Source organism: Protopterus annectens, chromosome 9.part0, assembly GCF_019279795.1.
Source record: "Protopterus annectens isolate FY-2018-M chromosome 9.part0, PAN1.0, whole genome shotgun sequence".
NCBI classification, from domain to species: Eukaryota; Metazoa; Chordata; order Ceratodontiformes; family Protopteridae; genus Protopterus; species Protopterus annectens.
Window position 1 is genome coordinate 1,408,711,577 of NC_056743.1, and position 72,089 is coordinate 1,408,783,665.

Below are 72,089 nucleotides of genomic sequence, written 5' to 3' on the forward strand. Positions count from 1 at the left end.
TGTATAGGAGCCTTAACTGTGTAGCTCTGAAATGCCCCTTTAAATTGGGTATTCCCGATCTGCCTTGTTTTTTTGGAAGAAACAGCTTATCCCACTTGACTTGTGCTGACTTCCCCTCCCAAATAAAGTACTTCAGCTTTTTATTAATTGCTATCCACAACTTCTTCTCTGGTTGAAAAAAATATGCCTGACCTGTTATAAGACTAAAGGTACTAAAAACATTTTGACTGCTTGTATCTTACTATCCATATCCATATAACAAAGTTTCCATTTTCTTAGTTTTTGTATTATCTTTTGTTTAGTCTCTTCCTACATATCCATAGCTGCCCCAGCAGAATACTTTTTAATCCATACTCCTAAACACTTCATTTTATCATGTCCCCATAAATATGGATATTGCTGAACCAGTTTGTCTGTGGGTACATAATTCACTGCTATTGCCTTTGTTTTAGCTTCATTAATTCTGTATCCAGAAAAGATGTGAAATTGTCTCAAAATGTTCCACAACACTGTAATGTCGCCTTCTGGTTTTGTCAGGTATAAAATAATAATATCTGCAAATAGAGCCAGCTTTTCTTGACTACCATACCAATTATATCCTTGAATTTCTACGTCCCTTATTTTCTTGGACAGTGATTCTAAGTATAATCCAAATAACAAATGGGAAAGAGGACATCCCTGCCTTGTTCCTCTGCTCAAACAAAAATTATCAGAGAGGAACCCACCCACTTTAATTTTGCCTCAGATCCCCCATATATCCTCCTAATCTACCTTATATTTTTTCAGGGAATGCAAATGCTTCCAGTGTCCTGCTCATAAAGTCCTAGCTTACTCTGTTAAATCCTTTCTCTGTATCAAGACCCACCAACAATTATCTTCTTACATTCTGCTTTCCTCTGGATCATCAGTGTTCTGTTAATGTTGTCAAATGTTTACCTCCCCTCCATAAAACCACAGTGACCCATATGTATCAGTTTTGGTATTACTGTTTGTCATTTTAGCCTTTATAGACATGAACACTTTATAGTCATTGTTTAGTATTGAAATGGACCTGTATGAAGCTTGGTCTAATGGATTTTTGCCCTCTTTAGGTATTACAGCTATCTTCCAGATCTGTATCAGGTTTTTCCCTCCTAGCTTGTAAACTTCCACAGGAATACCATTTAGTCCGGGAGACTTTCCTGTACATTGGTTATACATCACAATTTTTATCTCATCTACTCCTATCCTAATCTTTAGTAATTGCGCCTCATCTACCTCTAACCTTGGCATATTTCATTATTCCATAAAAATTTCAATTTGTATCTTTTTGTCATTTCCATATTTCACTGCTTTATTCAGACTTTCATAGAATTGGCATTTTCTTACATTCAGCTTCCCTCTAGATCATCATTGTTGTGTAATTGTAACCAAATGTTTGTCTCTCCTCCACAAAACCAGATTGATCCATATCTATCAATTTTTGCATCACCATTGCCACTCGTTTAGCTATTATAGACATAAACACTTTATAATCATGGATTAGGATTTAAATGGGTATATATGAAGCAGGATCTGATGGGTCTTTACCCTCTTTAGGTATTACCACCGCTTTCTTCCAGGATGTTGGTGCTTCTTTTCCACTTAAAATGCTGTTAAAAAATCCTTCCAGATCTTTATCAGTTTTTTCCCTCCTAGCTTCCAGACTTCCACAGGAATACAACATCTATTCCTGGGGACTTTCCTGTGGATTGGTTATACATCACCATTTTTAGTTCATCCCCTACCCTACCTGTTAGCAATTGAGCCTCGTCTACCAGAAACTTTGGCATATTTAATTCTTCCATAAACATTAACAATTGTACCTTTTTTTTGATCTCCATATTTCTCTGCTTTATACAAGCTTTCAGAAAATGTCTGAAATATTTCTAGTACTTCTTGATCTATGTTGTCTTTTTCATTTGTTCCTCAACATGTGGGGTTCAGATCTGATCCTCAGATCTGACTCTGCCAATCTCCATAGCTGTAGGATCTGATTCTTTAGCTCCTCCCTTATCCATAATGCCTCATTTCCCCACAATACCTCAGATCTCTTTTGCCACTCATCGAAGATGGACCAGGATTGCGAATCTCTCGAGCTCCTTGTAGGCTGAGTGTTAGCTTATTTTTCAGACTTTATTTCTATTAGAATGTTTTCTCTTCCTTTTACTTTCTTCCTTACTCTCCGAGTTATATTGATAAAAAATAAGTCTTTATTTGTTCTTACTCTTTCCATATGTGAGTACTTCTTAGTACTATAGTTGGTATGTTCTTCCTTTCTGTTCTTCCCCTCTTTCCTTTTCTTTCCAAAAAAAAAAAACGGTGTATATAGTTTATTTAAAATAGCCAGCATGTCTAACAAACTTGCTAGTTTCAAACAATACAGTTCCTGTGGGCACAAGATTCCTCAATCTGTTGCCCACAGGGAGTGCATTTACTGTCTTGGGCTGCTACACCTGGAATCACCCTGCTCAATTAGTGCTGGGTTTAACCAGTGTGCCCATAGTGATAGAAGAAATAAACTCAGCTTTGTGACTTCATGGAACCTTTCAAAGCATCCTTTTTCATTGCTCCTTTGGATGGATTGTCTTTGTTTGGTGCTACAGTTAGAGACTCTGTCCCATAGTGAGAAAGACAGAAGAACCTTGTCTGCCAACAGAATCTATTTTTCTACCCCAGAAAGACTTTTTTTCCAGGAACCAGCATGGTTCAAAAGACTCAAGGTCCTTTTCAGGAATCACAGGGAAATTTTCCCCCCAGAGGCAGAGCGGAAATGACTACAATGGTAGGCGCTGCCCACGAGGCAAAGGGGGTCTGCAAAATAAAGGATCTCGAGAACCTTTCTCAGACAGATCTTTCCAGTGCTCCTGAGAAGTTACCTGACTGACCTCCTCTGGAGGCAGTTGGGGGGGGTGCTTATCCTGGCACCTAGACGCCTGGTCAGCCATCACAAATGATCCTTGGGTGCAAAGTATCACATCCAGGGCATATTTCACTCAATTTTTATAACTCCCCGAACCAAATGAAAAATCTCCACGTTGTCCCATCCAGTCAGAGGGAAGCAGCGGTACTAGAAATTACAAAGCTGCTAGAAAAAAGAGCCATCCAGAAGGTCCCACCAGACCAAATTGTCTACTCAAGGTTATTTGTAGTGCCAAAAAAGACAGGGGTCCTGAGGCCAGTTTTGGATCTAACATTCCTGAACAAGTCAGTAAAGAACTTGAAATTCTGGATAGCCATGGTCCAGTTGATTTTACTATTAGTACTACTACAAAAGGACAATTTGATGTGCTTAGCCGACCTTCAAGATACGTTCTATCATATCAGAATGAGCAAACGCTCTAGAAGGTTTCTTTGCTTCCAGCTGGAAGCCGAGTTATTAAAAATTCAGAGTACTTCACTTTGGTCTCACCACAGCCCGCAAGGTGTTCACCTAATGTATGGAAGTAGTAGCAGCTCTCTTGAGACTGCATGGATTCAACTTGTTTTGTTATCTAGACAACTGGCACCTGACTGCATCAACCAGGCAACTACTAATACAAGCCAGAGATTATCTGCTACATCTAGATCCCAGTTTGGGTATCACAATCAACATGCAAAAATCTCAACTACAACTCGTGCAGACAATAGACTTTATAGGAGCATGTCTGGACACAGCCAATTGTCTAGCCTACATATCTCAAGACAGGATTTCCATGTTAAGAGTGCATATCAGACAGATTCTGGCGATACCAACACCTTCAGCAAATCTCGTCTTCAAAGCATTAGGTTTGATGGCTACCACAGTAACATTGATCCCTACAGTACGATTGCACATGGGAATTCTGCAGTGGACTCAAGCAGTCCAGTGGTCTTTAAATCAGTACCCGTTGAATCATGTTATAAAGTTATTCCAAGTGTGCAAGGACTCTCAGCTATGGTGGCTCTACTCGGAAGAAGTCGAACAAGGATGTGTCATTGTTCTTCCTTCCCCAAATGCCACGTTGACCACAGACACCTCCCATTTGGCATGGGGGGCATTACCTGGATCGAATGGTCCAAGGCACATGGTCGACACAGGAGATAATTTGCATATCAACCTTCTGGAGATTAGAGTGGAGCGTCTAACGTTGCAAACCCTTCAGAGCTTTCTCCCTCTAGGGACTATTCCAATACAAATGGACAATGTGTCAGTAGTTTGATATATCAGCAAACAGGGAGGAACCAGATCTTATCCACTGTGTCGAGAAGCAATGAGGGTTTTACAATGGGTGATTTCTTCTAACCGCTTTCTAATTGCAAAGCACATTCTGGGGAAGTCCAGCATTCTAGTGGATAGGCTCAGCAAAATGATCTTAATGTCTCACAAATAGTCTCTAAATCAGTCAATGGCAAACATGATTTTCCACAAATGGGGTCACCCTTGCTGAGACCTCTTCGCATCCCCTTCCAACAAGAAGTGCAGCAGATTTTTTTGTCCTAATCTCTCCTCAGGGACAGTCACCAAAAGATGCTGTAGTCCATGTTTCGGCCTCCAGTCTACTTTATGCTTACCTTTCCCTTCCTTTCATCCCTAAGTTGCTCCAGAAAGCACAGCGTTTGAAGAGGAATATGATCCTCATTATTCCCTTTTGGCCTTGGCAGGTCTGGTTTCCCTTCCTTTGGTCTCATCTAATATGCCCTCCATGGACACTAGAACCAAATCCAGATCTCCTGTCCCATCCATCAGGGCAGATTCACCTGGACCTTCCAGCTCTAAAACCAACCGGATGATTTCTCCAATTCCGATGATGGCTAGAAATATCAGGCTTTCATCCCCAGTTAAGATTTTGATATCCTCACATAAAGTTTTTAGTAGGAAACTCTATAAGAGCAAATGGAAAAGGTTCTCTATATTGGTTTGACAAAAACACCTAGACCCCTTCACAGCTCCTATTCCAGGAGGTTTAGATTTTCTTGCTTCAGTTTTCCAAGATGGAGCAAGATTTTCTACTGTTAAGTACAACTGACAGTCATCTTGAATTTTCAAACTGGAGAAATGTCATCATCACTTGCTTCATCCAAATTGTGTAAGGCTTTTCTTAGGGTACCTTCTTACTGAGACCCCCTGTAAAAGACCCCACTCCTCCGTGGGACGTAACCATGATATTACAAGCTCTTGTTCATTCCCCTTTTGAACCCTCAACCAGGGATGATTTACAGTATTTTTCTTGGAAGACTGCGTTTTTGGTAGCTATTAATTCGGCTAGAAGATTGTCTGAATTACAAGTACTGTCATCCAAAGTACCATACTTGATTTTTCATAAAGTCAGAGTGACCTTACATACCAATCATTCCTTCTTACCCAAGTTGCTTCTGAAAACAATGTCAATCAAGTCATCAATCTACTAGTATTCTTTCCAAATGTCCATAATAAAGGTGAATGCACTCTTCTTCGTCTAGATGTTCATAGACAATTGCGTTTTTATCTAAATAGGACAAAACCTTTCAGAATATCAGACCAGCTTTTTGTCTTCTTCTTTTATGTTAGAAGGGGAAGGCCAGTTTCCAAAACCACAGTAGCTAAATGGATAACATTGCATTTCTTATATGCATTCTTCCAAAGGTATGAGACTTCTTAAACATATGAAAGCTCACTCCACCAGATCATTGTCTACATCTCAAGCCTTCTGGATCAGAGTTTCTATTGATGACATTTGTGCAGCTGCTTCTTGGTCAAACTCTCACTTCTTTATTGCACATTACAAGCTGGATATCATTTCTAGAAATAGAGTTGCTTTTGGTTTTGCAGTGCTTCCGTGAGGGCAATCTGAGGTTATTGTAACTAGGGACTCTGTCCCACAGGTTGAGGAACAAATGAAAATGACATCAGATAAAGATTTTATGTACTCACAATAACATTCTATCTGTGTTGTCCATTTTCATTCTTCCTCAACCTTGCCCCCCTCCTTTCCCCTGTCCATGATTATGAGAGACCTGATGGATATGCCTATAGTATCATGGTACTGTCTGAGCTTCTGAACTTTATGCTATCACTTTCTATCAGTTGTTCATTTATATATATATATATATATATATATATATATATATATATATATATATAAAATATACATACCATTGTAGATATACTGTAACTATGTTAGCAGCAAACTTGATCTGAGGTGTTCTGGAGGAATGAGGCATTGTGGGTAAGGGAGGAGCTTGAGAAATCGGATCCTAGAGCTATGGAAAGCAGCTGAGTCAAGTAGGATCCAAGAATCTGATCTGAACCCCACAAATTGAGAAATAATGAAAATGGACAACACAGATGGAACATTATGGTGAATACATAACTTCTTTTTATCGTTCTTGTTATACACTCCCTAAGCTTGGTGACAACCTTTCTACTTTCTGTTGCCTGAGTCATTGTGCTAAAAGTTTTTGTGCTTTGGCATTATTATCAAAAAACAGTTGCTTAGCAGCAATCTTTCTAAACTCCTGCATATTACTGAGGTAATCCTTTATTTTCTGATTAGCATTCTGCAATTGCTCCTCTTCTTGTCTGTGAGATTCCCCGTATTCTGCAATACTTTAACATTTGTCAGTCCGTAAAAATAATCCTTGTTGCTTCTTAACCATATCACTTTTTCTTTTATTTTCAAACTCCACTTTAATTTTATCCCATACTCTAGCTATATTTTCAGAAGAAATTGCTATTTGCTCAAATAACTCCCAAATAATTTCCACTACTCATTCCATAAATTACACTCCTTTCAACAGATTGGTGGGAAAGCGCCAGTGTCTCATTTTTATTTTAGTTGTTATTGGCACGTTATCTGAAATAGTTATTGGATGCATACGTATCAAAACTTTCAATTAAATGCACACTAACCTAGCCCAATTTTTGTATCTTGGGGAATTTGTTTGTCTCTTTTGGCTTTTCCCAGTTAGGGGTCACCACAGCGGAACTCTGGTCCACTAATGATTGGCAGATTTTTACGTGCTGGCTTGCCGGGCCTAACGCACAACCTTCAATGAAGGAACGCCCATTCACGCATGTCGCCACACAGAAGACGATCTAACTGAGAATCGAACGGGCAACATCTAACTGTGAGGCGACAACGCTACCGCAGCACCACCACCGCAGCAGTTTTTGTATCTTGGGGAATAATACGCAAATTCACTCTGAATTCCTACTACTGAATTCAGATCTTCCTTGCTAAGTATTTTCATGAATTTCTTCAAAAATATACCCTCCTTTGTTATATTTTCCCTTCTGAGCCCCCAGAAGCATCTTCACTGCTGCAAATCAAATTCCATTCCCCACTTATGAGTAATATTCCCTACTGAAACTGATTATTCTCTCAGAAATTTCTTAAGCTCCATTATACAGTTTTAGATGGAATATAAATACATGCCAGTGTAATCCTCCTCCCTTGCCAGTAGCCCCTTAGTACTAAAAATCTACCATTATTTTTTTTTTTTATCCTCTTCTATCACTATTGGAACTCCTCTTGCAGTTAATATAAGTACTCCTCTTTTCCTCTGTCCCAGGTACTCCACTGAATAACCTTCCTGAAAAACTTTCTTTTTCAAATTTGCATGTTCAGTTCTTTCCAAATGTGTCTCCTGTAGCATAGCTATTTGCAGTCTACATTATTTAATATAGTTCACTGCTCTTTCTTTTTTATATATATCCATGAGACCATTAACATTTAAAGATAAAACAGAAAATGTCATTATGTTAAAAAGTTATTATTCCCACCTGTTACTTGTAACAGCTTTTTTAAGTATCTAGTTCCAACTTTTGTGTTACATGTGCACACTAATGTTTGGCAGCTTGAACTTTTATACAGTTGTTTCGTATCATAACCATTTGAGCCTATGTCACATCTTACAAAATGTTTTGTTTTATTGAAGGCCCTCCAAAAAAAACATACACTCCCAATACTCCCCTAGAGCCTATTAACTTAATCTTCTTCTTCTTTCGGCTTTTTCCTGGTTAGGGTTTGCCACAGCGGATCACCTGTCTGCTCATGACTGGCAGTGGAGTTTTACAGTGTCTAGTTGCCAGCCCGGCATCCAACCTTCCACAGAAGGCACACACATGCACACACTCACACCTAGGGCCAGTTTAGAGTATCCAGTCTACCTACAGCATGTCATTGGGATGTGGGAAGAAACCGGAGCACCTGGAGGAAACCCACGCGACCACAGGGAGGACATGCAGACTCCACACAGAAGGCACCCCAGCTGAGAATTGAACCGGAGAACCTCTTGCTGTGAGGCGGCAAAGCTAAGTGCTAGCCTATTAACTTAATACTAACACATAAAACTCTGTACTTCAAGTACCAAACTTTTATGCTCCCAGTAGGAACAGTTGTCCTAGACTGACAGCCAAGAGGCTAAAACGTATGGTACAACCTGTGATTCTATTCTACTAAGTGCTGTCATGTTTTGTCTTATCTTTATTGCTGTCCCAGAACGGTAAAACAATTGAGTGCTTTCAGAAAACATCTCCCAGCCACTAAATGAAAAAAGTATTCTGTTTTTATTGCTCCTTATCAGATTGCCTCCATGGAGATATGAGAACCAGATGCAGAGTTGCTTCTAGAGTAATTTATTTATTTGCTAGAGGAAAGCTTTATTATATCCAATGTATTTTTTATTTATTTGCTTTCTCTTAAAACTTGTTATTAGGTCAAGCCAAAGCCCTTAATCCAATCAGTCCCGTATGCAAAAATGAGAAAAAGTATATCAATATTTCTTGTATCATACTCCTCAGACCAGACTTTTCTTCTCTTTTTTACATTGCATTGCCAACAGTTCTTAAAACTGAACAAAAAGAAAGAGAAGAAGGAAACAAATAGGGGCACCTCTTTACTTTAGTATCCCTAAAAACAACTGAGAAAACTAGGTCTGACTCTAAACCGGTTACAAGTGGCATTTCCCAGGGCTCAGTCCTAGGACCCCTCCTGTTTGGCATATACTTCTCAGAGGTGCAGGCAAGCACAGGAGGTCTATGGCTGACCAAGTTCGCAGGCGACTGCAAACTAGGGGCTATAATTGACTCTTCGCTCGACACAGACATCCACCAGAAGGGTCTCACTGAGACGGATACCTTGTATCAAAATCATGGCCTCAAGCTAAATGCCAAAAAGTGCATATTCATCCCCTTTGGAAAAAGCAAAGTACCCACAAACTACCACATAGGTGGTAGTCCCCTAAATACGGAAAACGTAATAAGGGATCTGGGGACCCAAGTAGATAGTAATCTCTCCTTTGATAATCACATTGCCAAAGTGGTTAGAAAATCCTTCTATGTCGCCCACCTAATCATAAAAGGGTTGCATCCAGATCAAAAGAGGTCATTGTGCCCCTCTGCTCATCACTCATCAGACCCATCATAGAGTACAACGCCCCATTTGGGATGTACCTTACAAGACACCTGGAACACCTGGAAAGACCACAGAAATACCTCACCAAGAGGATCACTGGCCTCAAACCAATGCCCTATGCAGCTCAATTGAAGAAACTCCAGCTGTATTCGCTTGCATACCGCCTACTCAGAGGTGATCATTGCCTGACATACAAGGCCATGTCCAACCCAGAATTGATGGACATGCTCCACCTAGAGAAAACCTTATCCCCTCGAGCCACACACTCTAGGGATCTAAACCTCACCACAACAATAAATAGGACATGCTGGAGGGATAGATTCCTGTCCCAGAGACTTCCCATGGTTTGGAACAAGATTCCAGTCTACATTAGGCAGAGCTCCTCGCTAGCGCTCTTCAAGAGAAACCTTGACGAGTGGATGGGAGCAGAAAGTTTACCCCGGGGATCACTTCAGTGGCTCTGCTGGACAGAGGCATAGGTAACTAATCTAAGGGGGCGGCGAAAGCCAACACATTCTGGCTAGGCAGATAGCTTAGTACCTACCTGTGAGCCTATGTAGATTATATCATACACTATAAAAATATTACTGTTAAGAACAAAATTTTGTTTTAATTACAATTATCTCTCTTCCTCCTCTTCCCCTCTCCTGAGTGTTCCTCCAAGCAATAACATGAAGTAAGGCAAAGAGTCCCCTACAAGTCTAATAAAGTCAAAAAGTCCAAATATTTCCAAGTTTTCTTGTTTTATCATGTTTCACAAATATAATCAATACTTTGTAATCCCACATTTATTTGTCAATTTTTGAATTGCTGGTTTTATTCCTGTTTATATCCATCTCCCAAATCCAGACTCTGTGTCATTTTTAACATGCTATTGGTTCTTCTAGACAACTCTTGTGCTTTATTCTCTCTCTCTAGCATTTTCTGTTGAAACATTGGAAAAGGTTTCACTGGCACAGTCTCTCTGTGTCCTTTATTACCAGAAGAACATGAAGCAAAAACTCCTGTTTCACAGCTCACTTTTTGTTGGCAAACTTTTGTATTTCCTCCTCATGTTACGCATCAAAAAATATTTTGTTCCCTCCAGGAAAGAATATTTTGAATATAGCTGGGTGCAACAGTTTGAATCTCATGTCTGCTTCTCGACTTTTCCTGATTAGTGGAATAAATGTACTCCTCTTCTGCCTGTTATACAGTGATAATCATTTTCCATAAATACCCAACTGTTTCCCACTTTTAGTACTTTGTTCTTCTGCCACAGTTTTGTCAGAATCAATTCCTTTTGCTGGTAGGATTGCATCTTTACTATTAAAGGTCTAAGTTGCTTTCTGCCGTCAAGTTTGGAGCATGCACACAATGTGTCCTTTCAATCAACACCTCCTGCTGTGGAATACCAGTCCTGTTGCTTATTTGTGCTTTCATAAAATTAATACAGTCTGTTCATTCCCGCTTTTCTGCTACAGCTGAAAATCTTAGGTTTTCCCTGGGTGCTCTGTCCTCTAATTCTATTATTTTTTTGAAACATCTCTTCTTAAGAAGTCTTATATTCAGCCAGCCTTTTCTTCATTTTGACCACTAATTTTTGCAGCTTTATCGCCTCATCTGAATATCTGTTTAAAGCTTCTTCTATTTTTCCAGCGTTTTGTTATTTGAGTTGACATACTCCATCAGTATTTTGTTTATTTTAATCAGCTCTAAGTACATTTGATTTTTTTTCCTCTTATGTTACTGGAAGCCATATCTTGCACAAAAGCTGGAGCTTGCACTGCTTTTTGCTGAATAGCTGCAGAATCCTTCCCAGTCAATGTTTTTTCTTCACCATTTGTGATAGATTTTCTTTCAGGTTCTCTGAATTTCTTTTTTATCTGGCAACAAGGCAGTGCACTTACTATCCAGTTACTGAAATTTACCGACTCTCTTTTGAGCTTCTGTTTTCATACTGGGAGAGCTGAAATTTGTTACTCAATGTGCAGCCATCTTGGAAGTCTGAGAGAGTGAGATTCTTGATACAGATCCTGAAGCAGAATATTGAGAACCATGATGAATATTTGAATACTTTCTGCAACTTTATGAATATAAAAACTAAGCCAGCATGGGAAGAGAGAGAGGATATTTTCCCAGTAGGGATGACAACAAATAGGTGTACAGTAAACAAGCAAGAGGAGGCTAGAGTTTACTGAAGAAAGCTGAAAAGGGACCAGGGTTTTGGTAGTGAATAACTAGAGAGGGAAAGGTAAAGTGGGATGAGGCCAAGAAGTTTGAATTTTACATTAAGAAAGTGGCATGAGGCATGTTAGAGACCATCTTCCATAGCAGGGACTGATACCAGAGTATAGACAAAAGAAAGGGATGGTGAGTTCAGAGTAAAAGACTTGGTCTGGTAGAGTGTTAATCAACTCTAGAACAGAAACTGTTGTTCGGAAAGGGATTATTAGTAGGGCACGTAATGAATCAGTGAGAAGAGTTTAGAAAAGATTGAGAAGAGGGACTGGAAAAACAGTTTACAAGAGGACAATGGGAGGACATATGTTTGGCTGCCAAGTATATAACAAAGAAAAAAAGGTTTAGGATTTTTTTCTTGGAAGTGTTTGCTTAGATATGTTAATACTCATAGCAGACTTCAGATAATTTTTCCTCAGGTAGGTAGGAAATGTTGATGTGATGGCGAAGAATGAGGTAACCAGGAACATGTTTTGTGGGAGTGTAATGAGTTGTCTGCCTTTAAAAATTCCCTACAGTGTACTATGTTAGAAATGTTGCAGGAGCAAATGGCTGTAACTAAGGAAATGTTTCTTTTGAGCTTGCAAACTGAATCTGAATTGCCTAGATATAGTGAGGCCTTATTAAGTTTAATTCTATTTACTGCCAAAAAAAGCAATTACCTGAGAATGGAAATCATAATCTAAACTAACTGTATTTGAAGTATTGAATATTGTAAAAGAGGGAAAAAATTGGAAGTGGTATCTTTAGAAATGGGAAGGAGCAAATTACCAGATCCCTTCTCTTTATACTCTTGTTTCCTACAGACTGTTGAGAGGCAGTCTATGCCAGGTATACAAAACATCCTTGAATCCCACTCTTATTGACCTTTTGCATATCTGCATCAGAATTACTCAATCTAGGGATTTAAACTTTGCTTGAGACATAATTAGGACACATTGGAAGGACAGGTATGTGTTCCAGAGAATTCACATTCTCTGGAACAGGCTTCCCCTCTATGTGAAGCAGAGCTCTGCCCTATTTTCAAAAGACACCTGGACCAGTTGATGGGAAATCAGAAATACACCTAAGGTCTAGCACCTGTGTCTCTAATGGAGAGGGGTAACCTGTAAATCTTGCCCTAGATTACATATATCCCTTAAAATAACCTCTAAAGCAGATAAATTTGCAGGATACATTTGGGATGCTTGGCTAGGCTTATAAATACCTCAGTGATCGTTAGCTTAGTATACGCCTCTGAGCCTATAAACAGAAATAAATGGAATTTTTGGAAATATACATGCAGAATAATAATCATGTGGAAGAGTGAGGTTTAAGGGAAGGCAGGAATTGAGCAATTTATGTCATGTTGGACTGAATGACAGTTATATAATAAAAGAAAACGCACGTAATGTATAGGTTCATTGGTGGTTACTGGGCTGTTGACCTGAAGGTCTTTATAAGTCTAGCTGTGTGTACCCATTATAATTCTAGAGAAAGAAAAACCCGATATAAAGGATCTTGCCAAAACTTGAGATCTTAGTTAACAACAATAGCCCATATCTAGGAGGGTCATAGGTGAAATCTCCGGCAGGAATTTACTGCTTCCTATCCAGTCAACCAGGCTACACTTAAATAGGGTCATAGAGGGGCTTTGTTTGATGTGAATTGGTAGCCTATTCCAGAGGAGTGGGAACCTCTGAGAGAAATATTTGTCTCTCCGGCAGGTCCTGTTTATGTCTCATGCCAGGTTAAGGTCCCTGGAGTGGGTGACCATTGTCCCATTTGACTTGCTTATGTGCAGCATTTCCATTAGGTTTGGATCTGAGATTACTCTGTAGGTCAGGCACAAGTCTCCTGTAAGTAGTCTGTATGCTGTTGAGTACAGTGACAGTGACTTCAGTCTGTCAATGTATGATATGTGCTGGAGACTCTGAGTTTTGTTGGTTAGAAACCTTAAGTGTCTCAAGTTGCTGCAGGTGCCTGGTAAGGTACATACCAAAGGGAGCATTGTACTCAATTACTGGCCTGATGAGGGTCAGATACATGGGAGTAATCACCTCTTTTGCTCTTGAAACAATGCCTTTGCTAATGAGGTATGCGACAAGGAATGTTCCTTACCACAGTAGACACATGGTAGTCAAAGTTTAGGCTACACTCAACTTGCGTTTCCAAGTCTCTCACTACTGAGTTGTTACATAGGGCATTGCTATTCATATGATAGTCTGCGGGAATATCTTTTTTACTGAAGGGGATGATAATGCATTTTTAGCAATGAGTTTGAGTTCATGGCTTTGGCACCAGTCATTGGTTTGTGTAAGTCCCTCTTGATGTATATTGACATTTTTTGGTGATTCAGTGATTGCACCTAATTTGCAGTCATCAACAAACGTAGTCAGCCACAGCCCCTCTGTTTTGGCCTGAATTTCTGAGAAGTATATTCCAAACCATAGGTGGCCCAGAACTGACCCCTATGGAACCCCACTGGTGACAGGTCTGCTGGCTGAGGTAAAGTCCCCAACTTTGACTGAGTGTGATCTGTCGGTGAGCCAGTTAGCAACCCACCTGACGACATAAGAGTTGATATTCAACTGGGAGAGTTTATCAATGATGCCCAAATGTGGGATTGTGACGAAGGCCTTGGCTAAGTCAAGGTAGGCTGTATGTACAGATTTAGTAACCAAAAGTCCAATTCCACAAACCGATAAAAATGTAGAAAATGAAGAGGAGGACCCGTGTTCAGCCAGAACCAAAAGGCTTTATTAAGCACTTCCGTCCATAAACAGGTAACAAGACTTCATCAGGACAATTTTAAAAATGAATCCACTTCCCTTAAATACATTCCATGAAGCAAGTAATAGCAATTAACAATTAAATCCTAATTAAACTTTTAAATGTACACAACCCCTTAAATATCCTAAAAATAATTGTTAAAAAGACCCTATAAAACTATGGGGGAAAAAAATCACAAAAAAACACATATTTTTTCATTTTTAAAATACTAAGTAAACTAATAATGTGAAATTGTTCAATCTCGCCGTTTGTTCTTACACACGGGTTTGGAGCCGATCCTCGGCTCCGAGTTGGCCGCATCACCAGCTCAGCATCTTCGAGAAAGCTCGAGGCACAGTAATATCCCATGATCCTCAGGTGCTAACCCTCAGATCTAGTTTGCCACTAGCAGCAGATCACATCGAGAGGCTCGGGCCAGTAGACTTTTTACTATATATTTCTTGTCATTTACTTCTAATTTTTACTTTTTTTATACTCTTCTTTATAGTGCTTGATAGGTTTATTATTTAGTTGTTGTTTAAGACTAGTTAGTTAGGTTGTTATTTCAAAATTCTTAATAAGGGCCTTAGGCCGTTTTTCTATAAGAATTTACAGTACTTTTTTTTTTTGCCTTTAACTTTTTCTATTTTTCATATATATATATATATATATATATATATATATATATATATATATATATATATATATATATATATATATCATAGTGTGCTGTGTGAGTGTTTTACAGTTTAGATATATATTACATTTAAAATATATTATAGGAAATTTTCTTAAGAGTGGTGTACCTTTTCTTGGATTTTTTTTTTCCTTACTGTAAAAATGTCAGAAAAGACCAAAAGTGGTTTTAAAAGGTGTCAGTGTGGACAGAAGATGTCCATTACTGACAACGACTCATCCTGCATCTACTGTCTTGGCCCTCTCCACTTGCAGGAAGACTGTTCCATCTGTCATTCCTTTAGTGGGAGGGTCATGCTGGAAAGATGCAGGAAGTTGGTTGACAGAGGGTTGCTTAAACCCGAGTTTCAGGAGGCCCTGGACAAGGCTGAACAGGTTTCAAAGCCTTCGAAGGGGTTGAAGTCTTCAAGAGTGTCGGAGCCCAAGTCATCGGCTCCGAGAACCTCTTTTCAGATTCGGACACCAGCTCCTATGACTTCGGTGGCGGGTGTCGAGACTTTATCTCTGCACGAGGCTCAGGTCTTGGAGCCGGTATCAGAGGTACCACCTTCGGCTATCCTTCGCTCAGTGACTGCTTCGATCCCTTCGACCCGTTCTTTGAGGCCACTTTCCGACTCCGATGTGGACCGAGTGGTACAGAAGCTTATGAAGAACTTGGCTTTGTCCAAATTAATCGAGGTTTCATCCCAGCTGGTTTCGAAACTCGAAGCTATTCCAGTTCCCTCAACACTGCCTCCTCCGAGACCCATCGAGTCATCGGTGTTAGGAGTCGAAGAACGAATGATTGTAGAGCCCTCGGTGCCGAAGCCTCCAGTAGTGCTATCGGCTCCGTTGACCTCAACTCCTTCGGAACCAGCCGGAGAGTCTCGGAGCCGAAGATCTTTCCTGGGTTCCGGCGGGATAGTCGAACCAAGATATCGGTTCCGACTCTTCCCCTCCGTGCCTCGGCTCAGATCAGTTCGGATCCGTCCTCGGTGTCGGAGCCCATGGTTCCGATTCAGGAGAAACGACCCCCTTCTTCGGATCGGGTCGGATCTTCGGGTCGAGGCACCGGTGCCTTTGACATCATGAGGAAGGTCTTGTCTGATCAGACACATACTTCATCGGTATCTTCATCTCCTTCCCCAGAAGGTCCACGTTCTGCTTCTGTGCCTTCGGTACCTACCAAGCGTCGAGACCCAATGCCTCAGAAGTCCCCACAGGGCGACTCTGGTTCCTCAGATGCATCCCCAGAAGCTCCCGCTGAGGATGTTTCGAGGAAACGACTGTGCAAGAGGAGGCACATAGATTCCCCTCAGGAATCTCTCACGTCTGATACTGATTTAGATGAAACAGAAGGGTTCCCACGGTCCACCTCTGAGGATGTCTCGTTTGCAGACATTTTGGAAATTCTGAAGCAAAGAGGGGACTGGCAAACCCTTACCCCTTCTGTGGATGAATCGGTCTTACTGAAGGCATTTGGGGCTCAACCTTCTACCTCCTGGGTGACTCCACCCTTTGACGATCTCATGGATCTCATAGCTCGGAGGGCTTGGGAAACACCTGATACAGTGGAACCAGTCCCCCATAAACCAAACAAATACATGACGGCTCCCCAAGATAAATCCTATCTTACAAAAGGAGTTCCCGTAGATACTATGGTGGTGGCGGCGGCCACTAAGAAAGAGATGTCTGAATCATCTTCCTCTGTCCATCCTCCTAATAAGGATTCTAGGACAGTGGACAGATATGGGAAGCGCATATTTAGTTTGGCGACTTCTTCCATCCGATCGCTCAACTACCTTACGCATTTCACGCATTTACAGAGAGATCTCATTAAGGAATTAGGAGATACTCTCCAGGGACACACAGCTGCTGCTGTCACTGAGAAAGTGACAGTGCAACTTAACAACCTAAATTCCATAGTCAACTCGTCCATGAGGCTGATTTCATACGCAGCCGAAGGGTCGAGTAGAGCGGCAGCTTCAGCGATCGCCCTGAGAAGACAATCCTGGTTGCGCTTATGCTCCTTTGCGGAAGCCTTTAAGTCTTCCTTTGCCAACGCCCCCTTTGATGGTGCCTCCTTGTTTGGGCCCAAAGTAAAGGAGACTCTCACGAGGTGTGAACAAGAAGGGAAGACCCTGTCTGCCGTAGGGGTCCATTTTTCCGTTCCATCTAGACCCTACCCTAAAGGGCAACGAGGAGGAAAAATGTGGTTCCGAAAGACTCAGGGATCTTTTCAGCACACCCAAAGTGACGCCCCCTCCAGAGGCAGAGGAGGGGGAAGAAACGGAAGACGCCGCCCAGCCGGCAGAGGGGGTCCGCAAAATCAGGGTGACAGAGAGACCTTCTCTGGAAAGCCCTTCCAGCACTCCTGAGTGCAGCCCCGGCTGTCCTACTCTGGAGGCAGTCGGGGGTCGCTTGGTTTTATACCCAGAGGCCTGGCTAAATCTTACATCAGATTACTGGGTAAAAAGCATAGTTACCAGAGGCTACAACATCCCCTTCATAAAAATGCCACCCAACTCCAAAAAACTCCCAGATGTTCCACCCAGTCTGCGAGACCAAGCAAACATAGAGATAGGAAAGTTGCTCGAAAACAGAGTCATCCAACCAGTCCCAGCGGACCAAATAGGATCCGGAACTTACTCAAGGTTCTTTTTAGTTCCAAAGAAAACAGGGGACTGGAGGCCAATTTTAGACCTCAGCAAGTTAAATACCTTTGTGAAAAAGGAAAAGTTCCGGATGGTCACGCTTCAGTCAATCCTCCCTTTTCTGCAGAAGGGCGACCAGATGTGCTGTATAGATCTCAAAGACGCATACTACCATATCAAGATGGCCAGGGCGTCCAGAGATCACTTGCGCTTCCGGCTGGGAGCCAGTCATTTCCAGTTTCGTGCTCTGCCCTTTGGTCTCACCTCAGCCCCCAGGGTGTTCACCAAATGCATGGCAGTAGTAGCGTCTCACTTGAGACAAAAGCAGTTCGGTGTTTCCTTATCTAGACGACTGGCTCCTATCCGCCACCACCGAGTATCATCTTCTACAAGCCAGGGACTACACCATCAGTCTTTGCTCTTCACTAGGCATAACGGTGAATTTTGGAAAATCTGTCTTATCGCCGTCACAGCGTATCTTATTTATAGGAGCACAGCTAGACACTTTCCTGGCTCAAGTTACTCTCCCCCCACCAAGAGTATCAGACCTCAGGCATCACATTTCGCTCCTTCTTCACAACAAGAGAGTCCCTGCACGACAAATATTAAGAGTGCTAGGCTTGATGGCAGCCTCCCTTCTTGTAGTTCCTTTAGGCAGGATGCACATGAGGATTCTTCAATGGATGCTATTCGCCCAGTGGTCATATCTACAACTTCCACTGTCTCACGAAATCTTGATCATGAATTCTTGCAAGAAGGATCTCTTGTGGTGGATACACAGTCAAGAGCTAACACTACGACGACCGTTTGTCTTACCCAGTCCGGTAGCAACTGTAACCACGGACGCTTCCCTGATAGGGTGGGGGGGATTCTTTCAGGGACAAACAGTCCAAGGTCAATGGTCCAACTTGGAGTACAATCTGCACATCAATGTTCTAGAGCTGAGGGCAGTGTTTCTAGCATTGCAACACTTTCACAAGTCCTTACCTCGGGGAACAGTGACAGTTCAGACAGACAACATGTCAGTGGTCTGGTACATAAACAAGCAAGGGGGAACCAGATCTTACCCGTTATGCTGAGAGGCCCTCAGAATTTGGCAATGGGCAAAGTCCACTGGACGCTTTCTGATAGCAACGCACATCCCGGGGACTTCCAACGTAATCGCGGACAGGTTGAGCAGAGCCATCCTGTTCCGTCACGAGTGGTCTCTCAAACCTCAAGTGGCGGAAGAGATCTTCCGTAGATGGGGCCAGCCTTGCTGCGACCTCTTTGCATCCCCATTGAATGCCAAATGCAGACGCTACTTTGCCCTGTTACCCCCTCCAGGGGGTGTCCCCAGGGACGCACTGGTATATGACTGGCCCCCGGGTCTCCTTTACGCTTTTCCTCCTGTTCTACTAATTCCCAGGTTTTTGCAGAAAGCCAAACGTCTGGACAGGACCATAATACTGATAGCCCCATTCTGGCCTCGACAAATCTGGTTTCCCTTCTTTCAATCTCATCAAGTGGAGGAACCATGGATACTGGACCCGGAGCCAGACCTGTTGACACATTCGTCGGGAGTTCCTCACACCTTCCTCAAGTCCCTCAAACTGACAGCTTGGCTGCTCCGCTTCCCATCTTAGCCAGGTCGGAGTTACTATCGCCTGCAGTACAACAAATTATTGTATCTTCTCACAAACCATCTACAAGGAAATTGTACAACAGCAAATGGAACCGTTTTGCGCACTGGGCCTCCAAACAAGGTATAGATCCATTCGGGACTCCAGTACACAAGATACTAGATTTCCTTACCACACTTTTTCAAGAAGGAGCATCAACATCCACTATAAGGGTTCAACTGGCCGCTATATCCAATTTTCATATTGACTGTGAGGGCTTTGCAAAGCCTTCATGAAAGGTACCTTTCACCTCCGTCCCCCCTTTCGTAATCCAATAGCCCCTTGGAATCTTAATCTCATGCTGTCACAACTCATGTTGCCCCCATTTGAACCAGCAGCCACAACTCCGTTAAAATTTCTTTTGTGGAAAACACTTTTTCTGGTTGCCATCACTTCCGCCAGGAGAGTTTCAGAGTTACAGGCTCTATCTATCCGACCCCCGTACATGATTTTTCATCCAGATAGAGTAACCTTGCGCACCAATCTGTCCTTCCTTCCGAAGGTTTGTTCGATTCAGAACATCAATCAATCTATCGAACTACCTACCTTCTTTAAAAATCATTCCAATAAGCTGTAATACACATTGCACAAGTTGGACGTTCACAGACAACTAAGATTTTGCTTACATAGGACAAAAGAGTACAGGAAGTCAGATCAACTATTTGTCTCATATGCTGACCAAAGAAAAGGATAGGCAGTAACGAAGGTTACCTTATCTAAATGGCTTTCAGAGTGCATAAATCTGGTATATGCTGAATCGAAACAGCAACTCCCTTTCAAACCCAGAGCTCATTCTACAAGGGCGATTGCTACCTCTTCAGCCCATACCGCTCGTTTGCCTTTAGATACCATTTGTGCAGCGGCAACATGGGCAAAACCACATACTTTTATTGCCAACTATAAGCTAGACAAGAGCTCCAGGGACAGGGCGACCTTTGGTTCCACTGTACTCAGGAATGTTCTCCCTTGAGCCACCCGGGAAAAAGGAGCTAGGGACGCTACCCGTGTGTAAGAACAAACGGCGAGATTGAACAATTTCACATTAAGAAGTTATGTCTTACCATAACGATCCATGTGAATTGTTCATCTCGCCTTTGTTCTTACATTTCCCCCCCTCCATCCCCCGTCCTGCGGTCTGGGAGAACGGTATTCAACTAGATTCCTTTTCAGCCTTTTCTAGATATGGTGGGTATGTCATTGTGCATTAGTAATGGCATCTTTTCTCCTCTACTTGACAGTAGGGTTCCAGACACTGTGTAGTATCTGTTTATAAGTGTTCTAGACACAGTTCCAATAGGGATTCTTCTGGTATAGCAAACTAGATCTGAGGGTTAGCACCTGAGGATCATGGGATATTACTGTGCCTCGAGCTTTCTCGAAGATGCTGAGCTGGTGATGCGGCCGACTCGGAGCCGAGGATCGGCTCCGAACCAGTGTGTAAGAACAAAGGCGAGATGAACAATTCACATGGATCGTTATGGTAAGACATAACTTCTTATTTTCATTTATCCCTAGAGGTTCGTTGGCATTAAGCCTCAATTGCCAATGAAGCTCACAGGCTTCCAGTTGTTCTGGAACTAACCTGCCTTGTTGATCATTAATAACTTGCTGCACTACTAAAAATTTAAAACAGTGATCTTTACACGAGTCTATATGCCTACTTAATGCATTTGTCTTAATGCCCTTAGCAATGTCAGATGACTGCTCATAAATCCTATTTCTAAAAAATCTGGAAGTCTTCCCTACATAATCTATGAACCTATTAGAGGGTCTACAATTATAATAATTTTGACCCCTTTCTAATATATCTTTAAAATTTAAATCTCTCCTAAAAGTAAATCTTGGTACGTTCCTCAAAAGTTGCAATAAATTGTCTTCTGTACTTAACGAAGACTATTTTTTTCTAACTATGGAACAAATATTCTTGGTAGTCAAATTGTAAGTAAGTATAAAAGCAAAGTGTCCATCAAACTTGCTGTTAGAAATAAAATTTAAAATACCATTGTGCTCACCCTTACTCAAAATAGGGGAATAAACCCTGCTGTCTCTTCTAACAAACTTCATTTTTCAGTCCAGTCAAAAGTAACTCAGGGTAACCCCTAGATTTAAACATCTGTAACATAAAATCAATTTCATCACTAAAATCAAAATGGTCACCATCCTATTATCTGTTTATGGATTAAAAGCGCTTAACCTACATTAATAAAGTCTTTTGGCTCTGGCTGAACACAGGTTCTCCTCTTCATTTTCTGTATATACAGATTTGCCTCCGTTTATGGCTCTGGTGACGTTTTCAAAGAAGTCCTCCAGGTTTAGCAGGCATGACCTGCCTGTGACAAACCAAACTATGTTGGATCAAGGGTTTGGAGATCACCTATATCCTTATTTATAGTGTCCATGATGATTCGTTGCATGGCCTTACAGATATAAGCTTATGGCTCTGTGGTTCCCAGGGTCTGTTGTTGTAGGTTCATAGGTAGGTACTAGGCTATCGGCCCAAGGGCCTATGTAAGCATAGCCAGCAAGGTTCCATGGCTTACGCCACTCAAGAAAGTTATTTTCCTGTGCCACTGTCGAGCAGAGACACAGAAGTGATCCCCGGGGTGTATTTCCTATTTCCCATCCACTCATCAAGATTTTTCTTGAAGAGTGCTAATGAAGAACTTTACTTGACATAGATGGGTAGCTTGTTCCAGAGTATAGGAAGTCTCTGGGACTGGAATCTATCCCTCCAGTGTGTCCTGTTTATTGTGGTGACAAGGTTTAGGTCCCTAGAACATGTAGCTCGGAGGGATTGGGATTTCTTTAGGTGTAGCATGTCCAACAGCTCTGGGTTTGACATAGCTTTATATGTTAGGCAGAGATCACCTCGGAGTAGGCAATATGCTACGGAGTAAAGCTGGAGTTTTTTGAGGCGGTCAGTGTAGGGCATTTGTTTGAGGCCAGTAATCCTCTTTGTGAGGTACTTCTGTGGCCTTTCCAGCTGCTGCAGATGTCTTGTGAGGTACATTCCAAAAGGGGCATTGTACTCTATAATGGGTCTAATGAGTGACAAGTAGAGGGGAACAATGACCACTTTTTTCCTGGATGAGAACCCTTTTATGATGAGGTGTGCCACGTAGAAGGACTTCCTGACTACTGTGGCAATGTGACTATCAAAGGAGAGACTACTGTCCACTTGGGTCCCAAGGTCTCTTATCACGCATTCGGTGTTAAGTAGATTGCTGCCTGTGTTGTGTTCATGGGTACAGAGTTTTTACCAAAGGGGATGACACTACACTTTTTGACATTGAGCTTGAGGCCATGGATCTGACACCATGCATCTGTCTCATTGAGGCCCTTCTGTAGGATGTCCACATCATTTGGAGACATGACTATGGCTCCTAATTTGCAGTCATCTGCGAACTTTGTTCGCCAGAGGCCTTCTGTGTTAGCCTGTACTTCAGGGAAGTAGATACCAAACAGGAGAGATCCCAGGACAGAACCCTGTGGTACTCCACTTGTCACTGCTTTGAGGTCAGATTTAGAGTCCGCAATTTTTACAGTGTGGGTTCTGTCAGTGAGCCAGTTGGCAACCCATCTTGTGATGTAGGGATTTATACCTAGTTTAGCTATAATTCCAGAATGGGTGATGGTGTTGAAAGCCTTGGCGAGGTCAAGATATGCTGTGTGAACCACCTTACCCTCATCCACGGCTTTGATGACTGCCTCAAAGAAGTCGATCAGGTTCAGGAGGCATGATCTGCCTTTCACAAACCCGAACTGGGTGGGATCCAGAATTTGGAGGTTACCAATGTCTTTGTTTATGAGTTCCATGATGATACGTTCCATGGCCTTGCAGACCAGGCTCGTCAGGCTAATAGGTCGATAGTTCCCGGGATCAGTGGTGGCTCCCCCTTTGTGGAGTGGGATAACTGTTGCTGTGTGCCATTCATTGGGCATAAAGCCTGATGCAAGGCTATTATAGAACATGGTGCTAAAGTGGGGAGCCAGTTCGTTCTGAAGTTCATGTACCCCCTTTATGAAGGGGGATGATGGTTGCCGTTTTACATTCAGCATGGACAAAACCAGTACTCAGGCTATGTTTGAAGAAAGTACATAATGGAGTTGCTAACTCATATTTTAGACCATTTAAAATGCAACCTGGGATGCCATCTTGTCCCATAGAGGCTGTGTTTTTGGCCTTGAAGAGAGCATTAATTATTTGCTCTTTGGAAATTCAAGGTGGGGTAAATGTAGAGGGAATGTCTCGTGTAATGTTTTGAGGGGACAAGGGGGTGAAATTTTCACCAAATCTGTCGGCTAATAGGTTAAGTATTTTCGCAGAATCAGTGTGTGTGATGCCATCCACAGCTAGTTCGGCAAACGTCTGGTTTCTTACATTTAGTTATGAATATAGCTGAAGAATGCCTTATGGTTATCCTTGGCTATGGTTGCTGAATTTTTTTTGAAGTTGCCCTTAGAAGATTTTCCAAGTTGTCTTATTTGTTTGTTCAAGCAGAGGAGGGTGTTCTTCCAATGCTGGGACCGCTCTTTTTTATGCTTAGACAGCAAGTTCTTCCTCTTGTTGTATAACTTATTAATGCTAGATATCCACCAGGGAGGCTTGTTTTTTTCTTGAGGACTTTGTTTTGATCCTTTCAGGTACAGCAGTGTAAATACATTTGTATAAATCAGTTTACAGAGCATTTGTGCATACCTTAGTATAGTTGTCAATGCCATCTGTGGGAACAGGAGCTTGGAAATTATTTATGCCATCCCTTAGGAGTGAATAATTAGCTTTGGTGAAAGTTTTTAGCCTGATTTCACTTGAGGGGGTTCAGGTGTTATAGCTTCTTCAGATGTGACTGATTTGTGATCAGATTTAACCGGTGAGGGTCCTATACTTGTGTTGTTGCAATGGTCACCCATGTTTGTGAGGAGAAAGTTGAAAATATTTGAGCCCCTTGTTGGGTTGCATACCATTTGTGCCAGGGCTTTAGTATTAACAAAGTCCAGGAGCCTTTGTGCAGGCATGTTGGCACTCATATAAGTTTGCCAATCAGTGGAGGGATAGTGAAAATCTCCCATGACTAGAGTGTTTAGTTGTAATTTGACTGACTCAGGTAGGTCTAAATAAACAGCATGGGTATCATGGTTCAGTGAAGGGGGCCTATAGCTAATGATGACTTGAAGGGGGGGGGGTCTTACTCAGAGTTAGGTTAACTTGCAGTAACTCCATAGAGTTTTCCTGTCTAACCAGTCTAGAGATGTATTTATCTTTGATGAAGATAGATACTCTTCCTCCTTTGGTTCTCATATGTTCATTTTGTGGTCTGAAAGTTTGGTAGGCATTGTAGCCTTGCAAAGCCGAGGTACTGTCTGCAGCTCTTAATCAAGTTTCTGTAACTGCACAGACATCAACATCCTCCAGGGAGAGGAGTCCTTCCAGACAGTGCAGTTTATGATTTAAACTTCCAGTGTTTAGCAGCATAACCTTTAATTTATTTTCACGTCAGAAATTTTGTTCTTGAGACCTTGCTAAAAAGGCACTATGGGGGAGGCAAGTGCCTTAGCCAGTAACTGAAAGCCTAGAGGTGACAGATGAAGACCATCTCTGGCAAAGCAGCGTGGTCTATCAACCATGTCATCCCAGGCTGACAGGAACTGGATCCCTTTAGAATGACACCAGGAACTAAGCCAATTGTTGTTTAATCATTTTTTGTTTATATTGTGGTATCATCCTAGGTGAGAGTAGAATGTTGCTCAAGGCTAATGACATACCTGCCTGGGACACATATTCAGAGAGCTCAATCATGTCTCTCTTCATATAGCCCAGTGAGGTATGTCTCATGTCATTCACACCAACATGAACTATGGCGGAGTCATAACTATACTTGTTGTTGAGAGACTTGAGTGCATGTGTGATCTGATAGATCCTGCCACCTGATAGACAGCTGACCATAACCACCTTCTTGTCTAGCCTAGTGAGTGGAACATCTGTGTGTCTTACGACTAAAAATTTTTTGTTTAGATGTCTTTGTCTTCGGGGCTTATTTGGTGAGACACTGACACTTGTGTTTTTATGTGGATTGAGTGTTGTATGTGCTGTATTAGGTGTAGCATGTTTGTGTTTGGAAGGTCTGTGGTATTTAGGTAAGTTTCTGATGAGATTCTGCGTGTGTGATGGTTTATGTGTTGAGTGCATGGTTTGCAAAGGAGGTGTAGTGTGTGCACTGACAGCCTGTTCAGTGTTACTGTTCTGTATGCAAGAAAGCAAGGATTCCAGATTCTTAGTGTAGCTGCATCTCTCACAAATTGTACTTGGGTGATTTAGGAGTACAGCATTGTCAGTGTACATGAGGCACTTGCTACAATGCCTCAGGATATGTATGTCAATGAGGCTGGTAGCAGAAATGGAGGGAAAGTGACCATCCAAAATGCTAGATTAAATTATATTTTGACAGTGGGGAGAGAAATTGGAGGGGTGTAGTATAACTGGATGCTCTAAGTGGGGTCTACAGTAATGGGCTGCTCTATAAATGGTCTATACTAGCGTCGGTCTCTAGATGGTAAGTGACTATTGTAGATTTGGTGGTTTAGGAACTGGTTATGGGGCAAAAACGCAGCTGAGGTGCTCTCTGAGCAGCTAAGTGCAATTTAAGGACTTCTCTGCCAGATCACAGGCAGCCAATACGGGAAAATGTATCTACTGAAGTTTTTGCGTATATAACCGTCAGTGGTTACCCCCACTGCGAGGTAGTGCTCACTGATACACAGGTGGTACGGTATGTGTAAACAGATGAATACTGCACTGCAGTGGCTGGTCACCTAACCATGTGGAGCTGTGTTGAAACAAGCACAAACCCACACAAACACAGGGCTGACATAGCAACAGTGAGCACACTGAATTCAGTAGTTTAACCAATAAAAAAAAACTCAAAAATGAGCCCTGTGCAAGCAAGCTTCAGTCAGATGAGTGAGTCCTAACTGCACTCTCTTGCCACAAGGGTGCAGGGGAGCCCCTCTCCAACAAAAGATAGCCTGGCTTAGTGCTCAATTTAACAAACAGAATGAGATTCAGCAGGTATGACTCTAGTCTGTGCTACAGCAGACAAAAATTGCAACACTTCAGCAAGAATAGTTTAAAAAAATCTGCAGCATAGCAAAAATACTGTTTAAAAGTACAAAATACAGTATAAAATTGTACTTAGGGTTAGCAAAATGCAACAGATTCCTTAGATTTCACAGATGAATACAGCAGAGCAGTGGCTGGTCACCTGACTCTGTTTATAATACAAGAAAAAACATGTTAATGTGGTTTGTTTTCTTTTCTATTAATGTATGTATACCTGTCTCTTAAGTGATTTAATATATGTGTTAAAAAACATTTTCATATGTTATCTTGGTAACATATATTTGAATCTAAGCTGTGTTAGTGGATTAGAGGGAAAAGTCCTAACTACAACCTGGGACTGATTAGCAGTTCAGCCACTTAGTGAAGCAGGATAGGATGGGTGGGCCCATCCTTAGAGGAAGGGTGTAGAATCATGGGCTGTCTTTCTCTGCTAACATTGGAGTACGGGGCATAGTCAACAGGTGGTGCCTGGTGCATGGGTGGTGATTGTAATATGGGAGTGGTAGCATATCACCCTCTTTCACATATTCATTGGTGGTCCTGTGTTGATATAGTTTTTGACATTATTTCCCAAAAGGAGGAGTTAGGATGATTCAACCAACATGTTGGCAGAGCTGGGAAGCTAGAGAGGTCACAAACTCCCTGAATATTGCTTGAATGACAACCCTTTTGGAGGCTTCTCCCCTATGGTATCTGATGAAAGATGTACCTCCTCTTAAAAACAAATGGGCTCAAGTTTGTTTGGGGGGAGGGCACCTAGAAAAAAAAACTTACATTTGAATCTGTTCCCTGAAAAATAGAGTCCCATACAACTATTGTGTCAAAGCTAGGATAACTTTTTTTCACATTTTACCTGTTTTGCCTAAGGTGATTAAATAAATCTCTTGGCAACAGAAAGTTAGTTGTTCATGAATGCTGTATACTGTAGTACCTTGGCAGAGATACCTTAAAAAAATAAGGTCACCAAATTTTGGTACTGCAGATGGTGTCTTATAGACCATCTGTGCAATAGGTTGATAACTTCTGGTTTTCACCAAATTCTTCTTCTTTATATGCTTCCCAGTATTTTACCAGCCCCTTTATTTTTGAAATGCCTGCTTGCTTTTACATAACCTGGTATGATTACCCTGGACCCTTTCTTATTGCATAATTGCTACTGCTATCCTCCACCCTGACTCGTACATTAACATCCTAAATTTTGCTTTCCAGATGTTATTTACATTTTTTTCTTTGAATTTGTCTAGCATGCTTTAGAATATTTCTCATCTCTTGCCAGATACATATTTTTATGCTTTCCTTTGTAATTAGCTATAGCCTGATCAAAACATTGTATTTCAGAATCTGTTTTTGTCTGTGTAGACCAGAAACAGATTGAAGTACATATGTTGTAATGACTGTGGTTAGGGATACAGATGATAGGCAAGAGGGGGCAGGAATTTATTGGAGAAAACTGGAAAGGGAACCAAGGCAGGGGCTCCAGTATCCTAGACCTGATCATTACCATCATGGGAAATCGATGCTCCACACCTCTGGTCACCCCCTCCTTGGTCAGGTCAGACCATAAGCTAATCACCCTTAACATCCACATCCCACCCCCACCCCCCAGTAAGGAAACCTCCATAAAAAACTTCTCCAAAGCCAACTTCATGCTACTCAAGTCAGAAGTGACAAACTTCATGACACCCATGCAGACAGGAACTGAAAGTTCAACTGCTGAGACCTACACTAAGGCACTGTACGAGCACATCCACTCATGCATGAATCGTACCATCCCAAATAGAACCAAGATGCTCTCCTCCAAAAAAAGGAAGCCGATCTGGTGGTCCCCTGCCATAAACAAACTTTGCAACAAAAGGAAGAAGCTGTTGCAGAAGAGAGGAAAATCCCAGGATGCAAAAAACTCCCTTACCAGCCTCAGTAAGAAGCTGAGATCCCTCATAAAATCCTCCAAAGCTAGTTACAAAAATAAAATTGCGAGCAATTCCAAAGACAACCACAAGGCATTCTATAACTATGTCAAGAATCTAAATGGCAATGCTCAGATCTGCTCTGAGCTACAACAGAATGGCATTAAATATACTGATCCCAAGGATATTGCCAATATCCTGGCAGATAGATTCAGTGCCAACTTCACCCCCCCCTCTCACCCCCTAAATGGCACATCTCAATACCGGAAAATTGCCAAGTTCCGGTAATGGCCACACAGGTAAAAAACGCACTCTCCAAAGCTAAGAATACAGCATCCATGGGACCAGATGACATCCCGGGCTGTGTACTACATGAGCTACAAAATTAACTGGCACCTCACCTAAGTTTCATGTTTAATCATAGCCTCACCTCAGGCTTCGTGCCCACTGAGTGTGGAGCACAGCTACAGTTATCCCACTCCACAAGGGGGGATCCACCTTGGATCCCGGAAACTACCGCCCCATCAGTCTCACGAGCCTGATCTGCAAGGCCATGGAACGTATTATCATGGAACTTATAAACAAAGACATTGGCAACCTTCAAACACTGGACCCCGCCCAGTTTGGGTTCGTAAACGGCTGATCTTGTCTCTCCTGAACCTGATTGACTTCTTCAAATCAGTCTCCAGAGCCGTGGACAAGGGTAAGGCGGTCCAGGCAGCCTATCTGGACCTCGCCAAGGCCTTTGACACCATCCCCCACTCTGGAATCATAGATAAACTTACTAAGCTGGGCATTAATTCCTACGTCACTCGATGGGTTGCAAACTGGCTCACTGACAGAACCCACACTGTAAAAGTAGCTGACTCCAAATCCAGCTTCAGACAAGTGGAGTACCTCAGGGTTCAGTCCTGGGACCACTCTTGCTTGGCATCTGCTTCTCTGAAGTACAGGCCAACACTAAGGGACTCTGGCTAACAAAGTTCGCAGATGACTGCAAACTGGGAGCCATTATTGAATCTCCAAATGATGTGGATACTCTACAAAAGGGCCTTACAGAAACAGATGCTTGGTGCCAGAGCCATGGGCTCAAGCTCAATGCCAAGAAATGTATAATGTGATAGTGTTCAATCTCGTTGTTACACATGGACGAATCGGCGATCCTGCCCCTCGTGTCGTGCCGCTGCAACTGCTGCATCGAGAGAAGAAGCTCGAGACAACCTAATACCCACAATCCCCTCTGCCTTTACCTCAGATCTAGTTATCACTGGAGCTCGAGAGCTTTCGAGCAACTTAAGATAAGATATAACTTTATTTTGTTATATTTGAAAGAAAATTGTTCTAAAAGTACTTTTTAGACATAAAGTTTATTTAACTGGTTAGAGTTTTGGACTGACTTTTCTATTGGATTGTCACTCTACTGGACTTGACTTTTCTCTTACCTGTAAGATGTCTGAGAAAATTAAATCAGGCTTTAAGCGTTGCCAGTGTGGCCAAAAATGTCAGTTACTGACAACCATAGTTCCTTGTGTTCATTGCCTTGGCCTCTCCACTTACAAGAGGACTGTTCAATTTGTCACTCTTTAGTGGTTATTAAAACCTTCCTTTCAGGAGGCTCTGGATGCTTCAGACCAGGCATCCAAATCCTCAAAGGAGCCCAAGTCATCGCCCCGAGCTCAAAGTTAAATCACCCACCGGTTCCACAGACTTCGGGTGTTCAACTGGTGTGTCCGTCCGTGAGCGAGGAGCCTCTTCTTGCGTGATGGGAGCTCCCTCCTCGACTCTATTGAGGTCGGCTCTATCCAAACTTATTTCGGTTTCCACCAGTTTGGTGTCGAACTTGAAGGCCTCCCATTGTCTCCATCCATTCCTCCTCGAGACCTCCAGTCTTTGGAGCGGCGTGATTCTTCTGATCTTCTGATTGCCCTCGGGTCGGGTCAGGGCGGTCTGTTCTCTCCCTTGTCCCTCGACTCCTCCCGGACCGGTACCGGTCTCGGAGCCGACGATCTGTCCTTGGTTCCGGGTGCCTGTCTCTGGGATTCTTCCCATTTTCATGAGGAAGGTGTTGTCTACCCAGACAACCACATCAGTAGAAGCAACCTCTCCGGTGTCTCAGCCACCCCTGTGCCCCTCTTCCTCGGAGGCTTCTTGGATGCTCCAAGAAGTCCGATTCTCCACAGGAATCTTTAACATCCGATACTGACTTGGATGAGTCAGAAGGGTCCCCAAAGTCACCTACGGAAGATGTCTCTTTTCTGACATCTTGGAGATTCTTAAGCAGAGAGGTGATTGGCAGTCCCTCCCCTTCTGAGGATGAGTCAGTACTGCTGAAGGCATTTGGTGCTTTCCTCCTCCTGGGGATGAATTAATGGAACTTATTGACACAGTGGAACCAGTCCCTAATAAGTATATCACTGCACCCCAGGACAAGACTTACTTGACAAAGGAGTTCCAGTGGGGAGATGTCAGAATCTTCATCTGTCCATCCCCTAATAAAGATTCTAGGACGATGGACAGGTATGGAAGCGCATTTTTAGTTCAGCGGCTTTTTCCATGCGATCCCTGAACTATTTGACCCACTTTACAATTACAGAGGGATCTAGTCAAAGAGTTGGGAGATACCCTCCAGGGTACTACAGATGCTGCTGTCTCAGAAAAATCTATTGTGAACTCGTCCATGAGGCTGATCTCTTACCAATCCTGGATCGCTTTATGTTCATCTTGGAAGCCTTCAAGTCTTCCTTTACTAACACCGCATTTGACGGTGCCACTCTTTGGCCCTAAAGTAAAGGAAAGGATCTTTCCCAGGCACACAGGGTGATGCCCTTCTAGAGGCAGAGGAGGGCAGGTGGAAGACGCCGCCCTGGCGGCAGAGAATCAAGGTGACAGGGATACACTCCTGGTAAACCTTTCCAACACTCCTGAGAGGAGGCCCGACTGTCCTGCTCTGGAGGCAGTCGGATACCCTCAGGCCTGGCAAAACATAACTACAGACAAGTGGGTAAAAAGCGTGGTTACCAGAGGTTACAATATACCATTTCTATCCTATCCCATTCCAAGAAAACTCCCAGATGTACCGCCCGCCCCATCGAGAGCCAGCAGCTATATAAATTTCAAAGCTGCTAAAAAAGAGTCATCCAACCAGTCCCAGCGACCACAGAGGATTCGGACTTACTCAAGGTTCTTTTAGTTCCAAAGAAAACAGGGGACTGGAGGCCCATTCTGGACCAAGAAAGAAAAGTTCGAATGGTCACGCTTCAATCGATCCTTCCATTCTGATCTGAAGGATGCATACTACCACATCAAAATGGCCAGGGCATCCAGGGATCATTTGCACTTCCCGCTGGGGGCCAGTCACTTTCAGTTTCGAGCCCTTTGGTCTGACCTCAGCCCCCAGGTACCAAATGCATGGATGTAGATAGCCACTCACTTGAAGTAGCGCCTAGGATTCAGGTGTTTCCATATCTGGACCTGGCTTTTTCTGCACCCACCTGCACCCACACTAGTCAGGCCAGAGATTACACTCTTCAACTGTACATCATCTAAGGAATTTCCGAACTTCGGAAAATCCTTACTACAACCATCTGGCGTATCTTATTCATAGGAGCGAATTAGATACACATCAGTTAATTCTAAGACTTCCTCCAGAAAGGATACTTTCACTTCAGACTCACATCGTCTTCTTCTCTTGTCCAGGAAATCCCCAGCAAAACTGGTACTGAAGGTTTTGGGACTCATGCCAGCTTCTTATTGCAATACCCTTGGGAAGACTGCACATGAGAGTCCTACAATGGCTACTGTTTGCACAATGTCGCAAACAATACCTCTAGCATGCGAGATTCTTATAACGAACACTTGCAAAACACACCTAAACTGGTGGCTTCAGACTTGCAACTTTTCCAAGGGGAGACCATTGTGCTACCCACGCGCCTACACCACGGACCACGGACGCTTCCCTGATAGGGTGGGGGGCATCTTTCAGGGACAGACAGTCCAAGGCGAATGGACCAATTTGGAGTACAATCTGCACATCAATGTTCTAGAGTTGAGGGCATTGTTTCACACTTTGCTCCCCTTCTTCCTCTGGGAACTATTGCAGTTCAGACGGACAACATGTCGGTAGTCTGGTACATAAACAAGCAAGGGGAACCAAGTCCTATCAGCTATGCAGAGAGGCCATGAGAATCTGGCAATGGGCGGAGCCACGGGTCGCTTTCTAATAGCAACGACATCCGGTCATCAGGCTGAGCAGAGCAATACTGTTACCGACGAGCGGTCCCTTAAAAAGTCAGCTGAAAGATTTTTCAAGACGTGGGGCCAGCCTTCCTGCGATCTGTTCAAATGCAGGAGCTACTTTGCCCTATTACCCTCCAGGGGAGCTTTGCCCTATTACCCCCTCCAGGGAAGTCCCCAGGACGCACTGATTCACGATTGGCCCCGGGTCTCCTGTGCATTTCCTCCCTTCCCCCTGATCTCAAAGTTTCTCCAGAAAGCCAACAACCTACACAGGACAATAATCCTCATTGCCCCATTCTGGTCTCGTCAAATTTGCCCTTCCTCATGACACACTGCATTCGGGGACCCTGGATCCTGGACCCAGAGCCAGATCTATTGACTCACTCGTCAGGGCTCCCCACCCTTGTCCCTCCATCTAGCAGCTTGGCTGCTCCAATTCCCAACTTAGCCAGGTCTGATCTTCTTTCGCCTGCAGTTCAAAATATATTAGTGGCTTCTCATAAAGCTTCCACTACTAAAACATATACTAGTAAATGGAAGTGCTTTGTATTCTGGGCGAATACACAGCAAGTGGACCCTGTTATAGCTCCTTTGAATAAAATATTAGAGTTTTTAACAGACTTGTTCCATCAGGGCGCTTCTCCTGCCACATTAAGAGTTCAATTAGCTGCCATTTCTAATTTCCATGTGGAAGAATGTGGGGCTCCTGTTCTGGCCCACAGACTTTGTAAAGCCTTTTTAAAAGGGGCTTTTCATATTAGACCACCAATTAGATCTCCTACGTCACCTTGGAGTCTAAACTTATTATTATCTAAGTTGATGCTGCCCCCCTTTGAACCAGCCTCCTCTTGCCCATTGAAATTTTTGTCATGGAAGACTCTCTTTTTGGTAGCCATTACATCCGCTGTATCTGAACTTCAAGCTCTATCCATTAAACACCCTTATTTGATCTTTCACTCTGACAGAGTTTCTACTAATTCATCCTTCCTTCCTAAAGTTTGTTCTATTAACAATATTAATCAGTCCATTGAATTACCCACTTTCTTCAAGAATCACTCCAATAAAATGGAGTATATAAATTAGATGTCCACAGACAACTAAGGTCACAGGAAATCTGATCAACTTTTGTAGCCTTTGCTGATAACAGAAAAGGGAACTCTTTCTAAGTGGTTAACTGATTGTATCATCTATGTCTATGATTCTTCAGATCAAACTCTTTGCACAAACCCAAAGGACATTCCACAAGGTCAGTGTCTACATCCCTGGCTCATGCAGCTCGCCTACCACCTGCTACTTGGTCTAAACCACATACATTCATTTCTCATTATAAGGTAGACAAGGTTTCAAGGGACAGGGCAACCTTTGGTTCCACTGTGCTCAAGAACGTCCTTCCGTGAGTTCCTCAGGAACAAGGAGCTAGGAGATTGAACACTATCACATATAGAAGTTATGTCCTTACCATAACGTTCCATGGAGTGTTCATCTCGCCTTTGTTCTTACATTCCTCCACCCTCCACCCTAGGAAGAACGTTCAGTTTGGTGCCTGGTCTGGGGCATGCTGCTTCTGCATTGCAGCTGTTGTGTATATAGTTGACATGTATATATATGTGTATATATGTATATATATATATAGACTCTTAGTTTCTGTGCATATGTGATATTGGCATGAGTGTGCTCTCTCTGACTACTGGTTTGCTTGCAAACTAGATCTGAGGTAAAGGCAGAGGGATTGTGGGTATTAGGTTGTCTCGCTTCTTCTCGATGCAGAGCTTGCACACCGAGCCGAGGATCGGCCAACCCATGTGTAAGAACAAAGGCGAGATGAACACTCCACATGGAACGTTATGGTAAGGACATAACTTCTATTTATCCCCTTTGGGAAAAAACATGCACCCGTGAATTACCACATAGGTGGCAGTACACTAAACACCGAAAGTGTGATAAGAGACTTAGGGACACAGGTGGACAGTGGTCTCACCTTCGATAACCACATCACCACAACAGTCAGGAAATCCTTTTATGTGGCACATCTCATCACTAAGGGCTTTTCATCCAGGAAAAAAGGAGGTCATTGTCCCACTGTACTCATCCCTCATTAGACCCATTATAGAATACAACGCTCCATTTGGTATGTACCTCTCAAGACAGCTGCAACAACTGGAAAGGCCGCAGAAATACCTCACTAAAAGAATCACAGGCCTAAAGCAGATGCCCGATGCTGACCATCTAAAAAAACTCCACCTATACTCTGTCGCATACCGTCTACTCAGAGGTGATCTCTGCTTAACATACAAGGCCATATCAAACCCAGAGCTGTTGGACATGCTACACTTAAAGAAATCAAAATCCCTCAGAGCCACACGCTCCAGGGATCTAAACCTTGTCATCACAATAAACAAAACATGCCGAAGGGATAGGTTCCTGACCCAGAGACTCCCCAGACTCTGGAATAGACTGTCCATACATGTCAAGCAGAGCACCTCTTTGGCCCTCTTCAAAAGGAACCTTGATGATTGGATGGGAGAAAGGAAATTCACCCCGAGGATCACATCAGTCGCCCTGCTAGACAGGGGTGCACGAAAGTAAATAGTGTGGGGAGAAATAGCCAGGGATTTGTTATGTCTAGGCTTGTATAGGCCCTAGGACCGATAGCCTAGTACCAACCTATAAACCTATAAAGGGAAAGGTAATAGAATGGGAAGAGGACAAGAATTTATTTGGACTGCAGGTTAGAGATTGCCTTCCCTATCAAGGCTTGATATCGGAGTATAGGCGAAGAGAAAGAAATAGGGGGCTCATAAATGAAAGACCAGCACTGGTAGAGTTTTTAATAGAATCTAGAACAGAAGCTGCCATTAAAAAAGGAATAATTAGTAGAGTATATAAAATATTGCATGATAATTATAAGAACCAGTCAGAGAAGCTTAGAAAGGATTAGGAAGAGAGATTAGATAAGCATTTCACAAAAACAGACAATGGGGGGATATATGTACATTTCCCAAATATGCAACAAAGTCTAGAAGATTTAGGATCTTTGGCTGGAACTGTTTACATAGATATTTTTATACCCCAAGTAGACTTCAAAGACTTTTTCCTCAGGTGGATAGCAAATGTTGGAGGTGTGACTGGCAGGAAAGTGTGTCTGGGAACATATTTTTTGGGAGTGTAGTGAACTGGCAGACTTTAGGGATTCCCTGCAGATTGCTGTGTTGGAGATGATGGGTGAGTAGATTGGATAGACTGGGGAGATTATTTTTTTGAGCTATGATACAGAATCGGATTTGCCTAGACATAGCAAAGCCTTGCTGAGTCTAATTATGGTGGCTGTCAAACAACTGGATCTGAGATTTTTAGAAAAGGGAAGGAGCAAACTGCATAGGAAAAAAATGGAAATTGTGGGAAAAGTATATGCAGAGTAGGAACGAGGTTTAAGAGTCTGGATGTGAATGAGCCATGTGATGCTTAACTGGCAATGGCTGGATAAATTATAAGTGATGTATAATGTTTGCACCTGCAGTTGTTTCAATAATGTCTATGTTTGCAAATAAAGTCATTGCACTGGGCGTGCACTGTCTTAGGCTCATTTATTTCCGCACTGGCAATGAATTCTTCATTCAGAATTCACTTCTTTGCAATGGCCATACATTGAGTTAAAGGTGTGCCCCAACAGGATGGCCGTGTCAATGATTCAATCCTGTAGGATGTGCATGCAGTAATTCAGATATTTACTTTAGTGTTGTGATCATGTAGCTTGGCCCCAGAAGATGATCATTTACTGGGCCAAAAGTTCATTCCTGTTGATATTTATGCAGTCTGTCAGAGCTTCACTTTTGTGTACATTTTTGGGACTGAATCTGAGATTTACTCCAGCAAGATGACCACATCTTAAGTGAGTGGTTAACTTTAAGATGGCCATGCATGGATTCAGAGGTTTATCCCTTTGGTTTGGGTGTATATGGGCTTGAGGCTTCACTCTTTCAAGATGACCATGCAGTAAGTTATGGGTTCACTACTTTGTGCTAATCATCCAGTGAGTCAGACGTTTACTATCCATATACTGCAAAATAGTAAATTTCTCATAACAGATTTTATAGACATTTTACAGAGGGCACATTTATATGACATGTGGCTGTGGAGAATCTCTTGTGGGGGTAGTTGTTCAAAGAGTAGGAAAAAAGGGCTACTGAGTTCCACAGGGAACCCTGCAGTATATGGTTAGCAACTTACAGGGTTCTAAGTCAAGCAAGGCACCAGATGCATGTGAACTAGACACTTGTGCCACTTTTACATTTTGTAATGTGGTATAAAGTACAGAAATTTGCACTTGTTTTCTTAATTTTTTTTCTGCTTCTAGAGTGGGAATCAGAGTTTACCGATGGAGAATATGAAGTGTCCTCCTGGCTGGATCTATGAGGAACCATGGAAGGTGGCCTTTGACATGAAAGTAGATGAAAATGGTGAGTCATATTAACAAAATGTAGTGCATAGATGATGTCTGTCTCATAGTATTTGGAAGCGTGAAACCCTCTCCAACTTATATAGATATAACCAGGCAAGAGCCGTATATTACCTCTGTCACAGTTTAGTACAAAAGTAGTCATAGTTTTCATTATCCTTTAAATTATTTGTCAAGTAGTGCACATAATAATTTATAGTCACATTAAGTATGGCATTAGTATTATTATATAGAAAGTAACCAGGTTTCATTTAAGTTGCACTGTAATTTGGAAAAGAAAGGGGAAGGTGTTCTTTATATTGATCAGTGATGCAGTAACCTAAGCTATATGGATTATATCCTACAAGGATATATCAGATGGCTAGCTTCCAAAGCTTAAGGGTACATTCCTTGTGCCCAAACCATTAGTTAGCTTGAGCTAAGTTGACTTAAAGGGAGACGAGCCCCTCAGAGCTTTCCTGCCACTAAAGAGTATGCTCCTCTGGGACGTTTGAGGATCAGTGGTCTGCTTGTGCTCTTTTTTTTTTTTGCTGGGCAGATAAGTTCCCTTCACGGAAAAACCTTCCTATTTAAAAAAAAACATATTTATTTTACTTTTGGAGGCTGGCAGAGTGTTTTAAAGTGCTTTTCATTGTTTTTCTGTGAAAAAATGTAACTTTAAAAGACATTAAATTTATACCAGCTCTTGTCCCTAGTTTTCTCTGGGAAAAAGAGGTACCATTTTCAATATTACCATAGAACTGTCAGCCCCATGGTTGTTCCTTCTTTCAAACCACAAAAAGATAAAGTTAAGCCAACAGCCTTTGCCACACAGGCTAGCCGTTTGCCTCAACAGCAGGTGGGTGACTCTGCTGTGGCCATTAGTTATACCTCAGACCACTCATATTTTAACCCAGATCCCTCTGGTGTAGTACCTGCAGCCACTATGGACTGGGGGTTAGCCACATCCTTTGTGGCCTTTGGGATCCCCCTCAGTGGACAAGGGAGAGGCACTCTTGTTTGTCCTGGGAGAGGGAACAAGGAAGGCTTCCCGGTTTTCTCAGAATGTGTCCATCCCTGGGGAAGCTTCTGCTTCCATTAATAAACACTATTGGCCCCATTTTTCCTGTCAAAAAAGAAACAGAAAACTAAACATGTTACTTCTCCTCAAATTTCCATGGACAGGAGTAAAGTCTGCCTCAAAGTTTAATTCAGGCCATTGATCCTTCTTACAAAATAGTTTCTGGTAAAAGAGAGGGAGAGATATCTCTTTTCTGAAGAGATTCAAGATTCTGAATCTGGACAGATGCAGGATGCAGTGTTTTCTCCTTAGATTTCTAATTCAGACTCAGAGGAGAGCTCACCTTCTGATCCTCCATGTCAGGGTTTATCTTTCTCTGAGACTATTTTCAGAATGTCCCAGTGTTTTCAATGGGAGAACACTGCGGTTTCTCAGTCCCTCAGAAAATACTATTAGCTGTTACAGAAGGAATTTCCAAAACCTTCACCTATTCTTCCAGTTCTCTTAGCTTTTGAAGATCTGTTTGTTACTCCCTGCAATTTTCCTGATAGCCAGCTGCCCCTAAAAAGCTGATATATTTTCCACTCTTCCCAAACCTGACCCAGCAGCTTTAATCCTACTGCTGTTTAACATTTAGTTAATTCCAGTCAGACTCTTTCTGTCAAGGATGGGAACATCAATGATAAGTATGGGAAAAAGGTAAATGTTTCTGCCACTTTGAATTTCAGAATTTTGAATAGTCAGGTTTGTATGTTAAGGTTTGTTCTAATCTTGAATGTGTATGGGATGTTTTGTCTGCAGTTTCTTCTTGTAAGTAAAAATCTGCTTTAAATAATTTAGTTTTCTTTTCTTGTATAAGTCTCTACTTATGTTTGTATCATTCACTGATACTTCATCAAAGGCTTTGGCTACTGCTGTTTAAATTGTTTAAATCTGGTTGTTCAGAGTAGTAGGTTCTATTTGCGAGATTCCTGGCATTTATTAGAGTTATTGAATGGCCTTAACACCTCTGGAACATCTTTTGTGTTTGCATTTCTTGATGTTATTTCTTTGTATAGTAGGCTAGATCAAGAGGTGGGGTTAGATTTTTTTAGAGAGTACTTAAGTGGTTATACTAACTTTGGTAATGATAAAATCAACACTATTTGTACTCTGATGGAGCTTGTACTCAATAATAATTTTTTTAATTAGATGATTTTTTTTTTTTTGTTGAAGGGCAACCATGGAACTTTTTTGTCTTTCGTTAGTGATTTAAATGACACAACTGACTTTTTGAGATCCACTGTTGGTGGTTTTGGTAACACCATCAATTTTTTGGATGTCCATTTAAATTTTGATTTTGACAAGTGTGTTGTTTCTAGTAAAATATTCAGAAAATCTACTTTTGTGAACCAGTATTTACACAAAGATAGTTTACATCAACAACAAATGAAAAGAGGGGTGGTTTATACGTCTGAGTCATCTGACGGGTTACTACGCCATCTTTATATTATAAATGGTCAAATTAACTAATTTCTTTGTTCAGAGAGGACACAGTTTAGACTGGCTTGACAAGATTGCAGGTGAGGTGCTAACGCTAAGGGATAGTGTGACAGGTCCCATTTTGACCACATGTGAAGAGTTAGAAGTCATTCCCCAAAGAGGTTCTGATATATACAGGTTGGCTTTCCCAATTCCAATTTCCAGTGAAATGGGTTTTATCAGGCATATTATAGTTGACAACTGGAAAGTTTTGATGGGGGATTCAACTTTAAGAGTTGTGGATAATAAACCACTATTTACTTATACAAAAACTGTTAGTATCTAAACTAGTCTTGAAAAAGAAAGTTGTATTCTCAAAGGATGGAGGATTGTCATTTGGGATGTTTTCTTGTGGATATTATAAGCAAAGCAGGTTCATTGTTAATTCTGCTTCTGTGGAGTTCAAACATGTAAACAAGGTTCATAGGTAGGTACTAGGCTATCAGCCCTAGGGCATTTATAAGCCAAGCCAGAATGTGTTGGCTTTCGCCTCCCTTTTAGACTAGATTCCTGAGCCTCTGTCCAGCAGGGCCATAGAAGTGATCCCAGGAGCAAATTTACGATTTCCCATCCACTCATCAAGATTTCTCTTGATGCAGGTCAGTGAGGGGCTCTGCCTAATATGGACGGGGATTCTATTCCAGAGCACGGGAAGCCTTTGGGATATGAATCTATCCCTCCAGCATGTCCTATTTATTGTTGTGCTAAGGTTTAAATCCCTGGAGCATGTAGCTCTAATGGATCTGGTTTTCTTGAGGTGGAGCATGTTCAACAAGTCCGGGTTAGACATGGCCTTGTATGTCAGGCAGAGATCACCTCTGAGTAGGCGGTAAGCAACTGAGTAGAGCTGGAGTTTCTTTAGTCGTGCTGCATAGGGCATCTGTTTGAGGCCCACGATCCTCTTGGTGAGGTATTTTTATTTTTGAGGTCTCTCCAGCTGTTGCAGGTGTTGGGTAAGGTACATCCCAAATGGAGCATTGTACTCACTTATGGGCCTGATGCGTGATGAGTAGAGGGGCACAATGACCTCTCTTGATCTAGATGAGAACCCTTTCGTGATTACGTGGGCTATATAGAAGGTTTTTCTAACCACTTTGGCAATGTGATTGTCAAAGGAGAGGTTATTATCTACTTGGGTCCCCAGATCCCTGATTACTTCTTCCGTAATTAGTGGATTACCTCCTATATGGTAGTTTGTGGGCACTTTGTTTTTCCCAAAGGGGGATGACTATGCATTTTTTTGCATTTAGCTTGAGGCCATGGTTCTGACACCAGGTATCAGTCTCCGTAAGGCCCTTCTGGAGGATGCTTGTGTCAGCCAGAGAGTCGATTATGGCTCCCAGTTTGCAATCATCTGTGAACTTGGTCAGCCACAGTCCTCCCGTGTTTGCCTGTACCTCAGAGAAGTATATACTGAACAAGAGGGGTCCCAGGGCTGATCCCTGTGGGACGCCACTTGTAACTGGTTTAGAGTCGGACATGGCACCTGCGACTCTGACCATGTGAGTTTTATCCCTGAGCCAGTTTGCAACCCATCTTGTGACATATGGGTTGATATTTAAGTTGGTAAGCTTATTTATGATACCAGAGTGGGGTATTGTGTCGAAGGCTTTTGTGAGGTCTAAGTAGGCTGTGTGGACTACCTTTCACTCATCTAAGGCTTTGGTAACTGTTTTGAAGAAATCAACTAGGTTTAAGAGGCAAGATCTGCCCTTAACAAAGCCGAATTGGGTGGGGTCCATTGTTTGGAGGTTCCCAATGTCTTTGTTTATGAGATCCATGATGATGCGCTCCATAGCCTTGCAAACCAGGCTAGTCAGGCTTATAGGGCAATAGTTCCTGGGATCCGTTGTGGCGTCACCTTTGTGGAGCGGGATCACTGTTGCTGTATGCCATTCTTTGGGTACATAACCTGTGGTAAGGCTGAGTTGGAACAGTGAATTCATGTGAGGGTTTAGTTCGTTTTGGAGCTCGTGTAAGATGCAACCCGGGATACCATCTGGTCCCATTGATGCTGTGTTTTTTACTTTGGAGAGGGCTGCTTTCACCTGTGTTTCTGTGATGTCTGGAGGACTGTGTTCTTGTGGGATAGACACAGGCCCTTTTGGGGGGGGGTGAAGTTTGCACTGAACCTGTCCGCCAGGATGTTGGCAATGTCTGTGGGTTCAGTGTATTTTGTGCCATTTTGCACCAGCTCAGAGCAGATCTGGGAGCTGCCACCCAGATTTTTAACGTAGCTAAAGAACGCCTTGTGATTATCTTTAGAGTCTTTAGCGATTTTTCTTTCGAAGCTGGCCTTTGATGATTTTATGAGGGATCGAAGTTTCTTGCTAGTACTGATCAAGGATGCCTTCCCTTTTTGGGATTTTGCCTTGTCATGTAATAGTTTCCTCCTTCTGTTGTATAGCTTATTTATGGCTGAGGTCCACCAGACTGGTCTCCTGTTCTTGGAGGAGTGAGTCTTGGTTTTACTTGGGATGGCACAATCCATGCATTCCTGCAGGTGCTCATAGAGTGCATTTGTAAAGGATTCTGTGGTTTGGGTAGCATTTTCCATTAGCCCAGGGGCTTTGAAACTTTCCACCTCGGTCTTGAGAAGTGTGAAGTTTGCTTTTGAGAAATTTTTCACAGTGGTTTCCTTGGCTGGAGGTGGGGTCGGGATGTGGATGTCCATTGTGATAAGTTTATAGTCTGATCTTACCAACGAGGGATTTACCTCTGGTATGGAACATTGAGTCCCCATGTTGGTGATGACCAAGTCCAATATGTTGTCCCCTCTTGTGGGAGTGGTGACCAATTGTTCCATGGCATTTGAGTTTATAAACTCCAGGAACCGTTGGGCAAAAGAGTTGGGACTTGAGTAGTTTTCCCAGTCAATGTTTGGGTAGTTAAAAACCCCCAATATCATGGTGTTTGGTGAGACCCTCATATTCTCCAATGTTCTCAGGAATGCCGAGTGGGGATCCTGAGACAGGTGGGTGATCTGTAGCAGGCTATGAACTGAAAAGCAGTTTTACCTACTGTTAGTTGCACATGGATGGTCTCCGCTGCCTAGTGCAGTGCAAGCAACCTGGAGGTGTGGGTATCCTTGATGAAAATGGATACTCTCCCGCCTTTAGTATTCCGGTCCGAGTTCTGGGGCCGAAAGGAATGGTATGAGTTGAATCCTGGTAGTGCTGGGGTGCTCTCTGGAGCCTTGAACCAGGTTTCTGTTACTGCACAGATATCGATTTTCTCCATACTGAGGAGCGTCTCGAGTGCGTGCATCTTGAGGTTTAGACTTCTTCTATTGAGTAGCATTACCCTTAGTTTTTTGTTTCTGGTATTATCTATGGAGGTGGGTTTGTCTTTTGAGACTTGCCTAAAAAAGGCACTACGGGGGTGGCAATAGCCTTAGCCAGTATTCGAAAGCCTAAGGGTGACAGGTGAAGCCGTCCCTGGCGAAGCAATGTGGCTTGTCTAGTATGTCATCCCAGGCTGACAGACACTGGATCCTCTTTGAATGACACCAATAGCTTAGCCAATTGTCAAAATTGATTATTTTGTCTTTATACTGCGGCATCATTATTGGTGAGGGCAGTATGCTACTTAGGGTCAGGGTCATACCAGCCTGGGCTACATGATCAGAGAGCTCCTCTATGTCCCTTTTCATGTAGTCCAGGCAGGTACATCTCAGGTCATTCACACCAACATGGACAAGGACAGAGTCATATTTGTACCTGCTGTGGAGTGACCTGAGTGCCTGTGTTATGTGGCGGATCCTGGCTCCTGACAAGCAGCTTACAGTGACCCTCTACTTGTTCAGTCTTGTGAGTGGGACGTCAGTGTGCCTGACAATAGAGTCTCCAATTACTAGTGAATTAGGTGTGCTATTTAGCCTTAGGGGCTGCGACTGTGTGGCACACTGACTTCGTGAAGTATGTGATACATGTAAGTTGTTGTGGGGTAGCGTTTGCTTGGATGTCTGCTTTGAAGGTTTTTGCTGCTTTGGCAGATTTTTATTTAGAGCCTCTGAGTATGTTTTTGTGAGTTTGTGTGTCTTGTTTGCTGGTGCGTTTGGTCTATGTGAGATTGGTTGTGTGGTGCGAGTGGTTTCCTTCTCCTCCTGACTGACTGTGCCAGTCTTGGGTTGAGAGAGCTCGGCCTCCAGTTTGGCTGTATAGTTGCATCTCTCACAAATATTTGAGTTTGTTGGAAGAAGGAGAGGGTTGTCTGTGTACATAAGGCAATTGTAACATTACCTCAAGATTCCCAGATTCATCAGCTGGACTGGAGAGTATACCTGAAACTGCGCTTTGGACATGCCTGGATAGTTTAAAGAACTGGTTTATTGACTGACCGGAAAGGACGAATAGGGAACCTTGTACTTCTGGATAGTATAAGGGGGTGTAGTGCTAAACTTTGTTAGTGCTTACTGAGAAATTTGAGCAGGTGCTGGGCTGTAGAATGAAGGTTAAGTGCTTGCTTTGAGAGTTTGACTAGTTCTAAGGGAAAAATTAAAGAGCAGACTTTGTGGAGCCGGGAATTGTTAAAAAACTGCTTAAATGGGGCTGCGAGACTTTACACAATGCTCAAAATTGCGCTAAAGCGGGTTTTAAGGCAGGGAGTTTGAAAGAGATAGGAAATGGCCCAAAATGGCCAATAAGCAGCTAGTTACTGGGCTGAGACCACTCCTCCCAGGACAGATAGGCTGCTCAGAGCTCCCCACTCTCACTGGTGAAAAAAGAAGCTTCCTCTTATCCAAGTAAGGATATGGGCAACACAGGAACTATGACACAGCCTAGAATTCAGCAATACCTGAAAACTGGACTATTCTAGTTCAGAAAAGGTGGGAAACAAGGATATTTTTTTTTTCTTTTTTTCACTTAAACCACAGAAATTAGGCACAGGAATAATTGGCTAGCGCACTTGATTGTGTAGCCTACAACAATTAAACAAGGCAAAAACAACTTTTAAAGTGCAAAACACAAAAAAATGTAGACAAATGCAGAAAAACTTTGCAGAATAGTTAGAAAACTCGCTTTTCGGCGAGACTAAGTCGTTGGTAGGAAAGCAGAAAAAAATACTTATCTGTTAAAGTCCCTCTTTCGCTCACTGCTGCTTGTAGAACTCTGCAGGACACCACGAGGAGCTGTGCTGAGTCTGTTACAAGCGCAAAACCGCGCTAAAGCGGTTTTTAAGGCAGGGAGTTTGAAAGAGATAGGAAATGGCCCAAAACGGCCAATAAGCAACTAGTTACTGGGCTGAGACCACTCCTCCAGGGACAGATAGGCTGCTCAGAGCTCCCCACTCTCACTGGTGAACAAAGAAGCTTCCTCCTATCCAAGTAAGGATATGGGCAACACAGGAACTATGACACAGCCTAGAATTCAGATTTGGGACAAAGGCCGATTTAGTTGTGACACCACTTTTGTGGTTTATGTTGCACTTTGCAATTCTTGAGAATGTTTTTATGTAGGCAAAACCATTAGAACCTTGAGTACAAGAATCTATGAACATGTTTTGGCTATAAAAGACAAGGATATGACAAATGCTTTGGCAAGACATACTGTTGTGTGAAAATTTAAAAAAAATTCATTTTTTCTTGGTACAGTTAATTCTGATTTGTTTTGTGGTGTTTGCAAGACTTTTGTTAGAATGTCATGAAAGTAAGTGGCAGATTTTTCTAACAGCTGATCAGCCACCAGGTCTCAAAGAGACCATCGATATTAAATGTTTTTTACAGATGCAGAAGTTATAATATGATTTTTATTGTTGACTGCATTGGTTTTATAATCATTTATATGTTTACATTTGTATATTCTTTTATCGTCAGGTTTTATGTTTAATATTTAATATGTAAAATATGTTATATCTGTATGTACAATTAATTGTGGTCAGACTGTCATTTTTTATTTGTTTGTTTAGTCTGTGGTGGTTTCTTTGAAACAGATTGTTTTTTAGGTTTAACCATGGCTGGAGTGGAGGGGCACACTTTTGAATTTAACCACCCATCCTATTCCAGAGAACCTTTTGGCTTTTAGTGAACATGTCAACAGTGGTTTCTAGAGCTGTTCAAGAAGGCTTTGCTCATCTCCATGGCAATGGAAGTGGCCATGTTATATCACATGACAGTGGTGAAGACATGCATTTAATGTCTATACAGCATTTTTTAGTGCATCTGTCCAGTTTGGACAATGGTGACATTTTTTCAGCAGTCATTCTTTCAATAGTTCTACAACCATAGAGAATGGTGATTTGGTTCAGTATGTGTTTAGAGACATTGGAAATTCTTTCAACATGGATAATCATTCATCCGGTTCACAAGTAAGTCCAATAAATGAGACTTGTAAAACTGGCATTTTTAAACTTGAGCAGTTATCTTTAAAATCTGTTGCTCTGCAGTTAGAAGTGGCCTGCTTAGAAGAAAATATTAAACGAGCATGTAGTTTGAGTTTATAAGTTCCCCAACTGTATTACATATGGGGATAATCTCTTTCGGCAATTAGTGGTTGTTTTTAACAACACCAGTCTATCTGTGATGACCTTTTTGATCCAACTTTACAAAAATTAACTGGTTTAAAACTGATATGGAAAGCCTTGATGCCAAGATTAGAACATCTAACAGTTTTCAGTCACTAGCGACACTTTATTTTTGTATTTCAGCTAAGGTTGATAGGGACAAGGCTTCCAATATTTCGAGAAAGTAGGGAAAGTTAAAAGGGGGCCTTAATTCTTACACCAATAACTCTGCATATCCTATTACTGTACCGCGCAGAGAGGCTGGGCCAGTAGGTGAACAGACAGAACATATTGTTGGTGATAATGGGAAGGATGTTAACACTGTTGCATCAACAGTTGTTTCATCAGATCCAGGTGTTGCAGGACCAAATAATCAAACTAATTCAACAGGTTATGTGACTTCACCATCTACTTCCACTAATTCCACTGCTTCATCTGGTATCAGTTCCGGACCTTTTTTAGTGGACAGGTCAGGGAACAAAAAGACCCCGAAGTGGTCCAACAATGTCCAGAACAAGGGCAAGGGTCGAGAGAAAAACTGGAAAAAGAACTAGATTACCAAATTGATGTATTTAACTTAAGTGGTGAAACTTTAACTAAGGACACTGTTTCTGTACTTCAACGTGTTTTTTCTTTCATACCATCTAATAATGTTGACTTTATTGGTTTGATCATTAGTTTTAAACTGTATTTAAGAAAGTTAAATTTGAAGTATATTTTTGATGGGACATCTGTTAATGATCAGCCAGTTGAGGGGTTTAGAGGTAGAAATACCTATAATCTGTCATTTGCTCCACCTTACAAGTGTTTAGTGGTTTATGTGAAAATCAGTTTAGGAAGTTGAGTCGTAGTAAGATAAAGGTGACTAACCTTTCCACTGGTGAGGAGAATGCTTTATACAATTTGGCCACTAATGACCAATTACATGTAATGAAGGCCAGTAAAGGGGGTAATATTGTCATCATAAATTGTAATGATTACAATATAGCAATTTTTGACCTATTGGGAGATGAGAAATGTTATAAGTGCACTACATCTGAGTACATCACTAGATGTTTTCCTGATGTGGCTTTATGTTTGATTTATTTTGTCAAGGTAGTATAAGTCATTCCACTTACAGGCACTTACAAGTTGAGTATCCCAAGTTGGCTGTGCTTTTTAGTATTCCAGAAGTACATAAAAATAGAGAAAACCCTCCATTTAGGCTTATTGTGTCTGCAGCTTTTTCCAAGACAGATCCTATTTCAGTATGGCTGGATGAAATTTTAAATCCGGTCGTTCAGAATACTATGTTCTATTTGTGAGATTCCTGTCGTTTATTAGAGTTATTGAGTGGCCTTAACACCTCCGGAACATCTTTTGTGTTTGCATTTCTTTATGTTATCTCTTTGTATACTAGGATAGATCAAGAAGTGGGATTAGATAGTTTAAGAGAGTACTGAAGTGGTTATACTAACTTTGTAATGATAAAATCAGCACTGTTTGTACTCTGATGGAGCTTGTACTCAATAATATTTTTTTTAAGTTTGAAAAATGTTTATTTCAACAAATTTCTGGGATAGCTATGGGTTCAAGGGTAGTGCCAGCATTTGCCAACTTAGTTATGGCAATGTGGAAGTTGAAACACCTTGTCCAACACCCTTTGGCTGAGAACATGTTCTATAGGAGATACATAGATGATTTTTTTTTTCCTGGAACGGCGGCCATGAAACGTTTTTGTCTTTTGTTAGTGATTTAAATGAAACAACTAACTTTTTGAGATCCACTGTTGGTGATTTTGGTATATCTATCAACTTTTTGGATGTCCATTTAGATTTTGATTTTGGCAAGTGTGTTTTTTCTAGTAAAATATTCAGAAAAATCTACTTTTGTGAACCACTATTTACGCAAAGATAGTTTACGTCTACAACATATGAAAAGACGGGTGGTTAAAAGACATGTTATATGTCTGAGTCTTCTGACAAGTGACCACTCCGTCTTTGTGTTAGAACTGGTAAAATTAACTAATTTCTTTGTTCAGAGAGGATATGAGTTAGACTGGCTTGACAAGATTGCAAGTGAGGTGCTAACAGTAAGGGATAGTGTGGCAGGTCCCATTTTGACCACAGTTAGAAGTCATTCCCCAAAGAGGTTCTGATATTTACAGGTTGGCTTTCCCAGTTTCAATTTCCAATCAAATCGGTTTTATTAGGCATATTATAGTTGACAACTGGAAAGTTTTGATGGGGCATTCTGACTTGTTAAGAGTTTTGGGTAATACGACAACATAACATCAATGTTTTATCTTGCCTTCATTCTTGAAATGTGGGTTCGGAACCAATCCTCGGTTCCAACTCGGCCACATACTACAGCTCGAGAGCTTTCACTGGTTCGAGGCTACATTCTATCCCAGGACGCCTAGCGAATATTCCCCAAATCTCGTTTGCCACTTGTAGCTTTGGGATTGTTTTTTTCTCTGGCTTAGTCTAAGTGAAGTTTTCTCTTCTTACCTTATTACTAGTTTGGATAGTTTTTTGATAGATTTTGATAGAGTAGGATTATTCAATTAGTTTAGTCTTGTCTTACTTAGTTTAGTTGTTGTGATTGTTTGCTGAGTCTGTGTGGGCTATCATATTTCTTAGGCTTTATATCTATTTTTTTGAATCTGTTTAAGTTAGAGGATTTCCCTTTCTCTTCTTTAGCTCTTTTTAGTTATAGGGCTTTCCCCTTTTTTCTATAGGTCTCATCATTTAACTTAGAGGTGTCTCCTCAGGTTAGAGGAGTACATCATTTAAGTTAGAGACGCTACTCTAACTCTCTTTTATTTTCCCTTTAAAAAAAAAAAAAAAAGTTGTGTGTGCCTGGTTTAGATGTTCTTTTCCCTTTTGGGTAGTCATTACTGACTTGTGTGACATTGTTATTGTCTTTGATTGTACTGGACATGTCTAAGGAGACAAAACAATCTGGTTTTAAAAAGTGCAATTCTTGCACTCAGAAAATGCCCCTCACAGATGGACACACCAGTTGTGTCTGCTGTTTGGGCGCCATCCACCTGCAGGATTCTTGTTCCATTTGCCATGCATTTAGTTCAAGGGTCCTGCAGGAACAGCGGAACAAATTGATTGTTAGGGGGTTATTGAAAGGGCCTTTTGAAACGGCGGTTGAAGGGACTCGGGCCTCTAAGTCTCCCGAGAAATCAACCAAAACTTCTTCGGCTCCAACATCTGAGCCGTCGAAGAGACATGAAAAATCCGTACCTTCGGATCCGAAATCCATTGGTTCCAGAAAGACTAGTTCTCTGTCGGTTCCACATGAAGTGTCGGAACCATCTCGGAGCCATAAGAGGAGCCGGTCACCCTCCTTGATCTTGTTTGGTTGGTGCTGCAGTCTCCTCCTCATCAGTCCATGGCAGGTAGCCATAAGTCCTCTACATATTCCTCTCAGTCGTCCAGGAGCCTCTCGGATGATGATGTCGAGTGGATGGTTAGAAGGTTGCTTCATACACCGGCCCTTGCAAAAATTCTCATGAGCCCACACCAGACAGTCGTGGAGCTGACTTCAGTAACTCTCTTACCTACCTTCTCTTCCTCCTCCGACTCAATTGAGCTCAGAACCAGAGTGCATGGAGGTCGTTGTGGTGGAAGTCCATACTTGGAGTTTTGGGTCTGACTTCTGCTCTGATCTCATCAATGCTGTCATCCATCGAGGGATCTGGGGGCCAAGACTCCCTCATCGGTTCCGAGGGAGAGAGGTGAACTGGACATTTGTCGGATCTGACTCTTCCACTCGGGGCTTCGGCACAAGTGAGTTTGGCCCCTACATCGGCCTCGGAGCCATCACCCTTGGTACGGGGGGAGGTCTCCCAGTTCTTAGGAGTCAAAGCCTCTCTCGGGCCCGAGTCATGGTGCCTTCGAGGTGATGAGGAGTGTGCTCTCCCCTGAGACTGCTCCACCCTCGGCTTCAGCTACTCTTCCCCCAAAAGGGCCAGTGTCAACCTCTACACCATCCCTCCGGCCCAAGCGTATAGAGCTTATGCCTCAGGACGCCCCAATGGGTGAAACACTTTAACACTCTTTTCCGATACCTCCCCAGAGCATCCCTCTGAGGAGGTCCCTCAGAAGAGAACCTGTAAGAGGAACCACATAGACTCCCCAGAGTCAGTCACGTCAGATATAGACTTAGAGGATTCAGAAGGGCCCCCACGGTCACCCTCTGAGGATGTCTCTTTTTCAGATATCTTAGAGATCCTAAAACAGCAAGGTGACTGGAAGACCCTTTCCCCTTCTGAAGATAAGTTTGTATACCTGGAAGCATTCGGCTCTCGACCCTCCACCTCTTGGGTGTCTCTGCCTTTTAACCAGCTCCTGGGGGTAGTCAGTCAAAAGGCTGGGGCTCTCCAGAGTCTGTGGAAACAGTTCAGCGGAGGCCCAATAAATTTATTACAGCTCCTGAGGGCAAGCAATTCTTGACTAAGGGTGTATCAGTAGATGCAATGGTGGTGGCCACGGCCACCAGGAAAGAACTAGCTGAGACTTCTTCATCTGTCCATCTGCCAAATAAAGAATCTCTTACGATGGACAGATATGGGAAGTGTATGTTTTCTTCAGCGGCCTTTATGCTTCAGTCGCTGAAGTATTCGTCCCATTTTACAAGGCTTCAGAGGGATCTCCTCAAGGGGATGGGAGATACTCTCCAAGGTGCGTCAGCTACAGGGTTACATGAAAAGGTTAACCCTCAGCTTGCTACCTTAAACTCCATAGTGAACTCCTCCATGCACCTCATTTCTTGTGCAGTCGATGGTGCGAGTAGGGCAGCAGGCAGAGGAAGTGCTCTGATTCTAGTCCTGGATGCATCTTTGTGAATTTGCTGAACCCTTTAAGTCTTCCTTTTTTAATGCCCCTTTTGATGGCTCATCTCTGTTTGGGCCAAAAGTGAAAGAGACCCTCACCAGGTGCAAGCAAGAAGGTAAAACTCTGTCTGCCATGGGAGTATGCTTTTCCATCCCTTCCAGACCATACCCCAAGGGTCAGAAGGAAGACGTGGTTCCGCAAATCCTAAGGCGCGTTGCCAGATGCACTTGGTGAATTTTCCCCCAGGGGCAGAGGGGGAAATAACAATGGAAGATGCTGCCCTCGTGGCAGAGGGGGTCCGCAGGACCAGGGTGACAGAGATGCTTTCTCTGGGAGGACCTTCCAGTGGTCCTGAAAGGAGGCCTGCCTGTCCACCTCTGGAGGCAGTCAGGGGGAGATTGTCACTGTATCCAAAAGCCTTGCTGAGCATCTCACAAGACAATTGGGTACAGTCGATCATATCCAAGGGCTTCAACATTTCCTTTTCTTCCCCACCCCATTCAACAAAATCAATCCCAGACATTCCACCCAGTCAAAGGGATCAAGCAACCCTAGAGCTTCAAAGGTTGCTAGGAAAAAGAGTTATCCAAGAAGTCCCCACAGACCAAATCGGATCTGGAATTTACTCAAGGTTCTTGTTAGTTCCAAAAAAGACGGTAGACTGGAGGCCAATTTTGGATCTCAGCAGACTAAACAATTCTGTAAAGAAAACAAAGTTCCGGATGGTAACACTGCAGTCTACTCTCCCTTTTCTGGGACAGGACAATTGGATGTGCTCATAGATCTTCAGGATGCGTACTACCATATAAAAATGGACAGGCGATCCAGGAGATATCTACACTTCTGGCAGGGAGCCAGTCATTACCAATTCAAAGCTCTGCCCTTTGCTCTCATTACAGCCCCCATAGTCTTTACCAAATGCATAGCAGTAGTCACAGCTCACCTGAGGTGTCTAGGATTCCGGGTGTTTCCACACTTAAATGACTGGCTCCTGACCGCCACCACCAAGCATCTACTAAACAAGTCAAGGGACACTACCATTCATCTCTGCTAAGAGTTAGGCATTACCATAAATTATGAAAAATCTGCCTTGTATGGGAATGGGTGACATCTTCTCAATATTTTCTGGTGGCAACGCAGATCCTGGGGAAATCCAATGTGACAGAGGACAGGCTGAGCAGAGCAATTCTGATGCCACATGAGTGGTCCTTGAAACAGGAAATTGCAGATCGAATTTTTCGCAAGTGGGGCCAGCCTTGCTGTGACCTTTTTGCCACTTCCATCAATAGAGAATGCAGCAACTTTGCTGTAATCCCCCCTCTGGGGAGTCATCCAGGGATGCACTGCACTTGTTCACAGTTGGCCCCTGGGGTTTCTTTACACTTTCCCCCATTGCCATTAATATCCAAAGTTCTCCAGAAAGCCAAATCGTTGGGTCACAGGCTAATTCTCATTTCTCATTGCTCCATACTGGCCTCGTCAGATATGGTTCCCCTTCCTTTGGTCCCATCTTCAGGAGGAGCCTTGGATCCTGCACCCAGTTCCAGATCTACTGACTCATCAGTCAGGCAATCTCCATCCTTCCCTTCAAACCCTCAAGCTGACAGCTTGGTTACTCCACTTCCCATCTTAGCCAGACTTCCAATACTATCCCTGGCGGTGCAACACATCCTGGTCTCATCGCACAAAAATTCTATGAGAAAACTTTATACCAGGAAATGGAAGAGATTTTCTTATTGGGCTGACAAGAAACACATAGACCCCTTTTCAGCTCCTATTTCAGCTATCCTAGAATTCTTGGCAGAAATTTTTAATGAAGGTGCAGTTGCAGCCACAATTTTGGTGCAACTACCTGCCATCTCTAACTTCCACATAGGAGATAGTGGACCCAATGCTATGTCTCAGAGATTATGCACAGCTTTCCTCAGGGGTGCATTCCTTATACTACTTCCTATTAAACAACCTCCTCCTCCTTGGGATCTAAATTTGATTCTAGCTTCCATGATTCTCCCTCCATTCGGACCAGCCTCCTCTTGTTCTCTGAAGTTTTTAACATGGAAAACAATATTTTTAACAGCCATTACCTCTGCCAGGAGAATTTCAGAATTGCAAGCTCTATCTATCCATCCTCCCTATTTGATTTTCCACAAGGACAGAGTCTCTCTCAGGACAAACCCTACCTTTTTACCAAAAGTATGCCTCAAATTCATCTTAAATCAGTCTATTGAGTTTCGCATATTCTTTCCCAATCATGACAACAAGGCAGAGTACAAACTTCAGTAATTGGATGTCCATAGGCAGTTACGTTTTATCTGCATAGAACAAACGAATTCAGGAGATCTGACCAACTTTTTGTGTCATTCTCAAAAAATAGAAAGGGGAACTGCAGTTTCTAAAGTTACCTTATCTAAATGGCTTACAGACACCATTACTTATGTCTATAGCTCCCATCGTAAGGAGCTCCCAGGAAGAATTCGAGGCCATTCAACCAGATCTGTCAACTTCCACTGCCTTTCTGGCAAGGTTACCCTTGGATTCAGTTTGTGCTGCAGCCACATGGGTTAACCCCCATACCTTTATCACTCATTACAAAGTAAATGTCGCCTCCCGGAACAGGGCTGCTTTTGGTTCCACCATTCTGAAGAGTTTATTCCCTTGAGTCACCCGAGAAGAAGGTGCTGGGGACGCTGTCCCATATTTCAAGAATGAAGGCGAGATAGGACAACATAACATAAAGAAGTTATGTACTCACCATAACGTTCCATGTTTGTTGTCCTTTAATCTTGCCTTCATTCTTGCATCCCTCCCTCCTTTCCCCTTCCTGGAAGACCGAGAGGAATTTGTCTTTTCAGATTGACCATAAGTTGCCTGACTCCCTTCATGCCTTATGACTTTTTGGCAGAGGATCTGTTGTACTTTAACTCTGGTTATTTAGTCTAGTGGTTAGTCCTCTCAAACGAGATCTGGGAAATAGTCGCAAGGCATCCTTGGATAGGATGTAGCCTCGAGCCAGTGAAAGCTCTCGAGCTGTAGTATGCGGTCGAGTCGGAACCGACGATCAGTTCTGAACCCATATTTCAAGAATGAAGGCGAGATTAAAGGACAACAAACATATAGAACGTCATGATGAGTACATAACTTTTTTACTTATACAAAAACTGTTAGTATCAAAACTATTCTTGAAAAAGAGAGAGTTGTATTCTCAAAGGATGGAGGATTGTCAATTGGGAAGTTTTCTTGCTGACATTGTAAGCAATGCAGGTTCATTGTTAATTCTGCTTCTGTGAGTTCAGACATGTAAACAAGGTGATTTGGGACAAAGGTTGATTTAGTTGTGACACCACTTTTGTGGTTTATGCTGCACTTAATTCTTGCGAAAGTTTTTATGTAGGCAAAACCATTAGAACCTTGAGTAAAAGGATGCATGAACATGTTTTGGGTATAAAAAACAAGGATATGACAAATGCTTTGGCAAGACATGCTGTTGTGTGTGAAAATTTTAAAAAAATTTCATTTCTTGATACAGTTAATTCTGATGTTTTGTGGTGATTACAAGATTTTGTTAGAATGTCGTGAAAGTAACTGGCAGATTTTTCTAACAGCTGATCAGCCACCAGGTCTCAATCAGACCTTCTTCTTCTTTTTTTTTCGGTTAGGGGGGGCCCACACAGGATCACCATGTCCGCACGGCTCGGTTTTACATAAGCCACAGCGGATCACCATGTCCGCACATTAATTGGCAGTGAAGTTTTACAGTGTCGAGTTGCCAGCCCGGCGCCCAACCTTCCACAGAAGGCACACACACATGCACACCTAGGGCCAATTTAGAGTGTCCAATCCACCTGCAGCATGTCTTTAGGATGTGGGAGGAAGGAGGAAACCCGCGACCACAGGACAGAAGGCACCCCAGCCGAGGATCGAACCGGAGAACCTCTTGCTGTGAGGTGGCAATGCTAACCACTGCACCACCGTGGCCGCCCTACCAGGTCTCAATCAGACCATCAATATTAAATGTTGTTTTACAGATGCAGAAGTTATAATATGATTTGTATTGTTGACTGGATTGGCTTTATAATCTTTTATATGTTTACATTCTTATATTCTTTTATTGTCAGGTTTTATGTTTGATATTTAATATGCAAAATATGTTATCTGTATGTATAATTAATATATGTATTTCTTTAAGTGGTTATGTCTGAGCAATTGGGATAGACTGTTTGTTTCATTGGTTAGCATTATCATAAGACTATTAGTAAATCGTATTTATTGGAGTGATTTTTTTTTGTAGTAGTTGTTTCTGAAGAAGTTCTGGTTATTAAAATAGAACGAAAGTGCTAATTTGATATCCGGTTCCTTCCATTGTGGTCAGACTGTCATTTTTTATTCGTTTGTGTAGTCTGTGGTGGTTTCCTTGATGCAGGGAGTCTCTCAAGATTTTTCAGCTTTCTTTTTTCAAATTTTCTTAGGGATTCTGTCACCCCTCATCCAGTTTTTGGCAAAAAAAAAAAATAGTTCCACAAAATGCAGGTAAACAGATGATCTGATGTCAGTTTTCATTCTGTCCTCAACTGATGGGTTCGGATCTGATCTCTTGGATCCAACTTAGCCATTGCTAAAGCTCGTGGCAACCAAAAACTCTCAAGCTTCTCCCTTCGCCACAGTGCAGCAAACCTAATTACCTCAGATCTCATTTGCCGCTTCAAGTAAAAGACAATGTCTTCCATCTCTTTTGAGCGTTCCTCAGATAAGTGTGTTATTTTTTTGTATTCCTTACCTAAATTTTTTTTCTGTCAATGTCTCCTACCCGAGTTTATATATTTCTTGTTTTATTCTGACCCTTTTTCCATCTTTTGTACATTTTTTGTACTTCTTCTGTACTATTGTTAGTATCTTCTTCCTTTCTATGACACAGTCGTAGCTCCATTACCATTGTTGGTATTTCCTTCCTTTTTCCCTTTTTTTCTCTATTATTTCCCTATCTAAAAAAAAAAAAAAAAAAACACTTTCTTGATCGGTTATTCTCGTGTTGACAGCTGTTTGGTTTCTCTTATTTTGACTTAGTGATGGCAAGTAAGCCAGTGGGATTTAAGAAGTATTTTAAGTGTGGGCACAAGCTGTCACTTTCCAATGCATATACATTTTTTGTCTATTGTCTAGGTTCCCCTCCATTTACAGGAGGACTACTCCATATGCCATGGCTTTAATCCTCACACATTAATAGAATGCAAAAATAAACTGATACTGAAAGGTCTTCTTCCCTCTTCATTTGGAGAGGGTATGTTGGAGGGTTTTTCCTGTAAAACAACATTTTCTAAAACCTTCTCTGAAACCATCCTGTTCCTGTTCAGCTTTGGATTCCTCAAGAAAGAGGTCTCATAAGGACCCGGTCTCAACCCTGCGTCCAAAAAAGGCTAAAATACAAGATCCTGTGAAGGAAAAACTATTGGATCGGATGCTTCCTAAGTCGGATCCAACGAAGACAAAGCTCTCTGATCCAACTTTGTCAGATCCAATGCAATCCGAACCTGATTTTCAGACTGCCAAGTTATTGCCTAGAACAAGGTACTCCCCCATCACTGGATCTGGTCCTTAACAGGGTACCTTCTCCATTTTTAGGGAGACCCAAGTCTTCATCCATATACTACACTCATTCCTCCAGAAGCCTTACAAAAGAAGATGTGGAGAGACTGGTGAAGATTCTCTTGGCACAGAGTCAGATTGGTGTTCCTTTGGCTCCTATCCCTCTGGGTCAGGAGAACTGTATTTCTACTACTCCCCCTTAACAGATTCCTCCTCTGTCTTATGTTGCTTCAGAGTTTTTGGATCCAAGTTGTCCTGATCTGTCTGGCTCGGTTCCAAGGATAACTTCATCCTTGTGTCTGAGATCTTCTCTGTGAGTTCGGGTCTTCTCGGACCCGAAGAGCTCCCAGAGCCATAGTCTACCTTTGCATCTGAGGTGCTGCATTCGACTCCAAAGGCTTCGGAGCCATCTCTTCACCTCAGAGCCTCAGCACTGGACAGCTCATCTCAGCTTCTACCTCAGAGTTTTACCCTCGAGTAGGCGAGGCCTATGATTCAGAAGCTTGTCTTCTCAGATCCAACATCCTCTCTCTCTCCAAGCCACTTTACCTTCGAGGCTGCGAAGAGAGTACTTTCTGCCTTGACAGTTCAGGTGAATCCATCCCCCTCAGATCCTAAGTCTTCTACCATGATGTCTCAGTGCTCAGAGCCTCACCATCTCCTTCCATGGGTACAGCCAGCACCAGATCTCCAGGCTCCCACCCAGGGAATTGTAATCTCCTCTTCTGATACCTCCCCAGAGCACCCCACTGAGGAGGTCCTTAAGAAGAGGATGTGTAAGGGGAAACATGTAGACTGCTGGAGGAGTCCATCACTGAAGACACAGATTTCGATGAAGGCAAAGGGTCCCCACGATCACCTCCTGAAGATGTCTCCTTTGGAGACATTCTAGAAATCCTTAAACAGAGAGATGGTTGGACGTCCAGCAACCCTACATCTGAGGAATCTGTTCTCCTGGAGGATTTTGATACTGGACCGTCTACCTCCTGGGTGACTCCGCCTGCCAGTGAGCTCTTTAACTTGATCTCACAGCAAGCATGGAAGGACCCTGACACCACAGAGTCCATTCCTCACAAACCAGATAGGATAATGGCACCACCTCCAAATAGGCAGTTTTGGGGAAAAGGACTTCCTGTTGATGCCACTGTCATTGTGGCGGCTACCAAGAAGGAACTAGCCAAGAAAAATTTCACCATCCATCCCTCGAAGAGGGAGTTGGTCATGAGCGATGGACAGATTTGGGAAGAGTGTCTATACTTCAGCGACCTTCTCCTTGATGTCTCTAAACTACTGGGTACACTTTACTAGACTTCAGAGGGATTTGTTCAAGGAGTTATCAAATAACCTCTCAGGTGCTGATTCTGATGAAGTTCACGCATCTGTTACTTTTCAGCTGATGACCCTACGGTCCATATCCAGTTCATCCATGAGGTTGATCTCGCAAGTAGCGGTGGGAACATCAAGGGCAGCGGGTTCAGGCATTTCAGTAAGAAGACATACCTGAATGCACCTCTGAGAGTTTACAGAGCCTTTCAGGTCTTCTTTTGTCAATGCTCCTTTTGATGGAACGTCTTTATTCAGCCCCAAAGTAAAAGATACTCTATCCAAGTGTGAAAAAGATGGAAAGATCCTGTCTGTCATGGGCGTGCATTTCTCTACTCCTCAACGAACCTTTTCCAGGAAATCAATGAGATGGTTGAAAAATGTGTCTCAGGAAGTCTCAGGGTCCTTTTCAAGATGTACATGGAAGTGGTTCCCCCAGAGGCAGAGGAGGGAACTCTAATGGATGAAGACGCCTCTGTGGCAAAAGTGGCCCGCAGACCCATAGTTCCAGAGAATCATTCTTTGACAAACCCTACCAGTGCTCCTGATAAAACACATGCAGTCAAAATAGAGGAATCTACCTCCAACAGCAGACCCATAACCCCATGGTTCTCCGTAAGGATTGGACCTGGAACCTCTACTGTTCAGAATCTATTTCTCCAAAGTACAAGCTAAAACCAAGGGACTGTCGCTGACAAAGTTTGCTGATGACTGCAAACTGGGTGCAGTCAGAATCTCCAAATAATGTCAACATCCTTCAAAAAGGTCGTATGCAAACAAATGATTGGTGCCAAAGTCATGGCCTCAAACTCAGTGCAAAAAAAATGTATCATCTCTTTCAGTAAGAGGGATGTTCCTGAAAATTACCACATCAGTGGCAATACTCTTAAATATACACTTAGTGGTGAGAGATCTGGGCACTCAGGTTCACAGCAACCTTGCCTTTGTTCACCATGTTTCTACAGTGGTAAGAAGGGCATTCTGTATGGCTCATTTCATAAGTAAGGGCATTGCATCAAGAAATGGAGAAGTTGTCACCTTCCTTTATTCCTCACTCATTAGGCCAATAATTGAGTACAACACCCCTTTTGGTATGTAGCTTTCAAAGCACCTGCAGCAATTGGAGAGATCATAAAGGTTCCTCACAAGGAAAATTCAAGGTCTTCAGCAGCTATTCTTTGTGGATCATCTGAAAATCATTGTCACTTTATTCTTTTTCATACAGACTACTCAGAGGCAATGTCTGCCTTGCGTATAAGGCGATCTCTGACTGTGCTTTATTGGAAATGCTGTGTATCTGGAAATCAGATGGCATACGGGTTACTCGCTCTAAGGACCTAAATCTAGCATGTGACATCAGCACAACATGCTGAAGGGCCAGATTTGTCTCCTGGAGTCTACAACACCTTTGTAATAGACTCCCACTTCATGTCAAACAGAGCACCTCATTGGCCCTCTTCAAATGCAGTCTGGATGATTTGATGGGTAACCATAAATTCACCCTGGGGTTTCCACCTGTGTCTCTGTTGGACAGGGGCAATAGGTGCTGCTCGTGGTAAGAAGGTTAAATTTGTCTAGGCTTGTAAGGGTCCTTGAGCCATTAGCTTAGTAACTTCCTATGATCCTGTGAAAGGAGGCTTGATCGTCTACCTCTGGAGACGATTATCCCTGCACCAAAGAGCATGGCTAGATATAACAAAAGATACTTGGGTGCAGAAGATTATTTAGAGTGGCTGCATAATGCCCTTTTCTTTTTCGCCTTCAATCTCAGGAAAAATCCCTGAAGATCCACCCAGTCAGAGGGAACAAGTAGCATTTCAAATACAAAACTGCTAGACAAAATAGTCATCCAAGAGGCACCACTAGACCAGAGAGAATCTGGAATTTATTTTTGTGGTGGCTTCACTGAAAAAGTCAAGAACTGTGGTGTGCCTGTGGGCTTACATAATATGTATAGAGTGTCATTAGGGGCTTGTGAAGGTTGGATGGGATTAAAAGTAGTTGAGATGTTAGAGATCATTCCATGATGAATATTTGTGGAATATAACATTGAGTAGCAAAGACTTGTGGAGCAGAGGCACAGAATGATGATGAAATGGGTGTGATCATTTAAATACTAAGTCATGGTGCCATATAATAAAAGCATAATAAGTAAAGCATTGAATGAGTACGACTTATTTAACAGATCTCATACTTCCTCTGTTAGCCAACCAGTGAAAAGATGTACATAACATCTTTAGGCCACCATAATGTGTAGTGATGTGGAGACTCATTACTGAGAAGGGCAGAGGGAAGACAGTTCATCAGAAGAACTCAATATAAAATAAAAAGTTGTGAGTCCATTCATAATTGGCAACATAGTCAAATCTGTCTTTGAGTTGTACTTTATTCTTAAATTAAGGGCTTAGCAGAACTGTCACTCTTGAATTATTCTTTTCTTAAATTTCATAGTTAGAAGTGACTGATTTTATATGTATGTATATATATATATATATATATATATATATATATATATATATATATATAGATAGATATATACTCACACATATGTATATGTGTTTATATATGTGTGTGTGTATGTATATGTGTGTGTGTGTGTATATATATATATATATATATATATATGTATATTTTTTTTTTTTTTTTTTTTGTCTATATATATAAAATCTGTATTTTGCTCTGTACTTTACAGGCTGGCAGTACAGTGTGGCTACATCACTGGATGAACTTCCTGCAATGTGGAATGCAAGTGAACAAAGACAACACAACTACAGACGTTGTAGGTGGGTGAGGAGACGTCGAGATACCAACCACACAGGACCACAGAAAGGAGTGGTTACATTCTTAAAAATGGTAAGGTGTTATTATTATTATTATTATTATTTTATAAAATGTGTTGATTAAACCTGTTTTGAAGGGGCTGAGGTGTTTAAGAAAATGCATTTATCATGAAAATAGAATATTTGTTTTTAGTAGTAAATGAGGATCAATGCTGTCTCAAAATTATTGATTAGTGGCACAGCATTTTATTTCTGTAATGATATGGTAACCTACATGTCAGCCAAAACTTAGCTGTACCTATTTAAGGAAGTTTAAATGCCTGCAATAGAGTAGCAACTTTAACTAACACAAGATAAATGCACCTAGAAAAACAACAGGGAATTAACACTAAAGTAGCATTGTAGAGTTATGTGAATATCTGAACCTATTGATCTGCTAATAACCCTGATGATGCATAAAAGTTATTTTACTTTAGTTAAGATATTTTCTTTAGATGTAGTTGGCAGTTGGAAGTACACAGTGATGGTTTGTTACTTCTATCAAAAGAAATATGAGGGGGTTACCATGGAAAAAAAGAAATGTGTACTATAGACTAATTTATAGTATTAAACAGTTGATTAATGACATCATTTTAATGCTGCAAAATGGAGAAGAATGCTAATTCATTCTTTTTTATAATTTTAATGTATTAAGTGTTCAAGCAGGTGGAGCAGTGATGCCTTGGTAAATGTTGCTGCCTCACACTGCTTTGATTCTCTAGTTCATTTTGTAGCTTGGGTGTCTTCTGCGTGGAGTCTTTACATCCTTCTTGTGTATATGTGGATTTTCATTGGGTGCTCGATTTTTCTCTCACATCCTAGACATGAACCATAAATTAACTAGTGATCTTGTGAAATTACCATATGTGTGAGTGAATGTGTCCATATTGTTATGCACTGGTGTACCATCTTACACTAGTTTCTGTGCCTTGCACCCAGTGAGTGCTTGGCTAGTGTCCACCTCCCACATAGCCTGAAGTGGATTAATCAGGTAATCAGACAATGAATAAATCAAACAATTCTATCAAAAACATCAGATGTGAAGTTGTTAAATCTCACCGTTTATTCTCACTGATGGGTTCGGAGCCGATCCTCAGCTCCAACACGGCCGATAGCAAAGCTCAAGGTTTGCCAGTAGCTCGAGACCAAGCCCCTTATCCCACAATGCACTGCTGGAATTACCTCAGATCTAGTTTGCCGCGGCAAGAGAGATCTCAGTGATCCAGTTAGCTTGGACCATTTTGAGAAAATTGCAAGTTTTAAAAAACTTTTTTCCATTACTGAGTGTTATTCATTAGTGTGTGTGCGTGTTATAGTTGATAGTTCTATAATTCAAATAAATAGGTTATTGCCCTGTGTTGGCTTAGATTGTTTCTTAGTGTTGGGCCTTTTCTTAGCCCTATTTAAAATTTCCATTACTTGTGTGTTTTACAGTGGGTTTACTTAGCCCTGTATTTAACCTTAGGCTAATTTTGTGTGTGTGTGTGTGTGTCTCTTAATATGTCTGATGAGAGAGAGAAGTCTCACCCCAAATTGGGGTTTAAGAAATGTCCAGATTGTGGACAGAAAATGTCCGTCACGGATGGACAATATCCAGTGTGTGTACTGTCTGGGGGCTAAACACCTCCAAGAATCCTGCAGTATTTGCCACTTCTTGTTTTCTAGGGTGCTCTTAGAGAGAAGGAGAAAGCTGGTTGATAGGGGTTGCTACAGCATCCTTTTTCTGAGGCGTTGGGTAGCCAGGATGCTGCTAACACTTCCTCAAAGACATCCAAATCTTCTGGAGACTCTAAACTTTCTAAGAAGTTGAAAAGAATAGAGGGTACAGGGTCTTCGGTTCCACAGTCTTCGGAACCGACTGTCCCTTTGGTTCGGAGCCAGCTTCCAGTCTTGGAGCCAATCTCTGAGGTTCCCTCATCTCCTCTGCTCCAGTAAGCACCTTCGGTGCACTCCTCGAAGTCTTCGGTCAGCCTCTCAGATATGGACATGGATCGGCTAGTACAGAAGCTTCTGAGGGCACCAGGACTTGCTAAATTGTTGTCGGCTCCGACCCCTTCATCGGAGCCGAAGACCATTCTTCTGGACTTGACGACTTCTCTGAGCCGTACTGGTCTCTCGGAGCTGAAGGCACCCAAGCTGATGCTTGTCAAACACATGGAACAGAGACCCGCATCTGTGTCATTGGTTCCATCTACTTGGACATCCTCTGTGCTGACCGAGGACGCTAGGAGCCGACACTCTCCTGTCGGGTCCGGGGGGATAGTCGGACCGATTTGTCAGTGCCGACTCTTCCTCTCGGGACTTCAGCTTGGATGAGCTCAACTCCTACCTCGGACTTGGAGCCTATGGTTTCGGTGCATGAGGATCGGACAGTCCCTTTGGAGCCCTCTACTCCTTCTCATCAGAGCCATGGCGCTTTCGATGCCATGAGGAGAGTTCTGTCTCCCAAGACTTTGTCAGCATTGGTTCAGACTTCCTTCTCCCCTCAAGTACCTGTGTCCGCTTCACCGTCTACCGGTCCCCCCAAGTGAAGAGACCCTGAGCCTCAAGTAGCCCCACAGGGTGCCCCCTGTTCTTCTGAGACCACCCCAAATCCCCCCACTGAGGAGGTACCCAGGAAGAGACTGTGCAAGAGGAGGCCCTTAGACTCCCCATAGGAGTCTTTGACATCCAACACTGACTTGGAAGAGTCAGAAGTGTCCCCTCGATCCCCCTCTGAGGATATCTCCTTTGCGGAGGTATTGGAGATCCTGAATCAGAGGGGTGGTTGGCAGTCCAAAACCCCTACTGAGGACGAGTCAGTACTCTTGAAGGCTTTTGGGTCTCAACCTTCAACTTCTTGGTTGTCTCCGCCTTACGATGAGCTCATGGAGCTGATCTCTCGTAAGGCATGGGAGTTACCGGAGTCCATGGAACCTGTCCCTCGGAAGCCGAACAAGTTCATATTTGCCCCTGTGGACAAAGCCTTTTTAACCAAAGGAGTGCCTGTTGATGCCATGGTGGTAGCTGCAGCCACCAAAAAGGAAGTGTCTGAAACATCCACATCTATCCATCCTCCTAACAGAGACTCTAGGATCATGGATAGATATGGGAAACGCATGTATAGTTCAGCGACTTTTCCCTGCGATCACTGAACTACTTAACCCATTTCATCAGATTACAAAGAGATCTCCTGAAAGAGCTAGGCAATACTCTTCAGGGTACGGTAGATGCAGGGGTTGCAGACAAGGCCAACCCACAGCTCGCTACCCTAAACTCAGTGGTAAACTTGTCCATGCATCTCATATCCTATGCAGCTGATGGTTCGAGTAGAGTCGCTAGTTCAGGCATTGCTCTCCGAAGACAAGCCTGGATGCGGCTCTTTTCCTTTGCGGAACCCTTTAAGTCTTCTTTTATCAACACCCCATTTGACTGCTCATCACTGTTTGGACCTAAAGTAAAGGAAACTCTAACCAGGTGTGAGCAGAAAGGCAAAACCTTATTTGCTGTTGGAGTCTGTTTTTCTACCCCAACTCGGCCCTATCCCAAGGGCCCTAAGGGCGGAAAAAATGTGGTTCCAAAAAGCACATGGAGCCTTTCAGGACACACATGGAGAAACCCCCTCTAGAGGCAGAGGAGGGGGTTATAATGGAAGAAGCCACCCGCGTGGCAGAGGGGGTCCGCAGCAACAAGGTGACAGAGGCCAGTTCACTGCTCAGCCCTACCAGCACTCCTGAATGGAGGCCCGGCTGTCCAACTCTGGAGGCAGTCGGGGGTCACTTATCTTTGTACCTAGAAGCCTGGCTAAACATAACATCAGATACATGGGTACAAAGCATCATTTCCAGAGGATATTTCATACCATTTTCCTCCCCGCCCACTCCTGTAAACAGAATCCCAGATGTTCCACCCAGTCTCAGGGAACAAGCAACTGTAGAGGTCCACAAATTGCTAGAAAAAAAGAGTCATCCAACCAGTCCCAGCAGACCAAGTTGGATTCGGAACTTACTCATGATTCTTTTTGTACCAAAGAAAACAGGGGACTGGAGACCTATCTTGGACCTCAGCAGTCTGAACCAATTCGTAAAGAAAGAGAAGTTCCGAATAGTCACGCTTCAGTCCATTCTTCCCTTCCTAGGGAAAGGTGATTGAATGTGCTCCATAGATCTCAAGGACGCATACTATCACATAAAGATGAACAGACACTCCAGGGATCACCTGTGTTTCCGGCTGGGAGCCAATCATTACCAGTTTCGAGCCTTGCCTTTTGGTCTCACTACAGCCCCCAGAGTGTTCACCAAATGCATGGCAGTGGTCACGGCTCACCTGAGGCGTCTAGGATTCCAAGTGTTTCCATACCTAGACGATTGACTCCTTATCGCTACCACCAGGCATCAGTTGACTCAGGCAACACAATATACTCTCTGCCATCATTTAGGCATTACAGTCAACTTTGAAAAGTCTGCCTTATCGCCATCGCAGCATACCGTTTTTATAGGAGCAGAGTTAGATACCTCAACCACCACTCTACGTCTTCCAATCGAAAGAGTCTCACTTCTCCGCTAACACGTCAACTCACTGGTGTCAAAGAACAAAGCTACAGCAGCAGAGGTCTTGAAGGTGCTAGGTTTGATGGCGGCAGCAATCTTGGCTGTACCACTTGCAAGGATGCATATGTGACTCCTTCAATGGCTCCTCTTCGCTCAGTGGTCTTACCAAAAGCTAACAATGCACCACATGATTCTCATCACAGATTCTTGCAAGAGAGACTTTCGGTGGTGGTTGACATCTCTTCATGTCACAATCGGAAGACCCTTTGTCCCCCCCCCCCCAGTAGCCACTGTGACCACAGATGCTTCCCTGATAGGTGGGGGGCATTTTCAGGGAAAGACTGCCCAAGGCACATGGACGGATCAAGAGTAACATCTGCATATCAATGTTCTGGAGTTGAGAATGGTACTTCTGGCGTTGCAGTACTTTCAGGACTCTCTTCCTCTGGGGACAATTACAATTTTATTTATTATTTATTTTTATTTTATTTTACATTTGTTGACTGGGCTAGTCTAACTGGATACATGTCCATTTTCAGTAGAGGCCCGGGGAGAAAAGCTCCAAGACACTTACATAAAGACAATATAGCAAGTTACAATAGTCAAAAGTATATAACAGCTATTGTTAGTAAAATACAATACTCCTGCTGAGCATATAAGCTAATGTGCAAGAGATGTTACTATATACATATATACATATTTTAAATTGCAATAACATGGTCTTTGGTTGATTAAAAATAGGTCAATAAAGATAAAGAGTAATAAAACTAGTGTATGGAGAGAAAGTTAGTCAGGGTTAGTACAGGGGCACATAACCAATGAGTACTGAGAAATAGTCTTAGATTCTGTTTAAAAAGTGTCAATGAAGACTGAGATATGAGTTCTTTGGGAAGAAGATTCCAGTGCTTACTAACAGTATTAGAGAACAGAGAGTCTCCTGCTAAGTTGTTAGATCTGCTGGTGTTGATAAGCAGTTTGTTTGAGGAGTGTAAGTGTTTAAGATTGTTATATGGGGTAATGAGGCAACAGAGTATTGGAGTGTTGATGGGTTGATACAGGGTCCTATGGGCTATGACAAGCTGGTGAAATTGCAGTTGGTTTTGAGACTCTAGCCATTCTAGTTGCTTAAGATTAAGACAGTGATGACTTCTAAAAGGAGAGCCAGTGGCAAATCTAGCAATATTATTATAGGAGGAAGTCAGTTTGTTGAGGTTGTTTTTAGAAAGATTAGTGAATATAGGTGAAGCATAGGGTGGAGATTAGGTGAGTTCTGGCTGTGGCGGTCCTGGCTACTGGTGTAAGAAAGGGTTTGATTCTATAGAGGGACCCCAATTTCTTGTTGACTGTTTTGATAGTACTGTTTATATGAGTATCAAAGCTAAGGTTGTTATCTATTGTTATTCCTAAAAGTTTAGTGGTTGAGTCGGGAGAAATAATAGTGCCATTAATAGATACTAGTGTGAAATTTATTGGTGTGGATTTTTGGGTTGGTGTGAAAAGTGAAAGTTTAGTTTTTTTAGGATTTAGGAGGAGGCAGCGGTATAAGAACCATTGTTCTACTGTATTAAATGCTTTTTGGGTAAGAGATTGTAGTTCAGTTGGAGACATGGCTGAACAAATTATTGTTCATTTCAGACGGATAACATGTCAGTGGTCTGGTACTTGAACAAACAAGGCGGAACCAAGTCTTATCCTGTTTGTCGAGAAGCACTCAGGGTATGGTAATGGGCTGTGTCATCCCACCGTTTTCTGATAGCAATGCACATCCTGGGGAAATCCAGTGTGATAGCAGACAAGCTAAGCAGGGCAATACTGTTGCCTCATGAGTGGTCTCTCAACCAACGAGTTGCGGATCTGACTTTCCGCAAATGGGGCCAGCCTTGCTGCGATCTCTTTGCCAGTCACATCAATAACAAATGCAGAAGCTACTTTGCCCTAATACCACCTCTGGGACATTCACTAAGAGACGCACTCGTATACAATTGGCCTCCAGGTCTCCTATATGCATTCCCACCAATTCCTTTGATACACAAGGTTTTACAGAAAGCAAAGTCGCTGGGAAGGACACTTAGCCTCATAGCTCCCTACTGGCCTTGACAGATTTGGTTCCCCTTCCTTCAACATCATCTACTGGAGGATCCATGGATCCTAGACCCAGTTTCGGACCTTCTGACACACCTGTCAGGGGACCTCCATCCTTCACTGCAGTCCCTAAAGCTGACTGCTTGGCTAATCCACTTCCTCTAATTGCCAGGCTTCATTCGCTCTCAGATGATACAAGACAAATCCTTTTGTCTTCTCACAAGCCATCCACCAGGAAACTATACCGCAGTAAGTGGAACAGGTTCTCAGTTTTGGCCAATACACAGAGAATCGACCCTTTCCGAGCTCCTCTATCGTCCATTTTAGAATTTTTGACAAAGATTTTTAAAGAAGGAGCAGCAGCTGCCACAATTCGAGTCCAGTTAGCCGCCATATCAAACTTCCACCTTGGATTAGATGGGTTGAATGTTATGGGCCATAAGTTATATAAGGCCTTTCTTAAGGGTGTCTTTCACATGAGACCTCCTGTCAAAATCCCTTATTCTCCCTGGAATTTAAATTTCATGCTGTCTCAAATTATTCTTCCCCCTTTTGAACCAGTGTCTTCTTGTGATCTCCAGTATTTGTCCTGGAAGACTATATTTTTAATAGCTATCACTTCTGCCCGCAGTGTGTCAGAACTTCAAGCATTGTCTATCAGACCTCCTTACATGATTTTCCATGCTGATAGAGTATTTCTCAGAACAAACCCCTCATTTTTGCCTAAAGTCTGTTCCGAGTCTAATATCAATCAGGTCATTGAGTTGCCAGTCTTTTTTCCCAACCATTCCAACAAATTGGAGTACATGCTGCACAAACTTGATGTACACAGACAACTCAGATTTTATCTTGACAGAACTAAGGATATTAGAAAATCAGATCAACTTTTGGTACCCTTGTCAGAGGCCAGAAAAGGTAATCCAGTGGCTAAAACAACTCTATCCAAATGGTTATCAGATTGTATATCCTTTGTTTATGCGAATGCAAGCATGCCATTGACACACAAACCTAAGGCTCATTCTACCAGAGCCATTTCTACGTCTTCTGCATTTCAAGCCAAATTGCCCCTTGACAATATCTGTGCTGCAGCCACTTGGTCTAAGCCTCATACCTTTATCACTCGCTACAAAGTAGATAAGGCTTCCAGGGACAGGTCTTCCTTTGGTTCCACGGTTCTGAAAAACGTACTTCCATGAGCCACTCAAGATTGAGGTTGCTAGGGACGCTACCTATCAGTGAGAATAAACGGCGAGATTTAACAACTTCACTTAAAGAAGTTATGTACTTACCATAACATTCCATGTGAGTTGTTTATCTCGCCTTTACTCTTGCGTCCCTCCCTCCTTCCCCCTCCTGGCTGACATTTGATTTAGAGGCTAGTACCATCCTGGTTATTCAATACTTCTTCTTCCCTTCGGGAAGTGCTTCCTTACACAAATAAATTAGGTGTATATATACTCGCAGCAAACAAGATCTGAGGTAATTCCAGCAGTGCGTTGTGGGATAAGGGGCTTGGTTTCGAGCTACTGGCAAACCTTGAGCTTTGCTATCGGCTGTGTCGGAGCCGAGGATCGGCTCTGAACCCATTAGTGAGAATAAAGGTGAGATAAACAACTCACATGGAACATTATGGTAAGTACATAACTTCTTTTTTGACATTTCTTTACAGTGTGCATTAATTCCAGGATTTGAACTGAAATGTTACATTTTGTAGCGGATTCTTTCCTGACATACTACCCATAGTATACCTCAATACCCACAAGTCCATGTAACATTGCACTGTAGCCTTAAGGGAAAACTTGATTGATATTTATGTGCACTCAATATATTTAAACAGTAAGATGATTTATTTCAAGGATGACAAGAAAATTTTAACTTAGCTTTATCACTTGCTCATACCTTATTGATGGTTTGCAAAGACCTACATCCTTGCTTGGTGCTGCTGTGATGCAAGTGGAGATGCAGGGCTGATCTGTTCTTAATGAGCAGCGCAGCATGACTGTCAGTAAGCAGCTGTAGGCACATTCAACAACAGCCAATCAGTAAGACATAATAGCAGGTTTTCATTTGTGAGTGTTATGGCCGCAGAATGTGCAGTGTGTAATGTCTTAACAGACTGATCTACTAGTAGCTTGTACCAGTAATATTTTGGTTTGAATAGCAGACCCATCCCCTGCCTTCGTAAGATCTTTTTATGAGAAAAGCTCAGCTCTCATCCTACTCTTTGAAAATAAGCCTACAGACGAGTTGTTTACATTCTGCTATCTGTTCCCATCTCCATATATGGTTGTTAGAGACAGCAAGCAGATGGTTGCTGTTGTAGAGGACAGTCCTATAAATATGAGTACTTCAGGAGGAGGACACATTTATTAAGTGACAAATATCCATATTTTAATGTGGACATATCTGTCTTTGATACTTCTTCTTTTTTTATTTGTTTTAACACAAGAAATCTACAGAGACCCCTCAAGTTCTTCAGAGTAAGGAGCAAGAGGTGAGCTCAGAAGGATGGGAATATGCTCCATTGCATGGAAAGAGATTCCACCTCCAACTTCTCCCAACAGATACTTTTCGTCGTAGGCGATGGTGGCGGCAAATGGTTCCAGTAGTGTCTCAAGAAGCAGCAGACATTTTCCTCTTGGAAGGCTCACTGGTAAGAAATGCTTTTGCTTTGTGAATGCTGCAGTGATAGTTGTGTAAATAATGTATTCTATCCCAGAAGGTTTCTGACACCACAGGCTTCAAAGAAAATCTGTAAAGGTCAGTGCTGATTAGAACCTGTCTGAGCAGCAGAACGCAATGGCTATGCACTGAATTTTTCATCCAGTTCTTTTGACAGTATAGACAGCTAAAAATTAAATGTGTACAACACTGCCTTTTGGTTCTTTAAACAAATGGAGTTTGGCAGTCTCTGAAGGTGGTACAGTTCTGACATAGTAAAGGGATGAATTCACACAACCTGACCTATGGTCTGTTGTACAACAACAATTTGAAACCTTTTGAATTTTATATATGCCCCATCTTGTGTTGTTTCAACATGGTCTTTATAGGTTGTGTAAAAATAGATATGAAACTTGAATTATTATTGACTAATTTGGTTAAATTTGGTAAATACATAATGAGATTCCTTTGTGTGTGTGTGTGTGTGTTTTCACATATGTGTATCTGTATGCCTGTATGTGAGTGTGTGTTAAATTAACAACAGAATATGTTTTGTTTTATGGGTGGAGATTCTTGGACTTCATTTTTTGAGGTAAATTTCTAGCTGTGCATTTTATTTGCCAACAGAATTGAATTGCATAAGTCTATGGAAATATTTCACTATATATGAAATAGAAATGAGGAGTGAATAGAGAATTTTCATGTGAAGTACAGTTAGAGGAGCACAGAGATGCACTAAAAATCCTTAAGGATATAGTAACATTCTTTGGTACTTGAATGTCCTGCTGTCATTCACTGAAAGTTTTTTTTTTAAAGTATCAAAGAGACGTTCTATATGTTGATACAAAGTGTAAGATTCGACATGTATTTTACTATCATAGTCTTGCTTGTTGCTTTATACTCATTTTAAAACAGAGGTAGGTTTATAACTTTTTATGAAGCTGGAGTATGCGCATGTCCATAATATATATTTACTATGTCATTGTTGTATCAGCAGTACCAATGTTATATATTTTACCTGACATAGCAAAATGTTTATGAATGCAAGCTTGGCACAACCATAATTTCTTGTGTAGAGGGATATAGTAAGGACAAAATGATTGACTTCAACAATTGGCAAAGCTTCTGGTGTCATTCTAAGGAGATCCAGTATCTTTCTGCCTGGGATGACATGATCGACAGACCACGATGCTTTGGCAGAGATGGCCTGCACTTATTGCCCTTGGGATTCTGGATACTGGCTAAGGCTCTTGCCACCCCTATAGTGCCTTTTTTAGGCAAGGTTCAAATGACAAATTTACCACTGTAACAGGTACAAGCAAGCAAAATTTGAGGGTAATGCTACTCAATGCTAGAAGTCTAAACCTCAAAATGCATTCACTCGAGGCACTCCTTAAAATGGAGAACATTGACATCTGTGCAGTGACAGAGACCTGGTTCAAGGCTCCAGAGAGCACCCCTGAATTGCCAGGCTATAATTCATACCACACCTTTCGGCCACCTAACCTGCAGCGAAGCATTAAAGGCGGAGGCGTGTCCATATTCATTAAGGATATCCACACCTCCAGGCTAGTTGCTTAGCATGATGCATCCGAGATTATCCAAGTGCAACTAACTCTGGGCAAGACCGCAATCCAAACTGTAACTTGCTACAGATCACCCACCATGCACCAGGATTCCCAATCCTCATATCTTGATACATTGGAAAACATTAGGGTACAACCCAATACCCTAATAATGGGCAATTTCAACTACTCCACCATTAACTGGGAAAACTACTGATGTACCAACTCTTTTGCTCAATGTTTTCTGGAATTCATAAATTCCAATGCCTTGGATCCAACTTATCCACACCCCCACCAGGGGCAGCAGTATCCTAGACCTTGTCATTACCAACATGGGGGACCGGTGTTCCACACCAGAGGTCAATTCCTCATTGGCCAGACCCGACCACACGCTAATCACCCTAGACATCCACATCCCGCCCCCACCCCACATTAGGCAAACCACCGTAAAAAATTTCTCCAAAGCCAACTTCACGCTTCTTAAGACAGAAGTGGCAAACTTCACGACACCCATGGAGATGGACAATAGAGGTACAACTGCTGAATCCTACACAAATGCACTTTATAAGCACTTATATGAGTGCATGGATCATGCTATCCCTAACAGTACCAAGATGCTATCCTCTAA